At 42.7% G+C, this 65,872-nt stretch overlaps 2 protein-coding genes across 2 annotated transcripts in view; one reads left to right on the forward strand and one right to left on the reverse strand.

Moving 5' to 3' along the window:
* Positions 1 to 659: 659 nt before the first annotated feature.
* On the reverse strand, positions 660 to 32,156 carry ERO1B (endoplasmic reticulum oxidoreductase 1 beta). Its single transcript, XM_066617111.1, has 16 exons — positions 31,743 to 32,156; positions 25,207 to 25,326; positions 22,452 to 22,535; positions 21,969 to 22,010; positions 20,288 to 20,370; positions 19,419 to 19,492; positions 17,756 to 17,876; positions 17,617 to 17,663; positions 13,164 to 13,175; positions 11,706 to 11,732; positions 9,771 to 9,863; positions 9,392 to 9,638; positions 8,182 to 8,251; positions 6,775 to 6,861; positions 4,922 to 5,055; positions 660 to 2,005 (listed from the first exon to the last, which is right to left on the reverse strand). Exons 1-16 carry the CDS (start codon positions 31,848 to 31,850, stop codon positions 1,945 to 1,947), a joined length of 1,410 nt encoding a protein of 469 aa, XP_066473208.1. The 5' UTR covers positions 31,851 to 32,156; the 3' UTR covers positions 660 to 1,944.
* A 21,166-nt stretch (positions 32,157 to 53,322) lies between these two features.
* Positions 53,323 to 65,872, forward strand: part of EDARADD (EDAR associated via death domain) — a 14,522-nt gene continuing 1,972 nt past the window's right edge. The window contains exons 1-4 of the mRNA XM_066611461.1: positions 53,323 to 53,353; positions 60,946 to 61,004; positions 62,525 to 62,564; positions 63,524 to 63,612. Of these exons, the coding sequence (XP_066467558.1) occupies positions 53,323 to 53,353; positions 60,946 to 61,004; positions 62,525 to 62,564; positions 63,524 to 63,612 (219 nt within the window). The remainder of the gene's footprint in view (positions 53,354 to 60,945; positions 61,005 to 62,524; positions 62,565 to 63,523; positions 63,613 to 65,872) is intronic.

Genomic DNA, 65,872 nt, shown 5'->3' on the forward strand with positions numbered 1-65,872 from the left:
ACACAATTCAATTTATGCACCCGAAGCTTTCCATTTTACCTCTATATGTCTGCAAATGTTTTTAACATGTTCCTGTGTTCATGTACCTGGAGTGAGAATACAACTGTCAGACATCACAATCTGAAGCAGATGGACTGCTTAGCCTTCTTTTTGACAGGCTCCTATTCTTGATATTTGCATTGCAAATTTTTGCCTTTGGTGAATCTTCTGTAACCTTACATTCTGTTAACCCATTTCTGCCCAGCCCACAGGTGTGCTGTTTTAAGATCAAGTTCACAGTGGCTGTTTTCAGCGATATTTTTTCCCTTCAGTTTCACAATTAAGATTAACGGTGGTATGAAAATAAAGAGTAAGTCCCAATGAAATAACAGAACTCAAGTTAGTCACGAGTTGATTAACTTGTCACATTGATTTGACTAGTGCTTAGTCACAAACTAACTTGCTTGGGACACTGCCCATTATATGCAAAGAAGTCTTGGAGCATATTTAAATAAAGTGGCCTGTTTTTCAAAGTAAGGCAACGTTTTTCACTGTTTCTTTGCACCTTTTAGAACCATAAAGTTATGCAAACACATGTGGCTTTAAATCGAGCATAGTAAATGCATCTGTATATATAGACAACAGCAGAACCATTTTTTCAGTTTGAAGGTTTAAGAGCACTTTTTATTCTTTTTGTAAAGACTGTTTTACTTATCAAAGCAAAACATAATATTTACAAAACTGTATACTGTACCAACATAGACATTCATGCTGTATTCAAACATCCTTCACTAGATACAAATATTACATGACACACAGCTTTTAAGAAAGCTGCTCTGTCAAAATATATAGGAGTCCTCCTACTGCAGCTTCAAAATTTAGAAACTATTTGTTGTCTGCTATTGTTCTGGAGTGACTAAATTAGGTTCTCTTTAATAGACAATGATTGAAAATCAATTTCCATAGATTGTACCCGTTTTATTAAAGGTGTGTGTGTGTGTGTGTGTTTTAATGTACGATTAGGATTGCATAGGTAGGATATGCAGAACTAAATTCCAAGAACAGAGTATTTTTTAAAATTAGTCTATGAAAGGTGTTTTCTCCATATAGTATCTGAATGTACCAAAAGATCACAGAAAATAAACATTATTCTTGAAAGACTGCCAAGTGGGATATTTTAAATTTTCATATCTTCATAGAAGTTTAGAGAGAAACTGGCCACAAAGTAAACAGCAGAAACCTCAGGAGACTCAAGCAGGGCATTTTGAGCTAGCAGCACTTAATTCTGAAGGCTGCTTCAGGAGTCATGCTTAACATGAGGAAAGCCTCTGGAAGAGAATTAATCCTTCCAGATTTTTTTCCTCATAAGAAAGACAGCTTGTGAAACAAAAGAGAAAAGTTGGACAGGGCAGAGAAGCAAGCACAACAGAAAAATGGTGGACATGAGAAATCTGGTCTTTCCTGAAGCCAAGGGGCTTATTTTAGCAAAATCCATTTCACTGTCTTACCAAACACAGCAAGATCATTTGTTGAACACCTGGTACTTTAGACTGACATAAAAGTTTAAAATATCACCACTAGCAGATATCTTGGGCAACACTGGGAGGTTTTTTCCCATGTGGTCAATGCAGTCAAGATGAAGTTACTACAATCTTTTGTAAAGCAATCTCTGAACTGAAGAGAAAAACAATGAAATTTCATTTGAAATGGTACAAGAGATGTACAAAGAGAGAGTAAACAGAAACATAGTGGAAGATTAGCATAATTTACATATTTAAAATTAGGTACTCCTTCATAAATATCTTGTCCAAAGACCAAACTTTTCCACTTTAAATATTCAAGTTGATATTAGATTTTATTTTTCCTTTTAAAAACAGTTCACATAAAGTCCTCCAAAGATTGGTTCCATTCTGCCCGATGAAGTCTGGTAATGATTGCATCTTCCGGTAGATACCAAAGCCTTCGTTAACTTGTCTGCTGTAATAAAACTTTGAAATTCTGAAGTTCTCGTATACTTGTAGAAAGTCTGCAAAGGAAAGCAGAGACTGAGATTAACCCATTTCTGTCCAGCCCACAGGTGTACACATTTGATCCCTGTTGCATATATGCAATGATGGGAAGAAATGGCTTAAGAAAGTTGTATTTTGTAACCCACCTCAAGGTGGAAACACTTGCAAGATAGTGCATCAAATTATTTAGCTTGCAACTTTCTGCTTTATATAGAATACTGGGAATTACCTTATTCAACTACTACTACTACTACTACTACTACTACTACTACTAACTTTATTTTTACCCCGCCTTTCTCTCTGAAGGGACTCAAGGCAGCTTACAACAGGTTAAAAACAGATTAAACATAATTAAAAAACAGATTAACAACATAATTTAAAAACAGATAAAAGCATATTAACACATATCATAAAAACAGTAGTCAGATAACAAGTAGTAAAAAGGTAAAAAGAGCATAGAGCAGCAAGTCATAAAAGAATCAGGCCTGTAAAAAATTAAAAGATGTCGAAAATATGTTAAAAAGGCCAAGAACTCAGAAGGCTTGTTTAAACAGAAGGGTCTTCAGGCCTCGCCAAAAAGTCTCAAGAGAGGGAGCCATTCTCAAATCAAGGGGAAGGGAGTTCCACAGCGTTGGTGCCACTACTGAGAAGGCCCTATTTCTAGCCTCCGCCCCACATACCTCCCTAGGCGGCAGCACTTGTAAAAAGGCCTTCTCTGATGACCTAAGAGGACAAGCCGGATTGTACGGGAGTAGGCAATCTCTAAGATACCCTGGCCCAGAGCAGTATAGGGCTTTAAAGGTCAAAACCAGCACCTTGAATTGGGCCCGGAAACGAATGAGCAGCCAATGTAGCCGCTGGAGAAGCGAACTGACAGAGTCAAACTGTCTACCTCCAGTGACCACACGGGCCGCCGCATTCTGCACTAATTGCAGTTTCCGAACCATCTTCAAGGGCAACCCCACAGAGTGCGTTACAATAATCTAACCTCGATGTCACCGTGGCATGGATCACCGTAGCCAGGTCTGCACAATCCAAGTACGGCCGCAGCTGGCGCACCAGCCAAAGCTGAGCAAAGGCCCCCCAGCCACAGCTGCCACCTGGGAATCCAGGAGCAGCTGCAAGTCCAGGTGGACCCCCAAGCTGCGGACCTGCTCCTTCAGGGGGAGTGTAACCCCATTCAGCATGAGCCGATAGTCCAGCACCTGCATTGAGGGTTTCCGAACCAGGAGAGCCTCTGTCTTATCCGATTTAATTTCAGCTTGTTAGCCCCCATCCAGATCCTCACTGCCTCCAGACAGCGCTCCAGGCCCTCAACCGTCTAGAGGAAAGGAGAGATAGAGCTGGGTGTCATCGGCATATTGATGGCACCCCACTCCAAACCCCCGGATGACCTGCCCCAGCGGTTCCATGTAGATGTTAAATAGCATCGGGGACAGAATTGAGCCCTGTGGCACCCTGCACTTCAAGGGCCAGGGTGTCGAACAGGCATCCCCCAGCACCACCATCTAGGACCGATCCTCCAAGTAGGAGCGGAACCACTGCAAAACAGTGCCTCCAACTCCCAACTCGGCCAATCGACCCAGAAGGATACCATGGTCGATGGTATCAAAAGCCACTGAGAGGTCCAGCAGGACCAACAGGGACGCACTCCCCCTGTCCAGTCCCCAGCATAGGTCATCCACCAAGGCGACCAAGGCAGTTTCCGTCCCAAAGCCCGGCCTTTAAACCAGATTGAAAAGGATCCAGATAATCCGCTTCATCCAAGACCTTCTGGAGTTGAGACGCCACCACCTGCTCAATTACCTTGCCCAGAAACAGGATGTTGGAGACTGGCCGGTAGTTGTCTAACACAGTGGAATCCAGGGAGGGCTTCTTCAGGAGGGGGCGAACCACCGACCGTTTCAAAGCACATGGCAACGTCCCCTCCATCAAGGAAGAGTTGACCAACCTCCCTGTCCACTCAGCCAGTCCATCCTAGGCAGCTCTTATCAGCCAAGCTGGGCAAGGGTCAAGCAGGCAGGCAGAAGGCCTCACACTCCAAAGGAGTCTGTCCACATCCTCAGGCTGTACAAGCTGAAAAGAATCCCACAATACTGGACAAGCAGTTGCCAAGGGGACATTGTCAGACATTGTCAATGTGGCATCCAAGTTGTGACAAATACGATCAATTTTATCTGCTAAATGTTGCACAAACACGTCACAGAAGCTGACCGTGTGTTCCTCCTGGTCTACTGGAGGGGCCTGATGGAGGAGGCCCTGCACCATACAGAACAGCTCTGCTGGATGGTTGTCAGCAGACGCAATGGTAGCAGAGAACTACTACAGACTATGATGTTTTTCAGCATGAAAACTTCAAAGAAAACTTTCAACAATGCAATTTTGCCACATAAATATTGAACAAAAAAGTACTCTCATGGGTATCTTTCACCTCAAATGGTTGTGTCAAATCAATATTTTGACCTAAAACTGAGAAATGCTGCACCAGTATCTACATACCATTATATGCAGCTGAAATGTTCAAGGTTGCATTCAAAATAGAGCTTGGGCAACACTGCAAGAAAAGCCATCACGCCCCCCCCCGCCCCGGGCAACTGCTCAAGTCTTTACCAATGGCCTAAGCGTTAGGGGGAGGGCCCTGGAAACAATGTGAGATGTAGCATGGTGGACTGCTGCAGAAGGGGGAAATTCCCAAAAATCATGCAGAAGCATTAGCCATCAAATGGAGCTACTTATGATTTACAATCCTGAAAAAATACAAAGATTCCACTATTCTTGTCTTAAATTGGCCAAACAGGTAGGCACCCCGTAGAGACCTAGAATATTTTTCATCTCTCAATTAAAATATACACATTTGCAACTTTTTAGATCCTGCAAGGAGGGACAGTCAAAAACTCTTACTCAAGAACCACAACAAAATAAAAGTAACTTGCCTGCCAAATGCATTTAGAAGTGCAACAATTTCTTGCCGTGTAAGCTGAAATCCTTTTGATGGACTGTTCTCAGGGAGATTCTTTATTTCTTTTTCAGAGAATAAAATCTTCAAAGCAGTTCCTAAACCCTGAGTCTAAAAGAAAGCCAACATATTTAATATTAACTAATTAATATTAGTTAATTAATAATTAACTAGTAAAAATTAATAATTAATTAATAAACATAGACTAATATTAATATTAATCTTGTCCAACACCCCAACTGCTAACAAAAGAGTTCAGCAGCTTGAATGGGAGGTTTTTATAAACCAGTGCTAGTTTTTTCCATCATCCATCTTCTGCAAAATCATGTGTACAATCTCCTAGTCCCATTGTATTCTCAGATCACAACTTCGTTCTCTAACTGGTATGTCAACTATGATCTTAACCAATGTCAGACTACACTTGTCCACGAGTTGGGAGTATTGGTCTATTGGAATACTCACTATGTGAGGATGCCCTTGAAGAACACCTGGAAACTTTGGTTTGTGCAAAATGCACTTGCACATACAGTGACTGAAGACAGGAGACCATAACTGTACCGGTTTCACTAGCTGTTAGTTTCTGTGTGCAATTCAAAGTTCTAGTTACTGTCTTTAAGGCTTTTTATAGTTTATGACAAGGGTACTTGATGAGCTGCATCTCCCATTTGAAACAATTCACCCTCCAAGGTCAGCTGGCTTCTATAGGTGCCACTGTTATTAGAAATTCAGTATGCAGCAACTGTGGAGCAATGCTTTCTCCATGTTGCTCCCTCCTTGCAATACTAGGTTGGCCCATTCTCTGCATGTGTTTGGGTGGCTTTTGAAAACTTCCCTTTATGGTTCTGCCTTCTGTGATTTGGATTGGCTCCTCTCCATTAGCTTATTGACTCGCCCAAGTTTCATTCTTTGTTTTTTTATAAACTAATTGTTTTTATTGATTGTTTTAATGTATTTAACATGTTTTTAAAAGTTTGTTAATCACTTTGAACACTTCCAACTGGATGAGGAAAGGTGGGGTATACAGGTTCAAAATAAAATAAGTATAGCCTTACTTTCAGGCTATCACTTGTATTTTTGGGGAGTCGCGTGTCACATTTTTAAGGTGCTCATAAATACATTGCACCCATGATATTTTTAAATATAATATACATTTGTAAATATGTCAATATTTATATATATATTTACATACGTAAATATAATATACATTTGTAAATGTATATTAAATGTATTGCTATCACTGTGAAAAACATATACTGCACTTAACAATGAATGCTTCCTACAGCCTATGTAGCTAAAAGTAATCCAATGGAAAAAATTCATATGATGCAAACAGAAGCTGAGAAGCTGCAGGCTTTGTGATGTCAAGTGTACTGCTATGAGATAGGAATCAGCTATAAAAGCCAGAGCCCCATTCCACACATTCAGGTTCTGGGCCCATTTTAAGAAAGGAGTTTGAGAACCTAGGATCTAAACTATGTGCTGTGAGTTAGGAGGTTGAACAGGTGGTGGGGCAATTTTGAGGAGCTCATGAGGCCTAGAAACTCCTTTAAAAGCCAGCCAATGAGGAGTCAGGGCAGTTTGCCATCAAAGAGAAAGGCAGCTTTGGAAGAGAAGCTCTCCTCCTGGGAGGTCAGCCATTCTGCCAAAGGTGGAGTAGGGGAAAGATGGAGAAAGATGATATTAATCCCCTCCCCACTGGGATTAATAGGCTTCGCCTATTAATTTAAGGTTTTGCCAAGGGGGCAAGACGGGGTTGGCCAGACCAAGACACTAATGTCATACAGTATATAAACCCATAAACAGAAAAATCAAACACTTAATATAACATACCTGCAGTTTACCCCATAGTCTGCATTTATCACATCCAACACAGTCCATTATGCGGGATATGTTCTTGAAATGCAACCTGAATTCTTCCTAACAACAAAGACAAATGCTTAGCCAAAAGATACAAGCTGTGTGAAATGTATTTGGTGGTCCTATGAATTTTACAATCCTAAGGAGGTTCTCAGGCCCAAAGCTCATTTCCACTAAAAGGGGTCAGGAAACTAATTATGGGCTTCCTCTCATTATGCTTTTATAGTAAAAAAAAAAAGCAGCACTATTTTCTTACTAAAAAGAATAAATATAAAAGGTAATTAAACCCTCCCAACCCCCTAAAAATAGGGACAATTGAGAAATTCTATTAAAGGGACAACAACTCATTTCCTAGCAGTATCCACAGCAATTAAGTGGGCTGAACTTGCAAACACATTCTTATCTTTTTTTCTTTTTATACAACCATTAACATAACACAACCACAAACAAAACATTAAAAACATACACATACATTTAGGAGTGCAGGATATCATATATCACTTTTACTAATAAATCATTCCATATTTCCTAATCCAATTTCTCTTCTACTTTTACCTCTTGTTATCATTTATCATTCATACCATCTCATATATAATGTATCATCTATATAATTTTCATCTAAATGCCCTATATTATACTTTCTACATATTCATTTTCAACCAAGCATAAAATAGCTTCCAAACACATATCTTAATTCTTATCTTCTTATCTCTCTCACATTCTTATCTTAAGATTCAGGAACCTTTATTGGCATAAAATAAAACATAACATAGGACAGTACATTTAAACCACACCTAAAACAGCCCATGTGCCCAACCAATACACTGCCCTTACTTACTTATACCACACCTCCTCAAAATTGAGTAAAGAAATTTTGCAACCTGGCATGTACATGCCTCATCATTTCCTAATAGCAACTGATGTAGAACTAAGTCCCCTGACCCACGTTTGGAAGACACAAATGGCCTGAGCAACTGCAAGCGCAGATCGTCAAACCATCTGTAAGTTAAAACCATATGTGGAAGAGATTCAATGTCCAGAGGCTGTGATCAGCAATATAGTGATTTCTTGTCAGTATTACTTCTAGTAGTTTCTGTGACAACTCCTTAAGAGTTGCTCCTTTAACCTGTGAGAGTTTGAAAGCAGACAAGGGCTTCCACAAAAATGGGAACTGGAACAGACAGGGGCATGCATGCTGTAGCCATAGTGCAGACTTTCAAACAAACTTCTTGATTCACTAACTAAATCAAACTACTTCCACTGGGTTGCAAAATACCTATATGCTCGTTTTTTTCCTGGTTTAAATTCTACGTTTTAAATCTATACCATTTCCCTTGCTTGCACTGGTCAAAACAATTACAGTGATATTAGTGTGTTTACCTTTAAAGATTTTGCCTCCTTTTTGTCTCCAGCAAACATGGATTTTTCATTGAAGTGCATAGGGAATGACCTAAATGAATTTTATATCAGTTGTTAGAGTCTGGTTACACCACAATTTACCTAAGTCGACCACAGGCATTCTATATTTCACATCTTACAAACTTGAGAGAAGAAACATTGACTAAGACAACAGTGAGTATAAAATCATAAATCACAGGCACACCCAATTATATGAAGCCTCCAGTAACGGCAGCAGTATAGGAAAGTTAGCAAACAAGTTAAGCATTTTAAAACTCCCCCGCCACAATTTTGAGTTTGAATGCAGCTTTAACAGATCCAAGTCAAATTTCTCCTTACATCCTCTACAGATTAAGCAGCTGACTTTCTTAACCTACTTGTGCACAACTGGGAGTCCTTACAAGGTCCCAAAGAATGTATTTAAGACATGCCTCAGTATTTTCCAGTAAAAAGACTTTAGAAGTTGCCACTATTGACCACGACATGCATTGAGAGCAAAGAATTACTAGCAAAAACTGAGTAAAGAGATGGTAGTTGATAAACCACCCAAGGACCCCCCCCCCCAAAAAAAGAGGATAGCCATTAGGGATGAAAGACAGGGGATCCTAGCCATAAGGAGGTCTACCTACTATAAGGCCATTCCAGGCAGTGTCCCTGAACTTTCAGTTGTCATTTTGAACACGTTTGCAATATTTGTGGAGATATAGAGAAAAGATGGTAGACCGTATTCTACGCAACTCTTCACTAAGAAAAGAAATAGCCTCTGTCTCCAAAGTTCTGCACAAAGATTGCAAAAGCACTGGAAAAAAACCAACAAGTGCGAGGCTCTTAATTCTATAAATATTTAGTACAATTAAACAACTTTCACTGTAATAGGCTACTTGTATTTATGTTCTAGCTGTTCTGCACTCTCAAGCTTCTTGAGCATAAGATTTTTGGTCATGTGCCTATGACATGCCTGATAACTAGCAGGCTATATGCTACCTTTTTCATTATGTACACACAAGGAGAACAAAAACATTCTACTCTGTAGAAAGATGCGCAAAAGAAGGTATCTGTTGTGGAAAAAGGTCCATTCCAGATTCCAGGCACCTCTTGAGACTCACTCTCACCTGCATTAATAGCATTTTAAATACAATTTTAACACTCCAAGTAGCTGTATATTAAATGTGGGCCAAGAAAACACACTTACTTTGTATCTCTGAAGATTTCTAACAAAAGGGATTTGGTTTCTGTATCCTCCTGTGCATTTCCAGTGTAAAGATCTACTATTGAACGTTCAAAGTAGGATCCAACTTTCGACAAAGCACGCAGTTCAATCAAATATAAGAAATATAAACTTTTTAGCCGCCTTGGACCTTCGCCTTTTGTTTCAGCAGGATTAAAGCGATGGGCGAATTCCTTCACATTGGGTCCCCAACGAGGTTTCCCCCAAGTTTCTGAATAAAGAACAATATTTCCCCCAGAGAGAATGTTAGGTAGTTCAAATAATGTTTTTCAGGCTTACAAGCAATTTAACTTTCCTCAACTATAAAAGTGTGATAAACATAAAATCAAAACTAATCAAGTACCTTCAAGTAGATAATTTGCACATAGATGCAAGTTGATGCTTGCATGAAGTCCAGAAATGAGTTTATAGAATACACGTTTCTCAAGACAAAGACCTGGGGGGAAAAAAGCATTACATTAAAACAGAGTTGATGAAACCATAACTCAATATTCCATAAGTTTAGAGATTTATACACAGTACTTTGACGTGTCATTTGTAATACAGTTCTCACCATTAAATGGTTGGAATTTCAAGTTTCTCTCTTTAATGTATTATTCTGTACATAATGAAGTTTCTATTAGTATAGATATGAAGCAAATATGAAGTCTACAATAGATGAGAATATCAGCCATTTCATTTTGCATTGCAAAATTAACATAGAAGCAAAGGGGATTGCCTTTTAATATAGAAACACTTACTAAAGTGTAGGGGGAGGGAAGGAATTCATGAGGGTACTTTCAATCATACCCTTGGTAAGTCTTCAGAAACAGCAATGGGTGGCGTATGTGGCCCATCTCTCAAAGACAAGTCACCAGAATGCCAATAAAGTAGTGCCTTCCTTGAGCTTTTTGGCCATGGCTCAATGTACTATTTTTCAGATTGCTAGAACTCTCAAACAGTTACATACTGTGGAGATTGCTTGCTCCCTAGTCTGCAACAAACTTTCAGATCAGCGAAGAATGCTGCTGCCTGACAGATTTATACACGTGTTCACACTGTTGCGTGTATGCCAGGCAAGCATGACCAAGACTAGTAACTTTGGGCTGATGTGATGGTAAGGCTGCATCAGATTCCACAAATCTTTAGGGAAAAGGTCAAACCTTGGATCATTAGAGCAACCCCACTGGGTGGCACAGAAGAACCCTTGCCTTTGGAAAATTCCATGATCAGCTGCACCTTTTTTGTCAGCAAATTCAAACCTGTAAACTAGGCCAGATCCTGGGAGCTTCCTGTTCCTGACGTAAACAAGACCATTCAGTCACAAAAGAAGTGCCTTCAACCTTGGCTACCCCTGTCAACTTCATTGAAAATCCAATCATGAGTTGTTTTGAACTGAAGAACAGCCCTCCTGACTAAACAACCTCCACTACAACCTCCTCAGGGAGCACACCATTAGAAGACACCCATCTCCAACAGGGGGATGGACTATCAAGTCACCAAAGAACAGTACTTGATGAGCAAACCCAACAACAGCTGCCATGTTGCCTTATGGGGATTTTGCCCATAAAAGGCTGGGTTGCAATCCCTTGTGTCTCCCGTACTCGCTTAAGTTTTTCATGCAGCGTTTCTTCCATGCTGTCCCACAGATTCTACCTTCCAACACACCTTCCTATTTAAAAAAGTATATCTTGGCTCCTTTGCACTACCCCCCCCCCAAAAAAAAAACTAAATAAAACTACTGTCTAGACCCCCTGGGCTTGCCTATCAAACTCTTTTCTGTCTTTTCCCCCACCTTTAAAACCAGGTAATGAGTGTGATAGCAACCCAGGCTATGGTCCCTAAAAGAAACATATATAGTTGAAGTTGTGTAAGTAAAGTGAGCATAAAATGTGGGATGACTGTAGTAGAGTTAATTCTTATTATGAGAAATAAGCCTCTATGTTCTGAACATGCTGTACAACTTGAATAACTCTTATTCAGATACTTGATTTGAACCAGAGCTTTGGATAGAAGCATAGTAGCACAGTTCTTGCTCCAGTTAAAACTAGAACAAAAAGCTAGGAGTACACTATAAATTTCATTATGAGCAGTTCATGTAGTACCCAAGATTGATAAGTGTGGCACAAGCTTTAATCCTATTGATAAAGCAGCCTATGGATGCTCAAGTCACTAAATATTCATTAGTCTTTTAAAGAGATTAACAAATTTAAAAAATTCATTAGTTTTAAAAACAGATTTAACAGTTATTTTTCTGGTTTGAAGGCATTTATCTGTATATTTGCAATCTTTTATTTACCTTCTAGCCATGTATAGAAAGATTCTCCTGTGAACACACAAAAAATAAATATGTAAGTAATTTCACAGTAATGCTAGATTTTTAAAGCTAGGCATGAACCAAAGACAAAAGACAATCTCTCAGAGTATATAATTTAAGGAAGACCAACGAGACTAATAGGCTTAATTCCTCACATGCCACTAAGTGGTATAAGTTTTAAAAGTTAGACACATGACCATCTCTTATAATTTTATGCTGCTTGTCTGTCAAGCATTCATTTATCTGTTTGAGGGAAGGCGTTCAATCTGATGCATGCTTCTTTGGCAGCAAGTTCTATTGAAAGCAGTAGAATTTATTACTGAGTAAATATGCAGTGAATATGGCCGCACACCATGAAACCCCAGCACTTCAGCTTACTGGGATAGACTTCACTAATGCTCTAAAGACACCAGGGATTCAGTTATCTACATATGTATTAATGCAACAAATCTCAATGCAAGACCAAATTCCCCAACATTCAGGCATGCCCCTTAAGCACTGCGGGGGGGGGGGGGGTCAATCTCTTGATTGCAATTTTCATTGGACCACAATTCAAAAATTCTTTCCCAATCAGTCACCAACTGCTCAGTTCCCATCAGTGTATATGTATAATTGGGATTTTTTTGACCCAATATGCATCGATTTATAATTATTAACATTGAATAATCTTTGTCATTTTAGTTCCTCTCTCACCGTTTGGAGAGATCCTTGTGAGCTCTTCACGATCCATTGTTTTCACCACCCTAAACATCTATTTAATAAATTTACACTCTGCCTTTTCAGTTAAAAACTGAACAGTTTTGAGTGTCATCTGGAATCTTGGCCCCCTTGTTGCTTACCCCACTGTACACCCTATCCTAGGAGACCACACTTCCCTCTAGTGTGAAAACTGCCCATTTATTCGCACCCTCTACTTTTATGGATTAACCAGTTACTAAAGAACAAGAACCTATCCTCTTGTGCCATGACTGCCAAGTTTACTCAACAATCTTCAATAAAGGCCAAGTGCATAGCATTTACATTCTCAAATCCTCATCAGTAAAATCCTGTTCAGCCCCCTCTAGCTTCTTTGATTTCACTAGACATAGGGCTACACAGATAAGTTTGATAATTTGTGCCTAAGGAGTCTGAAGTGCCTTCCTTCCACCAAGGATGAAAATGTGGTGTATAAAATTACATGGAATCTGACAAGTGCACAACGCATAACCTGCTTATTCCTCATAGACACCCAGCAAGAATGTGGCAGGGTCATAACCATGCACCATATTCCCTACACCTTGCCTGCCTAACCTCATGTCCTCTCTTCCCTTTGGATTGAAATTCAATGGCAGGAGACTTATTTTAAAGCTTTATATCTAACATCCACTTCACAATATGTATTTTTACATGCCCTGAGCTAGTCACACAATGAATTAATAAAAGATTGCTGTGAGGACTCACCATCATCTTCCCCTGAAAAAGGAAAATATAGAAAATCAGTAACAATTTATTCTACTTGTGTCTGTATTAAAAAAATCAAACATAGATTTGTTAGCACTGATTTAATCAGCAGCATGAACCTTTAGATTTGCGATGCAATTCTTTTATTCAGGATGTAGTGTTCCTTCATTCACCAACAAATACAAGATGTGTCCAGAAAGTAATGAGAATGAAGTTCCTATGCTCAAGAAGTGTTCTGTGAAGGAAGATGCTGGCCAAGGTCACTTGGGGTGGGGTGCCAGGTATACGTTAGAATGCTGATCAGTTGCATTCCAGCCCTGTCAGAGTCGAGACATTCTTTTTCGTGAAATTCTGTTCAAGTACCTCATATTAGGAAAAATGCAAGCGAGTTTAGAACAGCAGTACAAGATAAAATTTTGCGTGAAATTGGGTAAAAGTGCATCAGAAACTTTGGAAATGGAGAGGAAAGCTTATGGAATTGCTGCACTATCATCTGCACAAGTTCTTGGTCACTTGAGACAAAGAGTTTTTGTGTGCGTCCTGAGATCAGCTCAACTTGGATCCTTTATCACCACAATGCATCGAGTCACAGTGCTTTGGTGATCAGAGTTTTTGGCTGAAAATTACATCAGGGTGCTTCCCAAATACACCCTACAGCCCCAACTTGGCTCCTTGCAGCTTTTTCATATTCCCAAAGATGAAGAATGGTTTGAAAGGACACCATTTTGGTAGTGTGGATAACGTCCAAAGAGCCACTACACTGGCTCTGACTGCCATCCCACTTGAAGATTTCCAGGGATGCTATGAAGAATGGAAAAAATTGCTGGGAGTGTTGTGTACACTCACAAGGTGCATACTTTGAAGGAGATAATGTTCAATTGTAAATTTTTTCAATAAAATAATTTTTAAAATATTATTCTCATTATTTTCCAGACCTGATATACAAGGATGAAATATTGGAATCGTTTCATACTATACAAAACATGAAAAACCTTTATTCAAATAATGAGTGTAGCACTGTTGGCCAACTTAACTAATGTTCTCAAAGGCAATTCTGCATTCCTGAACAGCATGAACAAATTGTCCAAAGGTCTTGATTTTACATGACAATTTCCTTTTGCAAATCACACTTTACCGAAGTTACCTGTTTTACAACATCTAGCTAGAACACCCAACTAAAACATTTTCACAATTAAATAGCACTGAATAACAAGAACAGGTAAGAGCTAATGGAGATTTTCTACTACATCAGTAAAGTCAAGCTAACATGACGCAATCCTGAAAAGATGGAAGTTAATGGTTTATTAAACCAGGAAAGTGTTCTGGATGAGGTTGTGCCCCTACTTAATAATACCTGGTATCTGTTTAGCACTTTTGAGGACTCAGTGCCTCACTTGTATTATCTTGTAATCCTACAAACACTCCTGTAAAGCAGTGGCACTCAAACCTTTTAGCACCAGGACCCACTTTTTAAAACTGACACTTATTCGGACCCACCTAGCTTTACAAGACTTTAAAAAATGATCTAGAAAGAAATATTTATTTACAAGTAATATTTTATTTATTGAGAAGTTTAGTTGAGACTGAGGACCCAATCCTATCCAGCACTGCAGCAGCTGCAATTCAGCCCTGAGAAAAAGGAACAAATGTTCCCATACCTAGAGGAAGCCTCTGTGACTGCATCTCCGCCGCAGAATGCTGTGCACACCCCATTGGCATGCTTGCACCAGCACTGGAAAACTGGATAGGATTGGACCCTCAGCCATCACCTGCCCCTACTACCTGCCATTGAAGGAATTTGGAAAAAAAACAACACCAGAAAGAAGACGCTCAAGCATTTCTATATTTACACAAGCTTGCAAACTGCAGGAGTTCAGCTCTTTGCAGGACAATTAGCTATCTGATTTTGAATTGCCTTGGGGCTTAAAACAATTAGTTATCTAAGCTTTCCATCACCCATGTATTCAATGAAGGTTCTGAGGACCCACCAGAAATCAGGTCCTGGTGCCAGAGTTTGAGAAACACTGCTGTAAGGTATTGTTGCTATATTGCATCTGGAGAGTTGAGGGGAAGTGGCTTGCCTAAAGTCATCTAGTGATGGCAAATATGAGATTCAAACTAAGGAGTGCAGCTTAGTCGAACAGTTCTCAAACTGTGGGTCCAGGACCCACTAGTAGGTCAAGACCCAATTTTTGGTGGTTTGCAAAAGTGACAGGGCAAATTAGGCTATGTGCATCAAGCTACTACTTGGGGGGGGGGGGGAGCACTGCTGCCCAATCATCATTATAGCCACACAACTTAGAATTTATAAATCAGGCAGCAGCCTCTAAAAAGTTTGAGAACTACTCGCGGACAGCCCAATCCTAAAGGCAACACCACCACCAGATGCAGCGGTGCCAAAGCAGCTACTGCTGCATCCTGCAACCCTGTGGCAGCAGCTGGAGGTCTTCTCGGAGGAAGGGGACTTTCATCCCCTTCCCCCAGGAAAAGCCTCAAGCACCACAATGGGGCTTCTCAATTCTGAGCTGGTTATTTTGCCGGTGCAGACTTGAGAGACTGTGTTGGACCTTCTGGCCCAGCACAGAGCTCAAGATCCGGAGGAGGAGAGCTCCACTAGTCCCACACTCTTCCAGTTCCTCCCCTCGCCCCAGAGGCCCTCACTGCTGTCTGGTGTAGCGCTGTCTACTTAGCTATGGGCACTGTCTGGCTGGTGCTGGGGTCAGCACCAACTGGCACTGGGCTGGTGCTGACTTGGCACAGGATGTTGTGGGCATGACTTATGGCACATCTGCGACACCCACTGGCCAGCGGTACACTCATACCACCAGTGCTGAAGAGCTAAGGATTGGGCTCTTGGGTCCAAATCCTAACCAACTTCCCCACACTGATACAGCTATGCCAATGGGGCAAGTGCTGCATCCTGCAGTTGGATGGCAGTCACAGAGGCCTCCTCAAGGTATGGGAATGTTTGTTCCCTTACCTCAGAGCTTCATTGCCCTTACCTCAGTACTGGAACATTGATTAAGATTGCGCCCTTAGTCTCTAACCACTATAGTAGCTTCACTGCTATCTTTAGGTGCCAGATTAAGCCTGCCCTGCTCTCATGGGCTTCAAGTAGCATTTGGGACCTTCCTACTTGTTTTAGCTATAGTTTTCATTTTGCCGCTTTTATCTTTTTTACAGGTGGAGCCTGTTAATCCATGAAATTTCCATTCAAGGATCTGGCTCAACCCAGGTCTCCTGGACCAATGTGGAGTCACACTTGGCCCCACCTAAGCCTTCCAGAGGCAACCGAAGCTGTGCTCCGGTTGCCTCAGGAGGCTCTTCTGAGGCCCATGGAGGTTGTGCACAGTCTCCACGAGCCTCACAATAGCCTCCAGAGGTTCTAGAAAGGCACTTTCAGTTTCCACACAAAAACTGCAAGTGCCCTTCTAGGACCTCCGGAGGCCTTTTTGAGACTCGTGGAGGCTGCGTACGACCCTCCACAGACCTCAGAACAGCTCAGGGGGCCCCAAAATCCATGTGATTTGATTTCACATGCAGTTTGTTATCCACAAGGGTTCCAGGAACAGAACACTCATAGATAACAAGGGTCCACCTGTAATTTTCATTAGTGCTGTTATTAGTTATGTATTATATTTTTATATAGATCTGTTTTAGATGCTGCCTTGAATTCATCACTTGCCAAAATGTAGGTGCCCAAGGCCAGACTAAAATTTGGCATCTGGCAGCCAGACCCAACATCAAGGTGCTCTCCGCAGGCAATGCTGAGGTCAAGGAAGCGCAGGAGGCCTTGGCTTGCCTGGCCAGGAAGAGCCAAGCCACACTCACCCCTAATGGGAGACGCACATCATGTACATACAGACAGAACACACAGGTGCAACCCCAAGTAATGATTCTGAAGATGCACCCCAGTTGGAGAAACAGACAGCAGGGCAGAAGAACAAGGGGAGGGAAATGGTTGGGATTGGATGATGGAGTGTGGAGGGAATTCGGAGCAGGCGAAGGAGGCTGCCCAGAAGAGCACAACTCCAGGTGGAGGAGTTAGTGTGTGCAGTAAACCTCCTTCACACCCCTTTGGAGGCTACCAGAGAAACAAGCGGACGAGGCAGTGGATGCTGTATATGTCCTCCCCACTTTACAGAGCCCCTGCCAGGGACAAGGAAGAAAAGACTGAGAAAGGCAGCAGATTGGATGGACATACCCTGGAGAAAGGCTTCCTAGGGACAGACTTTATCAACCCCACTCTCGTGCACCACAAACGAGGACACATAGTTCTCCACTAAAGGTGGGACTACACCAGGTGTGGCAGTAGGATATAAATCCTGTATATTAATTAAATACATACGTATGTAAGAAAAGGACTTCACTAGTGAGTCTTCAATCATTAAGACCTTGTAATTAATTACAATTACAGAAAATACAGAAAACTGTGAAGTATTTAGCAACCCACCCTTGCTGGGTGCCAGTGGATTTAGTGGACGATACACTGATCGAGGCCTATAGGAAAAATAAAATAGGAATATATCTGTGGAATTCAAAAAACTTAAATATTTCAAAATGAATTAATGTCGCCCTCTTTCCCCGGTTACTTGAAGCAATTTTCTTCATAGATACTGTTCCATACTCTCCACGCAGAAGGCCCCTTGTATCCAGTGTAACGCTCTGGATTCAGCAGCAAATCCACATACTGAGCATCAGGAGATCTTTCATCTAAACAAAAAAATGACAGCTTCAGCTACATATTTTAATGTACTCCTTCACACAAAAAGACCACACAAATGTAAACAGAACTAGACTTGGCTGTTATAATACTTTTGACTACTAGCATTTCCATTATACAGAAACATGCACAAATGTGACATTAATATGTACAAGTTGTATTTACATATTACTTGTGCACTATGTTAAAAATACTTGAAAACATTGGAATAAACAGCAGTGTCAGATAGTTGTCTCTCTTCATTGTTTGTAAATTGCTGGAAAAATTGCTAGAACAGAAATACCCAGAAAATATTCACCTATATCACAAAAATGTAAATTACAATACAAGCTAAGAATATTGAATTTGGATCCCCTTAAGGCAGCGGTTTTCAAACTCTCAGGGAGAGTTTGAACCACAGTAAGGTGGGGGTGGGGAGGACGTAGCTACATGATCCCCAGGACTGCGTCGCTAACGGGGCTGCAGAGACTGGGATGCCGTCACCAGTCCCTGCAGCAGCTGTCTGGGAGCGCAGGGAGCCCTGTGCGATTGTCTGCAGTGCTCCCCAGGCTTCTAAAAGTGAAAGTGGAGCAATCATGCTCCACCTCCGCAAAACCGGAAGTAGAGCACAATCGCTCCACTTTCACTTTTGATGAGCTGGGGAGCCCTGCAGACGCTTGTGCAGGGCTCCCTATACTCCAGGACAGCTGCTGCAGGGACTGGTGAGTGCATCCCAGTTCCTGCAGCCCCATTGCTGCAGCTGCCTCCTCCCTGCCTCTGCCCCTTAAGGGGACAGGGGCCAGGGCCTACACCCCAGTTTGAAAACCACTGCCCTAGGGCAGAAAGGCAGGATAAAAAAATGGTTAACAACCCAATTTTCTAATGAAGGATTTCAAATACCCAATTTGACTTTCATTATGTATCCTACTATAATGTCTTTCCAATAGTTGCAACTACAAAAATAAAGAATAACCATGAGCAGAATAATCTGGCTGGATAGGTAGGTTTATAATTGGTTCCAGAACAAATTTTTGTTTTAAAAAGCCACAGCCTGCTGTTTAATATTGATTGCCTTCCATATTCTCTTTTTATAAGTTTATGAAATACCATTTTCTAGCAGTATCTATAGATGCTTAGCAGCCACAATACTACTAGGGCACAATTCAGATGATCCTTCAAATTTGATAACAAAGCCTTGCAAGCTCCCCTCTGTTTCTAGTTTAATGCCAACGATAGTGTGATATGATGTCTGAAATAGAAAATTATGGTTAGTGTTTGCCCTCCAAATCAAGATATGCTGATTCAGAAGTCAGGACAGAACTACGCTAAATGGTCAACTGAGAGAAAAGCTGTGGAAAGAGAGCACATGAATCCATGGCTTAGTTCCATTTGGCAGATTGTCTTAACTAAAATAATATTTCTAAGAACCAACTATAAAAAGTGCAATTTGGCACACATTCTGTTCATAAGAAATGCATCTTTTCAGAGTTGATTTATTTAAATACATGTTGCTTTGGAAAATCTTTATGGGTCAGAAGAACAAACAATTTTACCATCTAGTTCACAAAAATGGTCCTGTGAATCATCATATCTGGCCCAGTCAATGAAAGCCTCTTTACTTTGGTTGCTGTGGAGAAGGAAAGAGAACACTGGCAAATGGACTTGTATTTAAAAATGATAACAAATGCAGTAAGTTTCCCTATTTATCATTTTGAGGTGAGATTGCTACCAAGATGATCCCAATATCCATTAGGGTCCCAACAAAACTTCAAAGCAGTTCAAAAATATTTTAACTGTGACGTTAAAATAAGCCACCTCATAAATCTAGCATAACAGCACAAAATGAGATTTGCAATATTTTCCATGTAGCAACAGAGCAGCTAATCAGGAGGTGAGCAACTGCCTTTATATAATATAACCTGCAATGAACACTACAAATGAAGCCAGCACAAGTGCATAAACCTTAGCATAAGTCTAAATATTTAGACTTATCATACCAAATATTATGTCTCCGGTCCTCATTATGCTGCTCTATGACTTTTTTTAATCAATCAAAAGGTTAACAAACAGGACTTGGTAGAAAGGAAATGAGGAAGACAGTTAGGTCTGAAAGCAAGTTTCAAATTCATTACTACTCATTTCTAGCAGAAGAAATTTTTAAGAACTAGGGGACAAGATCTGCCTGTTCTCATCATGTTATTCCTCTACTGCTAATCATCATGTTCATTATGTTAGATGTTTCTGCTAAACAGATAAAAGCATGTTTGAATGGCTGCATGAAATTTGCTGTGTGTTAAGACAGAACACCATGAATATATTATCCTTTCTGTAGTATAGTATATGCAAGAACAGCAAATATTAAGAGTTAATAGCTACCAAGTACCAGGCTTTTCCTCCTCCATTAAACTGAAATATACCTTACCTTAATGTACTATTAACTGCTCCCAGTATGTTAGCTTGTTCACAGTCTTCAAGTTCTTTGGTATGATTGGAGGACTTTGAATACTGCAAGACCAAATATACAGTATTTTATGCCTTCAATACGTTTAAATTCAAATACTTTTGACTTTGTGTCACCTATTAAGGTATCAGTGATTTAGAGCAAGATAGTACTTAGAAAAGAACATGACTTGTGAATAGTGCAGTTTTATGACCCGCATTAAAACATCTTGCAAAGTATTATTATTATTTATTATTTATTAATTTATATCCCGCCTTTTTGCCCCATGGGCACACAAGGCGGCCTACAACAATTAAAAATACAAAAATAGCAATTAAAAACAATAATTAAAACAGTTGCACATAATTAAAAAATCTAAAACAAGCCCCGCGGATTCTAATATAAAAGAGAAAGAAAGCCAGCCAGCCTGTCAGCAATTAAAAGCTTTTTGAAATAAAAAGGTCTTCAGTCCATGCTGAAATATTAACAGAGGGAGCAGTTCTCAATTCTAAGGGAAGGGTATTCCAGAGTTCGGGGGCCACCACCGAGAAGGCCCTCTTCCTGGCCGCCACCCCTCTCACCTCCCTTGGTGGCGGCACAGTCAAAAGGGCCCCCACCAGATGATCTAAGAGTATGGGCAGGATTATAAGAAAGGAGGTGGTCCCTCAAATACCCTGGGCCCAAGCCGTAAAGGGCTTTAAAAGTCAAAACTAGCACCTTGAATTGGGCCCGGAACAGAACCGGCAGCCAGTGTAGTCACCGAAGCAACGGCTTGGCAGAGTCAAACCAACGTGCCCCAGCAACCACACGAGCAGCCGCGTTCTGTACTAGTTGTAATTTCCAGACCGTCTTCAAAAGCAGCCCCACGTAGAGCGCATTGCAATAATCTAATCTAGATGTCACTAGGGCATGGGTTACTGTGGCCAGGTCCACGCAGCTCAGGTACGGTCGCAGCTGGCGAATCAGCCAAAGCTGAGCAAAGGCTCCCCTGGCCACCGCTGCCACCTGGGACTCCAGGTGCAGCTGTGGATTCAGGAGAACCCCCAAGCTGCGGACCTGCTCCTTCAGAGGGAGTGCAACCCCAAGTACTCACTCCAAGTCTACCTACCTTTGGTAGGAGACAGGAAGTTGCCTCAAACGGTTGTAAATACATACCTGAATATTCAAACATTTGTGATATCAGGCATGCATGAAGATTCAGGTACTCATTAACAAGAGCTCTTATACTATTCTTCCTACCTTGGATTTTTCTTCCCAAGAGCTAGTTACTCAGATGACCTTTAAAGGAGGAAGAAATGCTAAGTGGATGTAACCTGATCAGGTTAATAGTGCTACAGTATCAGGACCATCTCATTTCTGTTCACATTGGAAGCAAAAAGCACAGCTAGAGTGATCAGCTGTGTTTCCATGGCACAGGAACACAGTGGGATTATGGGACTGCCAGCCTTAACTTTCTCTAGCGGGAGAAAGAAAAGACACAAACAGTACCTAGAATGCCCCCACTGAGCTTTGCTGTTGGGATAACACAGTGTAATGCCACAACAGAGGCATGAGTGGGCAGACAACCTTTTGCAGTTGAGGTAATTGCAATTTGCCGCTCACTTCCTTTGTGGAGAAAGTAATAACATTGTCCTAATTTATGATTTCAGAAGAGTTTACTTACTTTGTTAGCACTTCCAGCTTTAATTCCAACTGGAACTTTGCTCTAGAAGAAATGCAAAGGTTACATGGCTATTCATCTATATCCTTTGAAAATTATTCTCAACTTCAAAACAGATTGAGGCAAAGAAAAGTTAACATGTCAAAACCATTAGGAACCTATTTGAGCACTGACATCCAAGGATGTTAAACTACTAAAGCTGAGAAGTCTCCCACTTAATTATTTGAAATCTTTATTACCGGGCAATGATACAATTCTATGTATTTTTATTAGGAAATAATACAACTCACAATTCAATAAAGCCTCACAAACTTTCCAGGAAAAGGAAAGCAAACCTCACTAATCTAAAAGTAGAGTTTACACTTCCCCCTTTTACTTATACATAGTCCTATCAGTGCTATATAAACCCCTCAAAGGATAATAAGTTCACCTTATTAGCAGAAAATACACTATCATTTTTGCCATCTCCTTTATTTTGAAACTTACCTCAGGGCAAGGCTCCACATGGCAATCTCGGATAGAGCAATGGCCATCATCAGCCCAAAAAGGACATGGTCTCTTCAGATTAACCTTAAAGTCAAGAAACATATACTTGCTGTCAATCAATTATATTACCAAACTAAAAGACAGAATCCTCTTTACCACACTAGGTGTGGTAAAAGTGTTTGAAAACTGTTATTTACTTAGAAGTAAGTCCATTGTGTTAAGTAAGACTTAAGCTGTAATCTGATCTTGCTCACTGGAAACGAACACCTCTAACTATAAGCCTTCTTGAAGTACAAGATGACGGAAACTGAGAAAACATTTGAGATTTTGATTTATTCAGCAACACTAGATAAGCAAATAGAGTGCCGCTCCACCAAACATTGGGATGCAAGTCAAAGTTCTTCCAACATAAAAGTCACCAGGAATCACTTGGTCAAAGTGTGCACACAAACCGCATTAAGATAATTCTCCAATATGAGAAGAGCATCCTGGGTTTAAAAACTCCACTCTACTTTTCATCTTCTTGCTTACCAGGCACATGTCAATCATGTGGGATGGAAGACATGCTCTGCCATCAACAAGCACCTTCACTGCCCATTTAATGAACAGTGGATTCAGCATTGCACCCAGAAGCCCTTAAAATTCAGCATTTTACGGTATGTGTCCCCCTTACGTACTTTTGGTTCCTCATTAGCTGACCCAGATCTCAGTTAAGTGGATTCTGGTCCCATAGGATCCTGATCCCATGGTGCACAGAAAAAGCATTTAGAAGCAAAGGCAGAGACCAGTAGATCAAGTTATAATATCTATTTTCTATTACCCAGCAAACATAACTGAAAGTGTGAATGGAATAGAAACTCACACAAGGCAACATCTCCACCATAAAAACAGCATGTAATGGGTTCCAAAACATGGCATGTAGCCCATACTCCTGGTTCCCAAGGACCAAATTACTACTATTCAAATCCATCAGTAGCTAGGGAACAATTCAGTGAGGAATTTGGAACACAATTACGGATGGCATCTCAAGCAGAACTTGTTAAAATAATCATCTGATTTTTTTAATTTTTAAATACTCAAATACTGCCTGTCTCCCATAGGATGCAGTGGCGTTCATAACCAGCGAAACAATATGTACAAAGAACAACAAGAATAACAGGAATATGTACAGTTGCTGTTAGTTGTTCAATGGTTTTTAAAAACCAAGAAAACTAAGGGCGCAATCCTAATTAACTTTCCATTACCAAGGTAAGGGCAAAGTAACTCCAAGGTAAGGGAATAAACATTGCCTTATCTTGAGGAGGCCTCCATGTCTGCCCCCCAAATGTAGGATGCAGCACATGCTCCACTGGCATAGCTATGCCAGTGCTGGAACATTGATTAGGACTGTGCCCTAAAAGACTGCAACAAAGCAAAACCAACTTGAAGCTTTCAAATATTAAAAAAGTTTAAAAGTTTTATACTTTAAAAAACAGCAAAAGAAACAAAAAATGTAATTTCAAAAGTAATACATGCAATTGAGAACAACCTCTGTTCACAGTAAACTGCTGTACAGCTGTAAAATACAAAACTCCATTTCAAATTACAACAGCACTAGCATTATCAACTCAAAAGAAAGACAGATTTCCAAGACAAGATATTTCTGATCCTCTTTCAACTATGGCACAATCTTATCTAGCATACAACTGCTGCCTGAGCTGATACATGCCACTTAAAGATTCTTAAAAGATTATAGTAGTGCTTAGATTACATCTAGTCTACTTGCATATTATGCCTAAGAGTGGTTAAGTTTCATGCCAGACTTAATAAAAGCTTTCCATTTTCTTTCAGAAATGCAGATCACGTCTTGCATTAGCAATGCTACTATGCATTTGTACCATACGCAGGTTCACAGAAATTTTACAATATGGATTTGAATATCCAAAGAGGCATCCAGCTGGTTGCTGACAATGCAGGTTTATATTTTTCAAACACTGTTTTTAATAGATGTAGTTTTATTTTTTTTCCTATTCTTAACCATTCTGTGTCCATAAAAAGGATAGATGATACAATGTTCAATGAACCTTTGTCTGTAACCCAAGAGAGTTTGTGAATCCTAAATTGAAGTTTCTAGTAGCACTGCTCCTGAAGCAGATGATAAGGTTACAGAGTGCTTTATAATTGGATAATAGTCCTAAATCAGCAGATCCACAGCAATGTCAAATAGAAATTCCCAATTTTATGTTATGGCCTTTAATTTGGAAGTTTTGTCAGGACGAAAATTCCAAAAGCAACAGGTGCAGTTTGCATTTGCTGTGTAGCTGTACAAGTGATATAGACTGACCTCTGATAAAAGCTATTTTCACTAAAGTACACCTTGGATTGGAAGCAGAAAAGTCCCTGAAGGTCATCCACTATGCCTGGTCATCATTAGTCACCAACACATTAAAGGTTACTCCTGTAACTGTTAGGTTTACATTTAATCCCACAATCACATACCTGTTCACAATGCAAGTGCCATTTTCAATCAATTCTAAATGTGAGTTTTCAAATGCACTTTAGGAAGCACAAGAATTACATTATTTCAAAATAGTGCTCCTTTGTAATCAAAATATTATCCCCATCACACTCACATGCAACATTAAGAACTACTTTAATACTGTATTAGAAATACAATTTTCTTACAATCCATTTCTTCCCTCTACTTCTCAGGAGAATAGAGGAAAAATAACTCATAGCTTTCACTCAGCTGTGCAATAAAACATTTTTATTTTACCTTGTAGTATCTGAAATAATCCCGTTCTTGCAGTTTTTGCATTTTGGGGAAGATCTTAACATTGTTGAACTCATCAATGCTTTCTATGTCACATAAGCAATCATCAAGTACTCCTGTAAGCTGAAAATGAAAAAAAAAAACTAGTATACCACAAAAGTACACGGCAATATCACTACAAACTCTAGAGCATTTTTGATGGCCTAAGAAGAAGGGCAAAGGGAATTCAGTATAAAAATATTCCATACTGCATCAACAAATCAGGCAGAAATTCAGTTATACACACCCTATGTCAAAAGATTTATTCACAAAGACACTTCCTCATGGGAATTTACCCCAACCAACACATACAGTCATAATTCATCAAGCAAGTGGGGTTTTCACGTGTGGAAGACAAGCATTTGCAATTGTGGCATACAGCAATCTACATGGACGTACCTTCTGTGGAGAATTTTAATGTTTGAGACAAGGTTGAGACATCTCAAAAAATTATTCTCAAATTAAAGGCTATAATAATGAGTAACTGGACAAAGGCAGCAGATTCATTTGATATAATACAAACATATAATATATACACTTGGTTCTCAAACTGCTTGGGAGTTTAAGACCAGAAGTAAGCATGTGCAGCGGAGGGGCTAGGGCAGTGACTTGATCCCTAGGATTGTGCTGCCTCCAGGGACAGGAGGGTTTTTTTTTAAACTTAACAGCAGCCAACACTGGCATCCTAGAAAGCCCTCCACAGGGTTCTTCACCCCTTCAAATATCTAGATGTGCGGCCCTAAAAAGGGCTCCCCAGACTCTCCAGGACAGCAGCACTTACTGCAGGTAAGTAAAAAGGAAAAAACCTCCTGTTGCTGGACAGCAGTGTGATCTTGGGCACTGCACCACTGCCTTAAAGGGTCAGAGGTAGGGCTTTACAGGTTGAGGTACTGCGATGCCCCAGTTTGAGAACCTCTGATATATACCAATGGTAAATTATAGGTGGGCGACTGTATACTAGACTGCAAACAAAACTGGGTCACCTGAAAATAAGGGAACTGACTAGATAAGCAGAAATACATACATGTGGAGCCTCTTTATTCGCAAAATTTTTATTCACGAATCTGACTCAACATGGGCCCCAGGATCTGCATGGAGCCAGACTTGACCCCACCTGAGCCCTCAGGAGGTTATGCTCCAGACGCTTCCAGAGACTCTTCTGGGGCCTGTGGAGGTCGCGTACAGCCTCCATGGGCCTCAAAAAGGCCTCCAGAGGTCCTAGAAAGGCACTTCCTGTTTTTGCCCAAAAACCAGCCCTTCTATGACCTCTGGAGGCCATTTTGATGCCCACAGAGGCTGCGCACAGCTTCCACGGGCCTCAGAACAGCTCCAGGCACAACCAGAGTAAGGTTCTGGTCGTGTTCAGAGGCTGGTGGAGCCCAAATTTCGCGTGACTTGGTTTCACGCAAAATTTGGTATTCGCATGGGTTCCACTATCGGAACCCTCACAAATAGCAAGGGTACATTTGTAAGGTTTAAAAAAAATTTAAAAAAAAGTTTAAACAGCCTGATGCAGAACAAACATGCTCAGTGGACTCCAGAAACTAGCACTGGCTTCAACTTTCAGGGAAACCTGAAGAAAAAGTCCTGTAACAGCTGTCCGATGGTGCACTCCTCCATGCTCTAAAACATGCAAGCATTTGACACCTACTTCTCCAACATAGTGTGTCTAGGAACCAGGCAGTGGACAAGTGAAAATCATCTTTCACTGCTACAGCCATTGTCATGGATATTAGTGCTAAGGAAGACTCATGCCCACTGCTACCACTTGTCCCCCCCACACCTCCTGATAAGCCTCAACACTGAACCCTGGACTTCGGGTTAATTGGGCAATACTGGAAAGCAGTGGCAGCAAGATTTGTAAAATGATTGTGGGGATAGCCGCCTTGGGTGCCCTTCAGGGAGAAAGGTGGAATACAAATCCAATAAATAAATAAAATATAAGAGGATAGGCTACTAATGCTTCCACTTCTCCTGCAAAGTCAGCCAGAAGCCCACTGTCCAATCAGGAGGCCCAACAGGAGCTAGCAGGGAGCACCAGCACTCTTTCTTTCCCTGGTGTTATAAAACAATTCCTGGAGACCAGGTCCCTGACATGGTGGCGGGGATCAGGACATCTGGGAAATATAAAATGGCACTGGGGGATGAAGAAGATTGCTGCTGCCACTAATCTCCTACAATCACTTGTTAAGTATCTTCATGGACCCTGGCTTGGGAGGTAGCATCAGGGAGCAGTGTGCCCTCACTATCTCAGGGTCTATTAAGGTACAGGTGTGGTCATCAGTACCTGCAACATACGCCATTGGACACCACCTGTATAGAGGCCTCTGCCAGAGGCCATAGAATGGTGAGATGCCAGTCAGAAAAAAAACCAGCAGCAGAAACATGGACCAGGGCATAGAACTGACCAGCTTGAGCCTATAATAGCTGGATGTGGGAGATGCAACATTTTGTTAAGTCCCTTTTTAGCACCTTAAAATAGACCATCTATCTGAATTTGATACAACTAGCTTCTACTAACAAAGGGTTTCATGAAACAATTTTGTACATGAAATTGCATAGTATTCTTTTGTAGCTAAATGTTCAGTTAGAACATTTAGGGTTGTCATCACAGATGACAAACTGCACCTGCTTATATTCCTTTCTTCTATACAATTGTTAAAGGTCCAGGATCCCTAAAGCTGAAAGTCTGCCCAACACTAAATTGGACAATTAGCAAATCCCTACACTAATGCTGACTTTATTTGCACTGCGAATTGGAATTCAGTTGAATGAAATTTCTAATAATGATAATTTTAATAGGCAATGCATCAAATGCATGCAACAAACATACTGAGAGGGATACCTACAAATAGTGCTAAATGTGCCTGTCTTGTAAAAGTCATTTGTGATGCTTGTGAAATTAACAGTATTTCTCTACCCACAGACATGACTTGCTCTTCTAACACTGATCATTTGGAGATTAACCCATTACGCGGTAGGCTTAAATTATATTCATTATCAGATAACCTTTTAATTAAATCTAATAGACATATTCATACTTGGAATGTAAATCTCAACTTTAGAGCTATTAATACGAAAAACTATAAATGCAGAACTAAATCAGTAAGCAGCTCAAGTGTTCAGTTAACAATTGTTAGATCAGAATTATACTGAATGAAAAAATACTTGAAGGTAGAAAGTTTGCTGTTCAAAGTAAAACTGAAAAATTAGAGCACACTGTAAAACAGTCTTTGAAAAAGAGTACTAGGAGGTAGACTGAGCACAAAATTTCATGTCAGTACCAAGACTTTGAGATCTGCGTAACTTTGAGATCTGTGTAACTTTCTGCCTAAATATCCAATGGTGTCTGGAAGAGGGTCCTGGATCCATAGGAGAGCATGTGTTTTGCATAGTAAAAGATACAAGGTTTGATCCCTAGCACCTCCAGGTAGAACTGAGAAAGCTCCTATCTGAAACCCTAGAGAGCCACCAGTCAGTAGACATTTCCAAGCTAGAGGAATAAATGATCCGACTTTGCAGAAACAATCTTCATGGGAATATGAAATTTTTTTTTGGTCTGCTCATGAACACTATTGGGTAATTTGAGGTACACCTAGAAAGGCAGCCAATTGGAAAGAGCCACGTATACCTACAAAACAAGTACAAGGAAAAAGCCAGAAGGCACTCAGCTTCTACTACTAAAAAGGGAATATGACATTTAAGCAAAAGGATGTGGTCTGAAATAAATGGTAACACCCCTATACAGTATGGTTAAACAGTGTCACAAGCCACAATAGTACTTAACAATATCAAAGATTAGCAAGTATCAAAATGTCTAAAACCGAAGAGGGAAGAGTAAGCCAAGTCCACCACTACTTAACATTTACTAAGCAACAGCAGTCTGTAAGTGCTACATAAAATTAACCATAGATGTTATATGGTTCCTGACGAAAGGACTCACACTTAAGTTGACCAGTACCTAGCCTAAACAGTAAGAGCAAAAAAACACAAAGATTTTGAAATAACTAAAATACTTATATCTCAGCCAGAGGAAGATATTTACTAATTCAGTGAAACTACAGACTGCTACCCTACCCAAGAATAGTAGATAAAATACTCCAAAGAGTTATATAATGAAAAACAGATGTATTTTTCCATTTTTCATGTTACTGGAAGTATAAAACTCACTATCAAGAGAACACAACACTTACTTTGTTCATTGTTTGCCTATTTTCACAATCTTATTGATGAATTAATATTTTTTATTCTACTACCTGTTTTCCAAAATAACTTTTATGAGCAAGTATACAGTATTTTATATTTTCAGTTTACAGGCACTCTAAGATCAGTAACCTATACAACCATATTCAGGAGTATGTATTTACACAAATCAAAACAATAGCATACAAACCAAACAAGAAATAAAAAAGTACCAAGGTAGCAACACAAACAGACCACAGTGTTATACAGCAGCAAAACTTAGTACCTCCTGCAGACCAGCCAGAATAAAAATGTCTTCACCAACTGGTGGAAGATCTGCAAGGAAGGGGCCAACTGTATCTCTCTAGGGAACATGTTCCACTGCCTGGGCACAGAGGAGGTTCTCTCTAACCAGCTCAGTGTTTGATGTTGGTGGGAAACAAGGAAGAACCCCTCTTGCAAACCTTAACATGGGCAAGAGTCATACAGAAGAAGAAGTTTCTTCAAGTATCCTGGTCTTAAGCAACTTAAGGCACAATCCTAACCAGGTCTACTCAGAAGTAAGTCCTATTTTGTTCAATGGGGCTTACTTTCAGGAAAGGATTAGGATTGCAGCCTTAGTGCTTTGAAAGGAGCTTACAAGCATACCAATAACCAATGTAGACATTTCAGCAGTGGTGCTGCATTATTCCAAAAGCTCAGCAATCTGAAGCTTCCAAGCAGCTTTCACACGAAGCCCAACACAGAGTGCACTGCAATAATCTAGATGTGATGTTGCTAAGGTGTGTCTCACTGTAGCAAGACCTAATCTATTCAGGTCCACTACCTGTGGACAGCTGGCAAATCAATCAAATTTGGGCAAAGCACTCCTGGACACGATTACTTATTTCATACTATGCCGTAATTATTTCCAACACCCTTAGCTAAGTTTCATTATTTTTACTCTACCTGTCTTACAAAAATAAGTCCCAAAGCAGTTTACAAATTAAACAAGACTCTAATTTAGGACCCACCATTAATCTCAAACCTACAACATAAGATCCACTTCACTTTTTAAAACCATATTTCTCCCCTGTTCGCCTATTTCTTTCTCTTCTTACTTCCCATCTGCCACCTCTTAAAAATTCACTTAAGATTCTTAAAGGCTGCACTCCTATGCACACTTACCTGGGAGTAAGCCCCACTGACTACAATGGGACATCTGAGTAAACATGCATAGGACTAGGCTGTAAGTGTCCACCTGTGGGCACAATCCTAATCCCTTATGTCAGTGCTTTCCAGCACTGGCACAGAAGTGCCAATGGGTCTTGTACTGCATCCTGCAGTTGGGTGTCACTCACAGAGGCCTCCTCAAAGTAAGGAAATGTTTGTTCCCTTACCTTGGAGCTGCACTGCCCTTATGTCAGTGCTGGAACGCACTGACATAAGGGGTTAGGATTGCTGCCCTGTGACACGTATGCTTACAAATATGTATATGAGAGCCCAATCCTGTGTATCCCAAACATGTATATGACAGCCCAATCCTATAAGAGCCTAATCCTAGCACACTGGAAAGCAATGACATAAAGGGTTAGGATTGCCTCCCTGTGACACGATTTCTTACAAACATGTATATGGGAGCCCAATCCTATGCATGCCTACACAGAATGAATTCAATGGGCTTATTCCTAGGTAAGTGTGCATAGGGTTACAGCTTTTGTCATTGGTCATGTCTGTGCAATGTAATATGTTGAATCCCTTCCTATCCAATACAAACTTTAAGTGAATCCCTCTTGAATCGGAGCCCAATCCTATGCCTGTCTACTAAGAAGTAAGTCCCACTGTAGTCAGTGGGGCTTACTCCCAGGAAAGTGTAAAGAGGATTGCAAGATCAGACACTCATCAGGTAAGTTATTGCTAGGCAATGTATACTCTGTCTTACAGGGCAGCCAGCAGCAGGATAGATCCTAGACTTTTTGCACTAAACAAGCCTGAAAGATGCCAGCAGGAATGCTCCGCACGCCTCGGTTTAAGCGAAGTTTGCGCATCGTTTGCATTGCACATGAAGAGCACACACAGGAGCGCCTTCCTCTCTCTCTCCATGTTCCTCTCTCCTTCCCCTGTTGACATCCTGCCCCAGCTGAACCCACTGCTGGTTCCGCTACCAGCCCCCTCTCCCCAAGGAAGCCCTTCGCGGCGCCTTGCTGAGGAAGCGCAAGAAGGAGCGGGGATGCTGCTGCTCCACTGAGCCCACTGCGCCTCCCCGACCACAGAGGGCGAGCGGGGAGGTGAGCGGCGCCCAGGGCTGAAGGAGCCCTGCGCCGACCTGCTGCTCTCACCTGGGCCTCCGCCGCACAACAGAGGCTGCCCACGGCCGCCGCCACCAAGAGCCGCGCCGCCAGCCCCGTCCCCCTCGCAGTCCTCCGGGCGGCCGTGCCGCTGCTCATGCTGCAGAGCCCCAGCCCCGCTCGCCCTCTTCGCCGCCTCTGCGCAACCAGGAGCGGTGGTCCTCGCGTGGTGCCTGTCCCGTCAGGCGGGCGAGAGCCTCGCGCTCATCCCCGCCCAGCTCCTTCCTCGCAGCAGCCCACACGCCGCTCTTGTTGTGAGCCGACCAGGTGAGCGCGCGCCTCAGCAGGCAGTTTCCCTCACACCGCCGCAGCTGACTCAACAGCCCCGCCGTCTGAGTGGCGCGCGAAGCGCCCTGGGAAATGTAGTCCCGGCTCGACGTCCTCCTTGGTCTAAGTACCGTACAGTAGCTCTTCATTCTTTCATGTCTTCGAAGCTGATGACGAAAAGAGGCGGGCCAAAGGCAGTAGCCAATGGGAAAGAACCACGCGCCCCTTCAAAACAAGAGGAATTGGTAGCTGTCACGTGGGGGACAGGACTAAGGGGCGTGGCTCAAGGGGACTGCGGTGGGCAGGCACATCTGGACAGAGTTGTGTGTGTGTGATGACAGTATCTCATATAGTGCTAGATGTTCTAGCCTTGTAGCATGCTCCTCCCACAATTGCACTTAGCACTGAAGTGCTAGCTGCCCCCTTCACAGCCCAATCCTATCTACACTTTCCTGGGAGTAAGCCCCATTGACTTTAATGAGACTTACTTCTGAGTAGACATGCATAGGATTGGGCTGCAAGTCTCCAGTCATTTAAAAATAATAATAATTTTGCCAGTGCATCAGTCATTCCCTGGTGCCACTAAGGGGGCATTGAGCTAGCAGTGGCTGCTCATTGATGGTGGCAGCTGCTCCCAGCTCTTTCTGTGGAGGGGTTGTGTGTATGTGAGTCAGCTTAGTAGTAGCCACTCATTGGCTCTACCCACTCCTTGGTTGACCCTGGTAGCACTTCCCTGCCTGTTGGTGTGGGGGTGGGTTATGGTGATTGGCTCCCTGTGCAGGTGTGTGTCACAGGGATACTTTTTCCAATAACATAAGAACAGCCCCACTGGATCAGGCCAAAGGCCCATCTAGTCCAGCTTCCTATATTTTACAGTAGCCCACCAAATGCCCCAGGGGGCACACAAGATAGCAAGAGACCCACATCCCAATGCCATCCCTTGCACCTGGCATTCTGAGGTAACCCACAATTTCTGTTATGTGATTAGGTCATGTAATGTCCATGGCAGGAGGAGGTCCCACCCCTGGGGTAGCTACCGAGCACAGGGGGCTTACCCGGTTGATGTGTAGTGGTCGGTAGTGGAATGAAGGACAGGAGGCAGATACAGTTGTTCTACATAGACAGTTTACTAGTATCAGCTGTTTTACATTCATGGGGTCTGTTACTTCACAGGCCACCGTACATTAAACAGACTCATGCCATCGTCATCCAATAGACTCTGGTCCCAACCCTTTCCACCCCTTTGTGGTTCCAGCCTGAACTCTCCAACCAGTGTCCCTTGGCCAGGGGTCCGGGCTCTTGATGGCCGCAGCACCACGGGTCAGGGTCAGGCTGGATGACCTTGGGAGGACCCCGTACCTCTGTACTTGCCCTCTGATCAACTGGCCACCCCGGAGTATAGGTGGCTGTGAGACCTTGTCTCCGTAGCCCCATCTCTCCTGGATTCGTCCCCAGGGTCCAGGCGGGTCTTGGGTCAGGTAGATCTCCACCCCAGCCTCCTCTCTCCAGGGAGAAAGTCTACACAACCCCTCTGGGGGCCTCAACCTTTCCCCTTAGGCAGGGGTGACTATCCCCCTTTAGCTTTCCTCTGGCCTTACTACCCTCTAGAGAGGAGTGACCTCTCCCTTCGCTCTCCAGGCTCCTTATGAAGCCACCTTCAGGTTTGTCCAGCCCCACCCCTTCTGACCACGTGCCTGCTTGCTGTTCCCAGCTGGTCCTTGGTCCTACTCCCAGGTAGGTGTTCTGCCGGGGACCCCAATCCTGATAGCACTTGGGTCTTACCCCCCCAGGAGGCCTCTACTCTTGAGGAGACCCCTTCTCCTGGGGAACTCCTGGCCACCAGGGTTGGGCCCAGGTGACAGGTCATTAAGCAAACGTTCAGCCCAATCTAGTGCCTTTGTGGTGTAAGCAGACACTGCCTGTCAAACACTCACTGACTGCACAGGCTACTGGAGATAAATTGCCTCTTCTTTGTATTAAGAGCCTCTTCGTTGTGTAAACAGACAAACTGCTGCAGGCTGTGGGAGACCTGACTGCCTCATTAAGAGCCTCTCTGTTGTGCTTTGACCACCATCATACATGCAGTCCATTGTTAAGCGGAAGGTTGTTAAGCGACGCACACCTATATTTCTGTCCAACATATGGCCATCATCAGGCCACCATCCCATGATTGGTGAGTGTTGTGGGAGCTTCAATGGATGCTTTGTGGAATTACTGGAAGGGCTGCACCACAGTGTTGTTCAGGTTCTTGTTTCTCCCTCCTGCTCTGGGCTGGATGGGCATGGGATATGATGGACACTGCTCAGATGTTACACCAATGTAGCAGGGATGTCAGTGTGACTTGGGCATAGGATTGCACTGCTCATGTCCAATACATCCAGAGTTCCAAAGATCTGCACATTTTTCATAAGGTTTGCACTATTTTTCAACCTTGAAAGAGAGTCTGGGGTTTTAACCTGCAAAATACTAATTCTGGTTATCTGCCTGCTTGTCTCAGGATCAAGTCCTTTAAATTGTTGCAGATGTAGGGGGCTATGCTGGGCTTACTGAAGTTGGGAATATCTTGATGGGAAGTGACAGGTGCCACACACATTACTGGGAGAAGAAACACCAATCTGTTTTAGGCATTTGTGGGGGGGGGGGGGTATGTGGCTACAAAATCTATTTTCAGTCAGCTTCCATGCTGAGTGTGTTGATGAGTCACCTTCTGCCATGGGGAAAAATGGGATCAAATTTTAATTGTTGTATTTTGCCAGAAGCTGACAAAAAAAAATGTGTTGCAAGCTGTGAGATGGAACTATTCTGCAAACATTCCTTGACTTTGCCCGAAGGAAACAGAAATAGTTTTTGTGCTGCCTGACCTGATGGGTTAGGCTGAAACCCTATACACACTTTCCTGGGATTAAACACAATGGAGCTTACTTCTGAGTAGATATGCATAGGATTGTGCTGTGATTGCATTACTTAGGGCGCAATCCTAACCCCTTATGTCAGTGCTCTCCAGCATTGACATAAGGGCAATGCAGCACTGAGGTAAGGGAACACACATTCCCTTACTTTGAGGAGGCCTCCATGAATGACACCCAACTGCAGGATGCAGCACATGTCCGATTGGCACCACTATGCCAGTGCTGGAAAGCACTGAAATAAGGGGTTAGGATTGAGCCCTTAATGGCATCCCCTTCTTCTAATTCAGGGGTGCCCAAACCCTGGCCCGGGGGCCACTTGCGGCTCTCAGGGGCTCCCAATCAGGCCCTCAGGGAGCCCCCAGTCTCAAATGAGCCTCTGACCCTCCAGAGACTTGCTGGAGCCCATGCTGGCCCAATGTGTCTACTCTCAGCATGAGGACAACTTTTCAACCTCTCACCTGAGCTGTGCAATGATGGCTCCCTCCACTACTTGCTGTTTCACGTCTGTGATGCAGTAGCAGCAGCGAAGGAAAGGCTGGGCTTGCTTTGTGCAAGGCCTTTTATAGGCCTTGAGCTACTGCAAGACCTTCATTCATTCATTCAAGTTCCACCTCTACTAAATTGATTTATGTAAATTTACTCAAATTTTAAATGTAAATTAATTTTTTTTCCTGGCCCCCAACACAGTGTCAGAGAGATGATGTGGCCCTCCTGCCCAAAAGTTTGGACACCCCTGTTCTAAAGTTTAATTTTACAGCAGAATGCCTGTTTCACATGTCTTGGTTGGTTGGCAACCTTCAGTCTTGAAAGACTGTGGTATAAGCCTACAGCACCCAGTATTCCCAGGCAGTCTCCCATCCAGGTACTAACCAGGCCTGACCCTGCTTAGCTTCCAAGATCAGACGAGATCGGGCATGTGCAGGATAATAGCTGCTCCTTGTTTTGGATAATATGCTGTTCTTTTCTTTTTTAACATACTGTAATAGGAACAATAAAGAACATCATGATCTTTTTGTATATTGCAGGTGGCCAACTTTTCAACTTTAGGCTCCTATATCTTTAACAATTGTGTATGGGTGGGAATTTCAGCAGATGCTGCTTGTTATCTGTGACATAAGCTGCATCTCCTGAAATTCCCTCTTCTACACAATTGTTAAAGGTCCAGGAGCCCTACAGTTGAAAGGCTGGCTACCCTGTGTTGTCCAATCTAACCTGTGAGGTCCTTTGATCCTGTAGTTTGTGCTAATTCTTGATTTGGTGCCTCCATGGCAGCAAGGAAGGAATATATAGTGTTGCAAATAAGGATACATGTATCCATTGTGGAGGCACAGAATTAGGGAGCATATTGCTATCAGCCAGATGTTTAAAAGTTCTTCATTGTTGTGCATGCTTAAAATTTGCAAACAAAGCAAACTATGAGACTACAATTTCCTTAAGGTCATAGGTTAATAGTTACTGAATTTCTTAACTTGACATCTCTAGTTATAGCACTAGCAATGCCCCAAAGTGTGTATGCAGGTCTGTTCCAAGATGTCTGGCACCTGAGGCAGCATGTAAAATGCTGTCCTCCTCACCTGGTGATTTGCCAGCCTCTGATCCACCAGTACTCCCACCACTCTCCTTTCATCTACACTTCACTTTTGTCCCCCTCTTCTTTTTTTCCATCCAAGGAGTGGGAGGAAGAGGAACACTGGAGGCAAGTGGGTGGATGGAAGTGGGCGCCTTCTGTCAGTCTGCTGCCTGATATGACAGTTTCAGTTGGCTTCATGGATTGGCTGATCCTGTGTATATGTGTGATGATGGTGGAGGACTAAATATACATAGTGCCAAGAAAACTTTTCAACATGCACAATCTCTTTTTTCTTTCCAAAGACCAGGCAGTTTTTCCTTCTTGATTGAATGAAGGCAGGGAGTATAGGCTGTTATCATTTGAGTCTTTTCCTTCTGCCTCTATGGTCCTGACCCACCATTTGGTGCTAGCCATTTTTATTTGCTTTTCAAAGACAGATCATCAGTTGCATACACTGTAGTTATTATGGGGATGGCCATGACAAGTTATTTTTCCAGTAGTATCTGATCCTGAGCTCTTCATAAATTAACTAGTATATTTTGGAACACCACCTGAATCTCTTTGTCATCCAAAACAGTTGCAATCCCCAATGCCTAACTAATTACACTGAAAATTCCCTCAAGGTGCAGGCTTGCTCAGTGTTCTTTCCTTATGATACTTGGATAACTAGAGCACAACCTCACTTACATACATCACAGGAGAGATTCAAATAATGATTGTTTGTTAAAGCCCTTTGAGAGCTTCAGATCTAAAACACTATAGCAGTGATTTTCAACCATTTCCAGCTTACGGCACACTGACAAGGTGCTAAAATTGCCAAGGCACACCATCAGTTTTTTGACAATTGACAAGGCACATCCATTGACAGCAGGGGCTCACATCCCCCAGTGGCCCTACTAACAAATGACTCTTTCCCAAACTCTTGTGGCACACTTGCAGACCATCCGCAGCACACCAGTGTGCCACAGCACAGTGGTTGAAAATGGCTGTACTACAGGAGTGTGAAATAGTTCAAGGCAAAAGTGATATAGAGCCACCCTCATCCTCATTATCCATGGGAGTCCCATTCCCAAAACGTTCATGGATACTGAAATCCACGGATATTGGAATCCACGGATTTCAAGAAGCTCCAAGCCTATAACCCTGACTGGAGCACACAGGTCTGGGGGCCCTTCTGAGGGCCTGGGAGGCTGCATGTGGCCTTCCCGACCCTCAGAAGGCCTTCAAAGGGCTGAAAAGCACAATTTCTGGTTTTCAGCCAAAACCAGAAGTTGTTCTTCTCAGCCCTCTGAAGGCCTTCTGAAGGTTGGGGAGGCCACATGCTCTTAATAAACAAGGGTCGTTTATGTAGGGTTACCATATGTCCCAGTTTGTCTGGGATTGCCATGGTTTAGCTGGTTGGAAGTTCTGCCAGCCTGGTTTGAAGTTCTGACCAACTTCTGCTGAGTGTGTTCCTCTGCTTGTGTGCAGGAACCCAAAGAAAGCCAAAGTGAGGCTCAAGTCAACACACAAGAACACACAAGACAAGGCGAGCACAAGAAATTTAGCAACTGCTGGTTCTGGCTGATCAGAAAGAAAGAGGGAGGTTCATGTGTGCCTGAGAAGCAATCCAAATTATCTGATTCCTTCTGGATCAAGTGCCCAAAGCAGAGAGGTTCAACCCGCCAGCCTGGCATGGCATGGCATGGCATGTACTTTTCAAACCAGCTGCTGGTTCTTAAATGTAAGCAGTCACTCAGTCCTTATGCACTAAAGGGGCTGCTATCTATTTAACCTTTAATGAGGCTGCAGCAATGGGGATCTTTGGTGTTGCCTGTGTCAACACTTGTTGCAGCTATAACCAAGCTCTTTGGTGCTTGCTTTTTCTTGCCCAGTTCCTGAAGCTTCCCCTAACTGCGAGCCAACACAGGGTGGGCGGGCAGGTCCCAACAGGGGTTTGGGGGCAAAAACACACACAACAAACTAGCTCCAAATTGCCTGACGGATGCAGATTTCCCCAATGGATGTGTTACATTCCCCCCCTTCCTAGTGTCCTGCCTGGTGATACTCCAATTGGTTCTGGTTTCAACTCTAAAAATTATGGTAAGTCTATGTTTATGAGGGTCAGGGAGGTCCAAGAGTGCTCTTAATAAACAGATCAGTGTATTGCTTCAAGGCTGTGGTTTAATTTCTTCTACAGTAGAAAATGAATTTTATTTGGTTAAAATAACAACTCAGAGTAATAGGTGAAGCAGATAACCATGAAACCTGTTTCACTGGTTATCTACTTCAGAGATAGCACAAGGTTCAGGATATTATTTGTTCAGTTTACTTAAGTTGGCCTTGGAGTAGATATGAAACTGGAGACTAGTTTCCATGGGCTTCATTTCAACTGTGACATGAGTAAGCACTTCATTATTAACACGAGTTGCAAGAAGGTATCTAAAATTCCAATAGTCCTAAGTATGCTACCACTGCTCACAAAAAATTCTGAAGTGTAGCCATATCAACACTTTGATAAGGCACAGCAAAATGGCATTTCCCCACTTTTTCCTTTTCTTTAGTCAGGTTCCCACCTTGATTCTTCAGTTTGAGCTAATTTAGCTTCCCACTTATTCTGTATTACTAAACTGCATAAACATTTTACTTCAGCATTTGGTTGTTTTTAATTGTCTACTTTTCTCAGTTCCAATCAGTGTTGGTGGAAACAGTTGCTTTCTTTAATTCTATTTTTCTGTCTGAACAGCAGCATCAGTATTCTGTTCTCCATCATTATTTATCTTTGTTTCACCTTTAGCATTTGCTTATATAGCTTGCATTCTCCTTTTTCTTTTTTATATTATCTTTATGGTTCTGTTTTGTTATTATGTTCTTCTTATTCTTATGTTCCCAGCTGCACCATTCATTCAACAGGCTTCTTCTGTTGTCTTTTCTTTCTCAGCAAACTGGGATATCCCAAGATTACGTAATTTGCTTTTTTTTTTTTTTTTTTTTTTTGCCTTCATCCTTTATGTTGAAAATCAGACTTCTGGCATTCTCCTATCTGTGCTGATGATAGTCAGGTCTTTTCTATCTCTGATCTTTGGTAATCTCTTATCTCCTCTTGCCATTTCCTTGTTTCTTCTTATGTCTGTCTGCTCACTGCCTTAAATCTTCCAAAGACAAAATGATTTATGTTTCCTTCAGATTAGAATCACGTCTCCAGTTTAAATTTTGCTTCTACCATGAACTCGCTAGATCAGCATTTCCCAGTCTCTGGGTCATGACTCACCAGTGGGGTCACTACTCGATTTTTCGTGGGTCATGGCCTACTAAATCCAGGAAGCTGGCAGACATTATGGTGTGCCATTTCTGGGTTGTGCTGGTGTGCAGCCTACATCATTGGCCAGGTTGCAGCCATTGGCCAGGTTGCAGCTTGGACTGCTATGCAGCTTCCTTCCGAAAACCAACTGAAAATCAGGTTGCAACCCACCCGTGGGTCACAGTACACAGATTGGGAATACATTGCATTATGTGGCATGACCAATGACAACCTAGAAGTGGCTTCTGCATCATGCACCACAGTACCCTGCAGCTTCCTGGGCCTGGAATTCACCACTGATGACAAGGTCGGTCGCAAAGATAAGGAGTTTGGGAACCTCTGCACTAGTTTACCTTAGGCAAGCCACTCCCTCTCAGCCTCAGCTTTCCAGCTGCAAAATGGAGATAGTAATACCAAACTTATCTTACAGGGTTGTTGCAAGGATTACATCAAGACAATACGTATTGAAGAACATTGTATCCTCTAGATCGGGGGTGTCCAAAGTTTCTGGCAGGAGGGCCACATTGTCTCTCTGACACTGTGTTGGGGGCCAGGGTAAAAAAGAATTAATTTACATTTAAAATTTGAATAAATTTACATAAGTTTACATAAGTGAATATATTAAAGATGAACTCATATGAATGAATGACGGTCTTGCAATAAGGCCTATAAAAGGCCTTGCACAAAGCAAGGCTGGCCTTTCCTTTGCTGCCGGTACTGCATCACAGACGTGAACCAGCAAGCAGTGGAGGAAGCCCGCATCCCACAGCTCATGAGAGGTCAAACAGTTGCCCTCACACTGAGAGCAGTTGCATTGGGCCAGTTTGGGCTCCAACAAATCCCTGGAGGGCCAGAGGCTCATTGGAGACTGGGGGCTCCCTGAGGGCCGCATTGAGAGGCCTCGAGGGCTGCATGTGGCCCCAGGGCCGGGGTTTGGGCACCCCTGCTCTAGATTGAAAGGAATAGAGAACATTAATCTGAAATAATAATCTGAAATGAAATACTTTTGGAGATATAATTTGGCTTTTGGAGATATAATGTATATATGGATGGAAATTTAGATTATTACGATATAAAGCTGTAAGTAATTAGAACATTCGACTTCACCTGTGCTACATTATTAGAAGTAGTCTGTATTTTTTTATTATGTTTGTATCTTTAATGTTTGCTTTTTTCTCTTCTTTTGACTATTTTTTCTTCCTTTTTCCTTTATTATTATAAATAAATGAAACTGAGGATAAAAAACAAAAAAAATTAAAGACATGTATCCATTTTCTCTGTTGTGTTTGTCTAGTCTTTTGTCTTCCATTTCTCTATATTCAGCTTCATTTTGCATTATGCTGGTTTTCAGATTGTTAAAACTTGTATGTTTTTTGTCTTGTTTTGTTTGTGACATTTTTCTTATTACTCATTATTTATAGAATTTATTAGCATCCAATATTTGGCCAATTGATTCTCTTCTTTCTTTCTTTCTTTTTTTTTAAGTCTCAAAGTTTATCTACTTCAGCTACTCTATGACTAAGTTGTTTTGGCTTTAATTCTGGCACTTTCCTCCTCCAGGTTTTTTGTTATAGGCTTGTTTGGGCAGAGTTTATCTTCCCACATCAGTACCTAATTTTTTTAGACACTGGCAAAAATAGCTATTTATTAAGAGCCACCTCCCCTTCCCTCTTCTCCCACTGGTAATGGGGTCAGAGTGCTTTAGGCAGGGCCAGGACAGTGGAAAGAGCAAGAGGGATAAAGGGAAAGCAGCCATGAATCTTCCACAATCTCCCCTCAATCAGTTCCTTACTGCCAGCAGTTCATTCAAGCTCCAGCATGATGGAAGTGCCAGAGCATGACGGATGGAAGAATATGCATATACTGTATATACAGCTATGGCAATACATTCCAGTCTTCATTGTGTGTCAGTTAAAGCCTTGATCCTTCAAAAATGTACACACTTCCTAACCTGAAGCCCACATCTATCACTGAAATTAAGTACTGTGCCATTCCAGTATAAGGAGATACAGGACTTTGTATGGAAAAGTAGAATTCAAATATGTTAAAATAAACTGTTCAGCTTTGCAGGGACCTGGTAATTGCTTTGAAAAATTCATTGATTTGAAAGCTTTTGCACCTTAAAGTTGAAAAAGAGAGTTTGAAATCAATATATTTGATCTCTCAGTTTTAAAGTTCGCAGGCTAAACAGCAGTAATCAATATGTTACTGGTTTCTCCTGCAGGCTGACAGATCATCACTGAACTGTGATGACTGTTAAGCATGAAGCAACGCTATGTACTCTGTGATTACATCCTATTCTACCCAATGATAATTTTTTAAGTTCTTGCTTTGCTAAGTTTGTAAGCAGAAAGCATTGCTAAGTTTGGGCCCAATCCTATTCAACTTTCCAGTGCTGGTGCAGCCACAATGCAGCCTTGAGGAAAGGGAACAAATGCTCCCTTACCTGGAGGAGTCCTCCACGATTGCATCCTCACTGCAGGATGCAGCACATGCCCCACTAGCATGGCTGCACTGGTACTGGAAAATTGGATAGGATTTGTTAGCAGAAAGCAAGCCAAAGAAAACCAAAAAGAAAAGAAATACCTGTAGAACAGGAAATCAGGAAGCCGTGCAGACAATGGTGGAGAGAATAATCTAAGACAGGGGTCACCAACCTTTTTCTTAAACAGGACCAGGCATTATGTGGTGACATCACACCATTAACAAACATTTGGGTTGCCGAGCACCCAGAAGAGGCCCACACAGAGCTTGGCTTGGGAGGCTCCTAAGTAGTATGCCACATTTTGGAAGGGAAATGGCAGAGCTGCCTTCCCAGGCTTGCAGATTTTCTGTGCCACTGACTTTGTGAGCCCTGGTGGGCAGCTCTGCCATTCTTCTTCCTGTACACATCAATTTGGGTGGGAGGTGAAGAACCCCTAGCCAAGCTATGCATGGGCCAAACTTTGGTTGGTGGGCCAGATGATTTTGGCTAGCAGGTCAGTTCTGGCCTGTGGGCCATAGGTTACCGACCCCTGATCTTAGAGATAGGATTGGGTTTGGGCTGAGGTGTTAAGGTGGGGGGAGAGAGAGAAGGTGTAAAAAAAATGTAAAAACTGCAATCAATATGCCAAATTAAAAGACCTACAATTTAAAAAAAAAGTGAGCCCATATGCCAAAAGACATGAGTCCCATGAGAAAAACATGTGAGTTACACTGAATACTGTCTGTACTGTACTGCTAAACTGGAACATACAGTAAAAGATCCAGCAGGAGCATTCTCATCATGTTATCTTTGAGCAGATCAGTTATTAAAAGTGCAGGTGATGTTCCACTGTTCTACTCACTAGCGTTTCCCTCAATGTGTTCAAAAGCACAGGGTCCTAGTACGAATCTGTGATGTTCAGTACTCCTTGGGCAGACGTGGACCATAGTTACACAGCAGTTACACTGTTACTGTGTTCCTGTTACACTCTGGCCTCAAAGCAGACCATACGTAGGACTTCATCAAAACATGAATTTCTACACTCTTCTGCATGGCATCTGTCTCTACCCTCCCCAACTGGTATAAGCAAGAGAGTTCCAACATTGCATAGACATGTATGGATTTTTAAAAAAATGTATACCCCAGCTTTTTAGAGTAAACATAGTTTAAGACAGTTTACATGAGTTCAGATAACAACTAACAAATCACACCATTCAGAAACTAACTCCAACAATCCAGTTCCATAGCTCAGTGACAGTGCACATGCTTTGCATGCAGAAATTCCCAGATTTAGTCCTTGGCCTCTCTAGTTAAGATTAATTGTACATAGTTGGACTTACTTCCAAGTAAACATGTATAGGCTGGGTTCTAGAAAAACTGCTGTCAGTCAATGTACACAGTGCTCAGCTACGTAGACCTGTTTCAGTATAAGGTAGCTATAGTAGAACAATATGTATAGTGTAGTACTGCAGTTTTCAAACTCGCAGGGAGTTTGACTCCTGCAGTAAGTCTTTGCGGGGGCGAGGGAGGCATGGGCGGGGGCGCGATCGCCCCACTTCCCCTTTTGACCAGGCTGCAGGGACTGGGGTGCTCCCTCCAGTCCCTGCAGCAGCCGTCCCTGACTGCGGGGAGCTGGGCGCAAGCGCCTGCAGTGCTCCTCTGGTCAGGGAAAGTGAGAGTGAGGCAATCGCGCACTGCTTCCCATTTTGCGGAGCATGGTGCGATCGCTCTTCTATCACCTTCCCTGACCCAGGGAGCCCTGCCTAAGGTTGCGCAGGGCTACCCGCACCCCCGGGGGGCTGCAGGGGGCTTGGGCAAGTGCACCAAGCCCCTGCAGCCCCCCTGAGCATTGCGATCCTGGGGATCGGGCTGCTGCCTCCTCCCTGCCTCCTGGCTGCCCCCGCCCCTTAAGGGGAAAGGGACCAGGACCTTCAGGCTGGGGCGTCACGACGCCCTAGTTTGAATACCACTGGTATAGTAGAACAATCATGAAAACTGTGAATAGCAGCATCTGATCAAATCATCAAAAGCCTGGTAAAATAAAATGGTGCCTAACATTCATCAGATTATCTGGAGCAGTGTTTCTCAAACTGTGGGTTGGGACCCACTAGGTGGGTCGTGAGACAATTTCAGGTGGGTCCCCATTCATTTCATTTTTAATATATTGAACTTGATGCTACCATGATATGTGACTGAAATTGGGAAATGTTATAGACCTGTACTTTTAACCTGTACTATAACCCGTACAGGTTGTACCTGTACCATGTGTATTCTTTTAACAATGATAGTAAAGGAAACTTACTCCTGGGTAAGTGTGGGTAGGATTGCAGCCTAGGATGGTGAAAAATTTTCCTGCTTGGATAATGTCACTTCCAGTCATATCTCTTCCAGTGGGTCCCGACAGATTATCATTCTGTCCTGGTTGGTCCCGGTGCTAAATGTGTGAGAACCACTGATCTGGAGCATAGCACTGCCATGAGATCAGCTGCTATGGAAGTACTGTACTCCTCACAAAGCTAACAACTCTTTCACCTTTCTTCCTGTTTGGAGAATAGCTCCATTTGTGTGCTGCCTCTAAAACGGGAAAAATAGTTCTGGTTATTTTCCTGCTCAGGTGACAGCCTTTTTGCGAACTACTCTTTTCCCCGTTTGAAGAAGGGGAAAAATAGCTCCATTTCTGTGTTGTCTCTGCCATATTAGTAAAGCTGTTTCTGATAGCTGTCTCTTGGGGGGGGGGGTTAGGGATTTTTTTCCCCTGCAGTGCCCCAGAAGTTGCTTTAATCTGGGCATTGTGAGAGGGAAGTCCCCACAAAAACATGATGTCACTAATTGGGATCCGCCATCCCTCTGCCCCAAATGCCCTGGATCAATGAAACATGTATTGTGGGAGGGGGACATGGAAGTTGCTGGGAGATAGCCACCCAGAGAAATTCTGATGTTCCTTTTCAATTTTAAAAACTGTTAAAAGAAAGGAAAAAAGACCCACCACTCTGCTGTTTCAAGGTAAGACACAAACACACACACACACACCCCCCCACCAATTACACAAACAACTAAAGGTAATAAACTGGGTGGGAGTAGAGTAGAAGGGGGGGATGAGGGATTGATGGAGGCCTTCTCCATTAAATTCTATCATCTGTGTCAAGCTTAGAAGCCTGACACAGGGCTTCTCAAGTTTGTGCCAGCAATTTAGCTGGTGCAGACTCAAGAAGCCCCATTGAGCAGGCTGGGCCTTTATTGATGTAAGGCAGGGGTGCCCAAATCCTGGCCCTGGGGCCACTTGCGGCCCTCAAGGCCTCTCAATGCAGCCCTCAGGGAGCCCCCAGACTCCAGTGAGCCTCTGGCCCTCCGGAGATTTGTTGGAGCTCACACTGGCCTGACACAACTGCTCTCAGCTTGAGGGAGACTGTTTGACCTCTCACGTGAGCTGTGGAACGAGGGCTCCCTCCACTGCTTGCTGTTTCACGTCTGTGATGCAGTAGCGGCAGCAAAGGAAAGGCCAGCCTTGCTTTGTGCAAGGCCTTTTGTAGGCCTTGAGCTATTGCAAGAAAATCATTCATTCATATAAGTTCATCTTTAATATATTCATTTATGTAAACTCATGTAAATTTATTCAAATTTTAAATAGAAATTAATTCTTTTTTCCCTGGCCCCCGACACAGTGTCTGAGATACGATGTGGCCCTCCTGCCAAAAACTTTGACACCCCTGATGTAAGGGGATGAATGTCCCCTCCAGTCTGCTTGTATTCAGTATGTTTAGCGCTGCTGCTCCTGTGCTGGATAGGATTGGTCCCTTATACTGCAAGCCTATACATAATTTTGTGAGAGTATGTCTCACTGAACATAGTAGGACTGACTTCAGAGTTAACATGCATAGAACTGCAGTGCACCATGATTTAACTAAAAATTCTTAAACTAACTGGAAGCTTAATCTTATGCATGCTTACATAATAGCAAGTCTACAATTACACGTGTGCAGAGGATTACAGCAGTGTAATGTGATCCTAAACATGCTTACTCAAAAGAACTAAGTCCCATTGAGTTTTCTATTAACTGTGTTAGTGTGGCAGCCCTAATCATGCAGGATTGGAGACACTCTAGATTTAGGTATAATGACCTCATTGTACATAAGAACATAAGAACAGCCCCACTGGATCAGGCCATAGGCCCATCTAGTCCAGCTTCCTGTATCTCACAGCGGCCCACCAAATGCCCCAGGGAGCACACCAGATAACAAGAGACCTCATCCTGGTGCCCTCCCTTGCATCTGGCATTCTGACATAACCCATTTCTAAAATCAGGAGGTTGCGCATACAGATCATGGCTTGTACCCCGTAATGGATTTTTCCTCCAGAAACTTGTCCAATCCCCTTTTAAAGGCATCTAGGCTAGACGCCAGCACCACATCCTGTGGCAAGGAGTTCCACAGACTAACCACACGTTTTCTTTTGTCTGTCCTAACCCGCCCAACACTCAATTTTAGTGGATGTCCCCTGGTTCTGGTATTATGTGAGAGTGTAAAGAGCATCTCCCTATCCACTCTGTCCATCCCCTGCATAATTTTGTATGTCTCAATCATGTCCCCCCTCAGGTGTCTCTTTTCTAGGCTGAAGAGGCCCAAACGCCGTAGCCTTTCCTCATAAGGAAGGTGCCCCAGCCCCGTAATCATCTTAGTCGCTCTCTTTTGCACCTTTTCCATTTCCACTATGTCTTTTTTGAGATGCGGCGACCACAACTGGACACAATACTCCAGGTGTGGCCTTACCATAGATTTGTACAACGGCATTATAATACTAGCCGTTTTGTTCTCAATACCCTTCCTAATGATCCCAAGGAATACCTAATTCCTAATTCTTAATGATCCCACAATACAAATCACTGTATTGTTTAAGGATGTGTGTGAAGCATGATGAAACAGCCTTCCAGTGTTTACTTTGTAAGATTGCAATCAGATTTATAGATCTGCAGTATAATTGCTAGTTTTGTTGACCTGTTGGCTAACGAAGTAAAATGGCAACATATACTTTGAATGTTTACCTATAAGCAATTCAGGCAGGATTTAAAGACAACATGGATCTATATGAGTGGAAAATTGCAGCATCCATTTTCCAAATTTCAAGTTTGGTGCTTGAAATGCAGACAGGTTTTATGATGCTGGACTTTCTGAACCCAGTTCGTTAACCATACAATTTCCTTTTAACAATGAGCAGACTCTAGTAAAAAGGTAACCATTTCTTACTCGCACCAGTAAGATATCTTTATTGAAAGCACCAAAAATTTCAGTAAGTAGGAAGCAAACTTTCAAATGGTAATTCAGCTGATATATGTGTAACCCTAAGAATGGCCCGGTATTCTCCCCAAGATTGGATGTCCACCCAGGCTCCTCAGCATCATCAGATCTTTCCACAAGGACATGAAGGGCACTGTTGTCTTCGATGGCTCCACATCAGACCCTTTTGACATCCGAAGCGGAGTGAAGCAGGGCTGTGTTCTTGCACCAACCTTGTTTGGGATTTTCTTCGCTGTCCTGCTGAAGCAGGCCTTTGGAACTGCAACAGAAGGCATCTATCTCCGGACCAGATCAGACGGAAAGCTCTTCAACCTCTCCAGACTGAGAGCAAAATCCAAAGTCCAGCTGAAATGTCTGCGTGACTTCCTCTTTGCCGACGATGCAGCTGTCACTACCCACTCTGCCAAAGATCTCCAGCAGCTCATGGATCGTTTTAGCAAGGCCTGCCAAGATTTTGGACTGACAATCAGCCTGAAGAAAACACAGGTCATGGTTCAGGATGTGGACTCACCTCCCTGCATTACAATCTCTGAGCATGAACTGGAGGTTGTCCATGACTTTGTGTACCTTGGCTCAACGATCTCCGACACTCATTCTCTCGATACCGAGCTAAACAAGCGCATCGGTAAAGCAGCTACCACGTTTTCCAGACTCACAAAGAGAGTCTGGTCCAACAAGAAGCTGACGGAACAACAAGAAGATCCAGGTCTACAGAGCTTGCGTCCTGAGTACACTTCTGTACTGCAGCGAGTCATGGACTCTTCGCTCACAACAGGAGAGGAAACTGAGCGCTTTCCACATGCGCTGAGTCCTGAGTACACTTCTGTACATGCGCTGAGTACACCTGAGTACACTTCTGTACTGCAGCGAGTCATGGACTCTTCGCTCACAACAGGAGAGGAAACTGAGCGCTTTCCACATGCGCTGCCTCCGACGCATCCTCGGCATCACCTGGCAGGACAAAGTTCCAAACAACACAGTCCTGGAACGTGCTGGAATCCCTAGCATGTATTCACTGCTGAAACAGAGACGCCTGCGTTGGCTTGGTCATGTCGTGAGAATGGATGATGGCCGGATCCCAAAGGATCTCCTCTATGGAGAACTCGTGCAAGGAAAGCGCCCTACAGGTAGACCACAGCTGCGATACAAGGACATCTGCAAGAGGGATCTGAAGGCCTTAGGGATGGACCTCAACAAGTGGGAAACCCTGGCCTCTGAGCGGCCCGCTTGGAGGCAGGCTGTGCAGCATGGCCTTTCCCAGTTTGAAGAGACACTTTGCCAACAGTCTGAGGCTAAGAGGCAAAGAAGGAAGGCCCATAGCCAGGGAGACAGACCAGGGACAGACTGCACTTGCTCCCGGTGTGGAAGGGATTGTCACTCCCGGATTGGCCTTTTCAGCCACACTAGACGCTGTGCCAGAACCACCTTTCAGAGCGCGATACCATAGTCTTTTGAGACTGAAGGTTGCCAATACAAAAAAAAAAGAATGGCTATCTGATTTCAGTAAGACGGTGAAGCATGTGTTTAACTTTGTATGCCATAAGGACTTAACACTGACCAGATTGTACTCACATTAAATTAAAAACCAGTCTTAATTTCAAGTGCTCAGAAAATTTAGAAATTCTTTTAAAAACTTTTTTTGAAATTCCTCCTCCCCATTATTCTTATGACTCATTAGCTACAAAAAATAAACATTTCAGGCGAAAAATGAAATCACAATTGCCAATGAAAAACAGATAATTACTATTTTATTTTTAGTGGCCAAACTTTATACAGATTTTGAGATGAAAATTTTATTTTTCAGTTTGTAACATCATTAGGACGGAATCACCAGAGGGCACTGTTTCTTTATCTCACAGTGCATGAAGTTTATCTGCTAATACAGTTAGTTGAGATCAGTTTTATATAAATCAGTGTTCTTCAACCTGTGGGTTGTGACCCCATAGGATCACAGCAACTTTTCAAAACCCTTGCAAGAGAGGGCTTGGATTCAATCCAATAACACTACTGCCTTATCAAAACTGTGTTCTTGATATAATCCTGCACTGCCTTTTCTTGCTGCCTTGCCCTGCAGCTCCTAAGGCCCGACCTGCTCAGGCTGTTAACACAGGTTGTTATGAAGATATAAGAGATGGGGGAATTGGGTCTTAGGTGGAGGTAGATCGGTGGTGAGTCTCCAGTCTCCAGTCCCTATTTTAATGGGGTTATGGCACAAAAAAGGTTGATGATCATTGATATAGAATCTTATAGATCAGTGGTTCTCACACATTTAGCACCAGGGCCCACTTTTTAGAATGAGAATCTGTCATGACCGGAAGTGACATCAAGCAGGAAAATTTTTAACCATCCTAGGCTGCAAGCCTACCCACACTTACCCAGGATTAAGTCCCATTTACTATCATTGTTACAAGCATATACATAGCAACCTGTTAAAAGTACAGATGTGTAACATTTCCTCAAATGCCGTCACATATCATGGTAGCATCAAGTCTAATATATTAAAAATAAAATATTGAAATGAGTGGGGACCCACCTGAAAATGGCTCGCAACCCACCTGGTGGGTCCAGACCCATAGTTTGAGAAATGCTGTATAGATCATTATCGTAGAATACAAAGTTCAAAAATATAATATGGTAAATATCTAGAAATGATGACATCTGATGAAAGATACTTTTTTTGGCAACCGACAGACTGAGTTCCACTACATTAGACAATTAGGAAGAAAGCTAACATCAGTAAGAGGTCTAGGCAGAAATTCTATACACACTTTCCTAGAAATAAACCTCACTGAAAAAAATGAGACTGAGTGCGCAATCCACACAAAACCTGACAAGGTGGCAAAAATCCAAGCAGTCTGGAATCATGCCATGCTGCCCAGGAAAAGGATCTGGCATAACTGCCGGATTCTGGCCCTGCCTCCCGCTCCCCACCAACTCCCCACCAGGAACACCTCCTTCCTGCCTCCTCCTCGCTCTCCTCCCTACCCCCGCCAGACCTCTGCATCGGCCAAACATGGCCAATGCAACTTACCCTTCCTCTGGGGCCTGCATCAGAGCAGATGTGCACCAGCCTATCTCCCTGGAAAGTGGTGCAAAAGTGCCTTACAGCACTTTCACAACAGTTTTTGGCCAGCGCAAGGGACTTTTGGGTCGGCCCAAGTGAGAGGCAAGATTGCACCTGAGGAGCACAAGCCTATTCTTGTCTATTCAGACATGTCCCATTATCTTCAGTGGAGCTTACTTTCAGGAAAGTGTGCATAGGATTGCAGCCTTACTTCACAAAAACATGCACAGTATTACATGTTATTGAAGGCCTCTTCCAATGCTGAACATGGAAAGAGTTTCTCCCCATGATTATCACCCTGGAATGCTCCAAGGTGGCACTTTTTGGGAAAAACTCTCATTGCAGTCAGCATTTGAAGAAGCTTTCAGTAACCCACAACCCTGTCATGTTTATTCAGAAGTTATAAACAAACATTGAATGCACAGAGGGTAGGGGATTGAGGTAGCTCGCAAATGTCATTGGTGAGCCAAACAACACAATCCCAGGATCCTTTGTAAGGTCACTCTCCACTGAGAAAACATCTGAAGTGTGTTTGAGCTACTGACAGTTTTAGAGAAGCATCTCATTATTGTAATTACACAGCAAGATTTCAAAGCTCAGCAACTAAAAGTAGTCAGAGTTCTAAAGAAGCTGAATGTGGATTTCTGGATAAGCCTCAAAGTACTTTGTCATGGAAAGTCCAGACATTTCTGGATCTGAATGCCAGCCACTAAGTGGAAATTATAAGGCCCAATGAACAGCTTGATGGTTCTGAGGGAACATAAAGTACAGCAATGCTTAAAATTACATTTTGCTGACTGCTGATCATCAGGAAATTGTAGTAAGTGGCTTTGTGATAGGAATCAGTAGTTTATCTCTTTGACTTGCAGCCCATCAAGCCCCAAGGTCTAGGCAAAGTTATGGTACATTATACACCTTTTGGTTCACTGACCTTTTAGTTAAGAAAAGTGCTAACCTAATTTTCAAATTAATTGAACTAAGTATTTCTCAACATTTGTCCTCCACCATACACATGGTCCACCTATTTGAAGTACTACTGGAAGTAACTCCCAACTGTGTTGGGAGACCAGATGCGACATGGCAAACACCTATAAGAGGCTTGGGGTGGACGGGCTTTTTAAAAAAAGCATGCTTTGGAGTTCTGCCTGCTGAGCCAAACCTCCTACTGCTGTTTGCTGCATCAGTTCCTGATCTCGCTGCTGGGCAGACACCACCTCAACTACACTGGTGGTACCTGTACCACTAGTTGAGAAACACTCCTATACAGTATTCAGTTGTACTCTGGAGCCAACAGCGAACCAGTGAAGGGTTCTATGTCTAATGTAGGCTTAATGTCATTGGACCAGCAAGGAGCTGGGCTGGTGCCTTCTGTGACAACTAAGGGCTCAATCCTATCCAATTTTTTAGTGCTGTTGTAGCTGCAACAATGGGGCATGCGCTGCACCTTGCAGTGGAGGGGCAGTCATGGAAGCCTCCTCAAGGTATGGGAACATGTGTTTCCTTACCTCAGGGCTGCATTAAGGATGCGCCAGTGCTGGAAAGTTGGATAGGTTTGGGCTCTCAAACTTTGAAACAGTCACAGTGCAGCCCAATATAAAAAGTGTTACTGTAGTTTTGACTGAGATCCTGGACAGATAGAAAAGTTTGCAGTTCTTTTCACAAGACAAAGCCACCAGTGCAATCTGGGCTTCCAGATGTAGCAGTGGATCTATAAACAGCTCAGATCTTGAAATCTGGAGGCAGAAACTGATAATTTACACACACACAATTTACCATGCAGCTTCATCTGCACCAGAGCCTATCCAGGGGAAGCTTGGTCATCTATCTGGGCTCTATACATTGCATTCAACTGGTATGATAAAACCACTTTTGAGCTTGTAAATTCCACTGAAAATGAGATGTGCATAAATGAAAACAGACTTTATTTACATAGACTTCCAGAAATGGTCTGGATGCAGACTTACAGCCTATACATATTTATGTATTTGATTTGTAACCCGCCTTTCTCCCTGGAGGGCACCCAAGGTGGCTCCTGTTTAAATGTTTGTGTGCTTCCAATTTCTAGAGTTCTTCAGTTCACCAAAAACAAGGTGTTTTAGACATCTTTTTAAAGAAAGTGCTACTACTGTCTGTCTTTATACTGCGGTCCAATGTGGATTACACATTACAGGAGTTCTGGGAAGCAGGTTTTACCATCCAGGCAACCACATGCTTTTTCAGATGGTGTTTCTATAAGCTCACTGATGGAGTCTACTATTGGGTAGGAAAGATGGTGTGTCAATGTATGTGTGTTTTAGGTGTCCCATGTTCTGAATTGCATGGATGTGTCTGTACTATTGGAGCTGGAAGAATCCTTTGGAAAGAAAAAGAAAAAAAGGCGAATGGGAATAATGAGCCAGGACTGTTTGGCAAGGAGTGCAGCTTGGGGGTGGGGAGAACAAAGTTCCCCCCGCCCCGCACACGCTTCTTCTTCCCCTGATAGTTTGGGCTTTACCTGCAGCTTCCGCTCCTCACCTGTAGAGACTCCTCACCTGTAGGAGGGGGAGAGAGAGAGAGAGAGAGAAAAGGGGCTTCGATCAATACCAAACCAGGAAGTGGAGGAGTCAGCCGAGGAGGGCGAGGGCGCCAAGAAGACCCAGAGTGGGGGGCAGTGGCGGGGGGTTTGCCCGATTCCAGGGCAGAAGCTGCACCCACTCCGTCCAGCCCACCGTGGTCCTCCTTCCCCGATGGCTTCCCCCGGGGACCCTCTGCCTGCAGGTAAAGTCTGCCCGTGGGGCGCTGGGTGTGCAGCCGAGCCTGGTGGGAGAGCTGCTGCTGGTGCTGCCTTTTGTGGCCGGGAGCGGGGGCGGGGGGCCGGGCACACGAGGCGAGGCGGGATCCCGGAGTGGCCAGAGGTGCTGACGGGCGGAGGGCGGACTCAAGGGGTGGACAGCGATCCTCCCACCGCCGGGCTGGGGGGCCACTCTGGCTGCAGCCTTGGAGGGAAGAGGCGGAGGCAGCCATGGCTCCGATCTTGTGCCCCTGCGGCAGCTGCAAAGCTGGGTGGGGGGTCCAGCTCTCCCATCCTCTGCAGGAAATTCTGTCCCCCAAGACTTGGGTGTGTGGAGGGAGGCCAAGGCTGCCTTCCTGGCTCGTCTTTTGTGCATCGAGAGATTGTTGGGGGGGGGGGAAGAGCCTGCCTGGAGTACCTCACCCTTGAGATCTCAAAGGACTTGATGAATCATTCACTCAAGCACTAAATAAATTAAGCCCTGCAGCATCCCTCTGAAGTACTGTGCAAAAGTTGCCTTCTCCTGTAACACTCGCAAATTCTTCTCCCTGTCCTTCAGCAAGAACAAATTTCTACCTGTCCCAACCATAATTTGGCTATAAAAGCTCATAATGAGTAAATGAATGTCGTTGAACACACAATCAGAGCATGGTGGTGACCAGAAAGGTGAAGGATAACAACCATCCCTTTGCTTTTCTAGTCAATTAAAATAGTTTTAAATGCATCACCAAAGGACACAGAGCAGAGTCTGTACTTCCAACAATTCTTTATTGTTGGAGCTGAACAGAGGCACTGCTAAATTCTATCCATGCTTACTCTGAGGTAAGTCCCCTTGATTGCTATAGGATTATTTCCACTGAATTGCATCTTGTTGGTACGTTTACCTGAGAGCAAGACCCAGTGAAGTCATGAGACTTCTGGAGAGTCTGGTTGCAGCAAAAACACCAAATGAAGGTCTTGTAGCACCTTAAAGTTTTACCAATTTATTTTCAGCATAAGCTTTTGTGGATTGCAATCTACTTCATCAGATTGATTGGGCTTATATGTGAGTAAATTTAGATTTGACTGCTCAGCTGCAATCCTGGGCCTACTTCCTTGTACATACTTGTTTGAAACCTGTAGTACTTTTGGAGTGATTTATTGTTTGGGGTATTCGTTGAAAGAAATAGATTGGGAAGCATCTTTTTCAACATCTCAGTGCTAATATAAATTATGTTAATCTATGTGTTCATAAAAAAGTATTTAACTTAGTCAGTGTGGTTTGGTGGTTAGTGCTGGGCTTGGTCCAGGAAGTCCTTGGTTCAAAACCTCTCAGTGATGAAGCTCAGGGAGTAACCTTCAACCAGTCATTCTCAGCCCACCCTAACTAATGAGGGTAAAAGGAGCAGCCAAGTACACCACCTGGAGCTCCTTGAAGGAAGGGCAATGTGTGTATGTGAAAAATAGTGAATAACACAAACCATGAAGTTTAGATGGGTGCAGTGTAAGCTGGAAACCATATACTGCCATGTGTAACAGAATTAGATACAGTACTTTCAGCATTTTTCTGTGATCCTTATCTAGCCATGCTATTAATATGATATGCCATTACTTGACTTTCAGTAGTTTAGATTATTTTAATATGACGAACATGAAATTTTTTTTTTGTCAAGTGAGAGTTGAGTTCCTGGTTCAACTTAAAAATTATAATTCTTGACAACAGTTAGAAGCATCATCGATAATTAGCAGACACCCTAAATCATAATATAAGCAGAAAGCCATGTGTCAAGCTTCCAGTACAATAAATACAACAACAACAACTACAATTAATTGTTAAATTAATTGTTAAATTAATAAATTAATTACAATTAATTTAACAATTACAAATACTTTAAATGAAAAATACTTTCCTGGGCATAAGTCCCACTGAACACAATGGAACTTAATTCTGAGTAGACATGCACACTGTTAGATGCATCAGACTTGGTGTGGTATCTTTTAAAGCCACTGTGCATAGGACTGGACTGTTGGTTTGTCAGTGCTTTTATTTCCCTTGGTAATTAGGTCTGGCCTTGGAACCAGTTCAAGCCATGGACTGAGCGCATGGTCCAATCCTTAGAGTATGGAACTTTCTCAGTTAAGCAGGTGAGGCAATCATCTGTTTGAATGTGCCCCTATGTTAATATCTTCCTGCACCTACAAAGTTAGGACATCAAAGTGTAGGCTCCTAGCTCTCTTCCTGATCTGTTAACTTTGCATGTACCAGGAGATGTTGTCATGGGGAAGCTTTTAAAGAAGTGATAACCCATGTGCATACCCAGTGTAGACATAAGTGTGATAATTCTCAGATGAGAATCAGGGGCTGTACAATGTATGAGACCTTTTGTATGCTTGTACTATACATAAATATATAAGTATTAAATGGTTGCTCAGTGCAGCACTAACTTCAGCCAAGAAATTCCTAGTGCAGTGAGAGCATAGGTGCAGTGGTGTTGCTAGGGGGGTGCAGAGGGTGCAGGCCGCACCGGGTGACACGCACAGAGGGGGTGATGTGCACTGGGGGGGTAACATGCTAAAATTGTGGTGGTTCTGAGTAACCCCAACATATTATATACCGTTGGGTGTGGAATTTTGAGCGGAATGCAATGCAAAACACCAGAGTGAAATATCTCCTTTCTATCAAAAGTTATGGCCAAAAAACTGGAAAACAAAAAAAAGCATGGATCTCTATGGAAAGTGAAAGTGAGCCATATCGCATGTTTACTCATGAGTAGGTGAACTTGCCTTAGTCCGTCGGAAAGGGCAGGCTGAGAGGAATCCAACAACACCAGAAAGGTCCTGATCCAATGAATGCAGCCCCCAAAAACACCTGAGAAGGAAGTTCCTCCCTCCAAGCAGACGAATGTATTGAGCCCTATGGAAAGCTAAACTAAGCCTCATGGTTGCGTTTACTCGCACATAAGCAAACATGCCTTGGCTAGTGGTCAGGCCAGGCAAAGGGGAATATGAAGCCACCGGAATGGTCACAATCTGATGGAACTGGAGTTCAACAAATGCTCCAGACGGCAGCCTCCCCCCCCTAAAAAGGATCAAAACAGAGGCTTCAGCTGATAAGGTGAACTTTTTTGAGACTTGTAAAGCCAGGTGGATCCTGACAGTGATCTGATTTAAACAGAAGTTCTTAAATTGAACTGGGCGCTGGGTAGTGCTGAAAACCTTACTCCACTCCAAAATTTTGGAGGGGGGGTGTTACTGCAGGCAGGCTACAGAGGAAATTCACTTGTTGGAACAGGACTGGCTTCTCCTTATTTAATTATTTGTTTTACTTTAATTATTTATACTGATTTATTTTAATTTGCCTGATGCTGTCATTTCCACCATGACATCACTTCTGGTGGGTCTTGGACAGATTGTCATTCTAAAAAGTGGGTCCCAGTGATAAAAGTTTGAGAACTGCTGCAATAAGGTGTTAGTGAGTTGACACCCTGGGAGGTGTGTGACACCACTAGTTACCAAAATCACTAAAATCACAGTTTGGAGGAATAATACCATCATGTTATATATCAATCAATGTGTAATTTCATGCAGAATGTGTTCTATCTTTGTTCTATCAAAAGGTACAGCCAAAAAACCAGTGGGGGCAGAGTGATGGTACATCACCACGCCTACCACCTCAGGTATTGCCCCACCCACTGCCTGGGGGGTGATGCGCTGGCATCCCGCACCAGGTGACGCGAACCCTAGTGACGCCACTGCACAGGTGGGAGCTTGAGTGGACAGCTGGGTGCCAGTGAGGAGTGAATTGTTGTGCAAAGGAGATTTCTAATTGCATGTCCACCTCTAGAGCAACATCTGTAGCAATAGTGTTCAGGGAAGAGGTTTTAACTGGAGCCACAACTGCCTCCTTTTGGCAGTGAACTGGAATGGAAAGAGCTATTTGCTGTAATGGAAAAGGCCTGACACAGGCACATCTTTTAAACTAGGTTAGATGTGCCTGGGGTTGCTTCTGCCTTAGGTGAAAGGGTAAAATGCTGATCTGTGCTCTTCTAAGGCACTTTGAAGTTGCTTAAAATGCTCCTTTGAGAGAAGGGGGAGGAGGGGAAGGCTAAGGTTTGAGGCCCCCTCCAGGAAAGTTATCTGAGTTTTTTTTTAAATGAGGATTTTTGAGGACTCCAGATGGGTGAACTGGTACATTGACATGCTCTACCTCAGTTCAGTGTTTGAATTCATTCTTACTACATGGTATCCTAAGCTGCAGATAGGACTTCTCAGGAACAACCAGAGAAAGGGACAGAGGGTGGGCCTTAATTGTGAGGGGGCAAGAGAGCTTGAAGCAGGACATCAATAGCAGTGGGCCAAGGAAGACTCCATTAGGCTTGAGAACAGTGAACATGTGATGGAGGGCTCCCGTAAGTACTTATCCTTGCATTCTCCATTCTGAATCCAGTGTGAAAGGTTTTAAAAATCCAATGGGTTGATGGTGCTTGCAAGTGTTTATCTGAGATTTTAGTGCATTTTGGTGCTGTTTCTTAAGTGGTGATATCTAAAACCATAATTTTAGACTTTTTTAATATAATCAACAACTTTATTATTCAAAGCATATGGTTTCAGATAGCATATGATATCAGGGTCAATGAGAAATGTAATTTTTGTTTGTTTTTATACCACCTTTCCTCCAAGAAGCTCAGGGTGGTGTGCATGGTTGCTCCCCAACTTTTGTCCTCATGACAACCCTGTAAGGTAGGTGAGGTTGAGAGAGAGAGAGAGTGACTGGCCCAAAGTCATCCAGGAAGCTTCATGACTGAGTGGGTATTTGAACCTGGATCAGTAAACAAGGACAATACAGGAGGTGAACCATATCCACGGATCCCATATCCGTAGATTCAGTTATTTGTGAATCGGGTGCAGGGCCCACCACCCAGGGCGCGCATCCCATATCCATGGATCCCGTATCAGCAGATTCAATTATTTGTGGATTGGGTCCAGGATCCACCCCCGTCACACACACACACCCCTGTGCACCCCCTCTGGGAATGAGGGGAGCTTTGCTCCCCTCGCCTCTGGAGAGGAGTCTGAGTTTAGCTCAAATAACGCAACTTCTGGCTTCATGGAGAAACCAGAAGTCATGTTTTTAATGCCTTATTAGGCATTTTAAAAAATCACTTCTGGTTTCTCCGTGAAACCAGAGATCACATGTTTTGAGTTATACAAAACAGATGGCCCCTGCTGAGCTTAGATTTCCCTCCAGAAGGAGGGGGCCAGACCACAGGATTGGGCTTTTGCCCGTATCAGTGGTTTCAGGTTTCCATGAGGGGAACCCCCACAGATAAGTGGGCACGCCTGTATTGCACAAATTTATAAGAAACACCAGTTTAGAAATAAAGAAGTGGTTGATGTAAGGAACATTGTAGAGCCCTATCCTATCCAGATTAATATTAATTATTAACAAATTTATTATTTGATTTTGTCTGTTACTGCTTTGTGAACTTTTTTGTTGAAAAGCAGTATATAAATACTGTTAATAATAATTATTATCATTATAATATCCAACTTTTCAGCACTAATGCAGCCGCAGTTGAGGGAAGGGAACAAATGTTCCCTTACTTGAAAAGACCTCTGTGACTGCCCCACCACCACCACAGGTTGCAGCGCATGCCTTGTTGGCTCAGCTACTTCAGTGCTGGAAAGTTGAGTAGGATTGGGCCTATAATCTCTTTCAAAGGCTGCAATCCTTTCCACACTAACCTGAGAATAAATCCAATTGATTATAATGGGAGTTACTTCTAAGTAGATATGCATAGGATTGAGCTCACAGAAATAAAAACAAAAATGACGTTCTCTTGGCCTAAAAATCTCCAGATTTTTTTAATTGAAAGAAAATAGAATACCAATAAGAACAGAATTAGAAAAGATTATTTAATCAAATGACAGAAAATACCAGTTTCAGAACTATAGGGGGCCCACTGTATCCGTGGATTCAGAACCTGTGGATTTCATTATTCATGGGTCCCCAAACTTGTGGGTTGGACTCACATGGACCCACCAGAGGCAAGAGGAGTTGTGTTCCCCTTGCCTCTGAAGGGTGTTCTGCGGGCTGGGGAGGCTGCACACAGCTTCCCTGGCACTCTGAATGCCTTCTAAGACTTCTGGGAAGCCTTAGAGCAGGGGTCTCTAAACTTTTTGGCTGAAAGATTGCATCAAATACCTGGCACAGTGTTGAGGGCCAGAAAAAAAATTAAATATAAAATTTAAATAAATACATTAGTGATGGAAATTGAATGAATGAATTAATTAGTTAATGTATGGGCTCAAATGTCCAGGATTTCCTCAAGCACCAACACAACCAAGAAATAAAGCACACACAAATTGACCCCCATTCCCCCCTCCACAAGCACAACTCTGGTTGTGTTTGGTCAACTGGGCCAGTCTCTCAGGGGATCAGAGGCTGGCCATGGAGACCCCTGTCTTAGAGGGTCACTTCTCGTTTTTCAGAAAAATTTCCTTTGTAGGGCATTGCTAATCAACTTTTGCCTGGATACTTTATCTTTTATTTATTTAAAAATATTTTTTCCCATCTTTCTTGTCAGCAGATAGCCAAGACAATGTACAAAAATAAAAATAGAACAATGAAAAGTAATTTTTAAAATAATTTATATATTTATCATGGTCAGGCAATTTAAAGGAGATTGTGATGACTAAGCTGCCCTTGCTCCTTTTACTTCCCCATTTATTTCCTTTCAAAGAAGTCCCAATGAAAGGCCAATGAAGGAAAAATTTCTCTCACACACTTTGCAGATTGGAACCATTGCCAAAAACGTGTATGGCCAAGCAGACAGATAGTTTTGTAAGTTCATATGGTCCTCTGTAGGTTCACACGGTCCAGCCCATCTGACTGGGCATCCAAGCAGGTCACATGGCAGGTAGGAATGACCAAGTTGTCATAAACTTTCCAATTGGAGAGATCAGTGACACAATCTAAGGTTTCTTAAGACCACCCCCAGGGATGCTTGTGTGTGTTCCAACTTGGCTGTCACAGAGAACTCTTATGTGTGTGGCCAAGTTTTCACCTGCCTCAGTGGGGGTGAGACAGATTTAATATAACCTAAAAGGCTGTGACTCTTACAGCTAGGGACCAGTGAGATGGATGCATTTTATGTTGTTTTATGGTTTGCCTGTAAATGTCTGCTGGTATTTTTTCCTAAGGTCTGCAGTTGGGCATCACAAACACCCCGGCCTTTTCTAAAGCCTGCTTGTTTTGTTTTCTTTTGTCCTTTAGTTATAGAACAATCTTCTAAACCCAGTTTAATAAACTTTTTTTTCTTTTTTCCTACTTATTGCGCTTTGAACTCAGCTAGAGAGCTTTGCCCCCAGTCCTCTTGAATCTTGGTTACATGCCATAGCATGTAACTGGGAAAAAGGCTTCCAAGGATAGTCTGTGTCTGGCTTTGCTCTTGTGGAGTCTACACAAGTTTTGGGCTCTGCAATAAAAGAGTATCGGGGAAAAGGGGGGCCGTTGGCAGCAGGGCTCCCCTCTTGCATCACCCCAACATGACATGTTGAGGAACATAAATTACAGCATTTCTTTCTTTGTTTCCAACAGATCATGCAACTAAAGAGCCAGTAGAAGATACTGACCCTAGCACTTTATCCTCAGAAGAAGTATGCAATTTCCTGAATTTGTTGTAATGTCAGTGTTATAGTTTATTCGATTATTTTAAATGCAGGGTGCCATTTTATAGTTTTGAATATTCACATAGGTAAATAAGTCACTGAATGTTAGACTGAACTTAGACACATCTGGTAATTCACTATGTGACCGTTATTTATTTATTTAGACGGAGTTACGACAATTACTGTATTTCACATATGGGCAACTCACAGTGCAGACAGCGAATAGTCTCAGACCTAACAACATGGTTTGTTGTTTCAAGCATGAGCCATCGAGGCCTTGGGCTTATGCACTCCCCCTTTTAGCGTGGATGTGAGAGGAGGAGATTGAAAGCTTCCTTTCATGGTTTGATACTAAGTGCAGTTGCCCATTTTGTGTGAATTTATGGAACTGTTATTTGTTCAAACTGTCAATTACTTAGAAAACTAGGCTCTCCAATCAGGATCAGATCCTTTTATATACTCATACCAGAGTTTTTTGGGTGATGAAGCCTTTGGACCTGTGTTGCAAGCCATTTGGTGAAATGGTTCTATACCAACTGGATAAACTCAGGGTGGAATCAGAATTTTTGGAACCATGGGGATGTCACTGAAAACAGCAGCAACATGTCAAGTTATTTCCTCTCCCTGTCATAACATGTAATAATATATTATTCAACTCAACTCATCTCCTGACTTTATTATGTTGTACATTTCCTGTCCGCAAATGATATGGAGCAGGAAGTGAGGAGGTGGGGAAAGAGCATAATGAAGTCAGGAAATGGGATAAGCTTCATTAGACGAGATATTCTAGGCAGTGTTTCCCAAACTGTGGGTCGGGACCCACTAGGTGGGTCACGAGCCAATTTCAGGTGGGTCCTCATTCATTTCAATATTTTATTTTTAATATATTAGACTTGATACTACCATAGCATGTGATTGCATTTGGGGAAATGTTACAGACCTGTACTTTTAACAGACTACTATATATACGCTTTTAACAATGAGAGTAAATAGGACTTACTCCTGGGTAAGTATAGGTAGAATTGCAACCTAGGATTGTTAAAAATTTCCCTGCTCGATGATGTCACTTCTGGTCACAACATCACTTCCAGTGGGTCCCGAGAAGATTCTTCTTCTAAAAAGTGGGTCCCGATGCTAAATGTGTGAGAACCACTATTCTAGAGGAATGTTATATTGTGGGGAAATTAAAATGATGGCTTCAGCCATGCTGGCCCTGAGAGAAGTGCTGCTGTTGCCACTGCCTGCTAGGCATGCCAGGGCATACCACGTTGGGAAACCTGAATATTGGAGGGGCCTCACTGGAGGTCGTGTTTGTTCCCTTAGACCTGGAACTGGCCAACCATGGTATGTGGCTCATAACCTGTGTTCATCTTGGTGGCACACAAGTTGTATAGTCCTGATATCTCGGAATGAACTAAGAAATTTGTACAAGGCAAAAAAATAAATAGTTCATCGAAATGTATTTGGTACAATTGTACGAACTGTTGTCTCCCGTTTATTTTGGATAGGCAGAAAAATACCCTGTTCAGGATACAGCACTACCCAAAGGTAAGTGCATAAAATTGTAATGACTTTGTGAGCACAATCCTAACCAACTTTCCAGCACCAAGATAAGGGCAATGCAGCTCTGAGGTAGGAGAACAAACATTCCTTTACCTTGAGGAGGCCTCTATGACTGCCACCCAACTGCAAGATGCAGCACATACCCCAGTGGCACATTTATGCCATTGCTGGAACGTTGGTTAGGATTTGGGCCTCTATGTGTAATTTTCACACTTAAACCATGTAATAACAATAAGAATTTCACTTGATATTGATAGCATACATTTAAGGACATAAGAAGAGCCCCGCTGAATCAGGCCATAGGCCCATCTAGTCCAGCTTCCTGTATCTCATAGTGGCCCACCAAATGCCCCAGGGAGCACACAAGACAGCAAGAGACCTGCATCCTGGTGCCCTCCCTTGCATCTGGCATTCTGACAGTCCATTTCTAAAATCAGGATTGCACATACACATCATGGCTTGTAACCCGTAATGGATTTTTCCTCCAGAAACTTGTCCAATCCCTTCTAGGCCAGATGCCATCACCACATGCTGTGGCAAGGAGTTCCACAGACCAATTATTTATTATTATTATTTCTATATGGTACTATTTCTGTATTTCTATTTATTATTCTGTATGGTATTATTTCTGTATTTCAATTTATTAATAGTGAGTGGTGACTCATTCATTACATTCCTTCTTCACAGAGTTTGACTTTCTGTTCTGATTTTTATTGAGCAAGGCTGATGTTGTGACTCCAAGCAGTCACTTCTCAAGCATGTGGATCTTTAGGCAAGTCATCAATTGTTATGCTGAAGATTTTGCACAGCTGTGTATGGCTTCTTTTCCTGCCTGCCCTGGTGCACAGCTTGAATTGTCATAATCTAGTGAAACTTTGTAAAAGTCATGTGTTTATTTCAAGATGACTGAACATGACTAAGATTTCAGAATTTTTGTCTTTTAGATGAAGAGTACCAAACAGAGAAAGTGACCTTGGCAATAGCATCCATTAACATTAGGAGCCTGACATTGGATACGGGTCTCATTCAACAGGTAAAGAAAACACTGCAAAGCTGTCATGTTCAAAGACACACTGAGATATAAATTTTAGATATTTGCATACCTGACCATGTTTAGTGCAGTAGTTCTCAAACTCCCAGGGAGGTTGAGAACTGCTGTAAGTCCTTGCAGGGAACGGGGAAGGTAGTGGGGGTAGGAGGAAGGCAGCACGCAATTCCTGGGGGTGTGGGGAGCCCTGCGCATCCTTCTCCAGGGCTCCCTGAGCTTTAGAAATTGAAACTGGAGTGATCGCGCCCCACTTCCCATTTTCGATTGCAAAATTTTCTGAAGGTTGGGGATCCCTGCAGAGGGTTGTGCAAGGCTCCCCGCACCCCCAGGTGGCTGCTGCAGGGACTGGTAAGTACATGCAAGCCGCTGTGCCCCCATTAGCAATGTGATGCTGGGGATCACGTTGCTGCCTTCCCCCCATCCCTTAAGGGGTAGAGTCCAGAGCCCTCAGGCTGGGTCATCAAGATACCCCAGTTTGAGAACCATTGGTTTAGTGTTAGTTAATTCTATAGCCTCACTGAAAGAAAAAGGCAGAGTTCCATGTGTACAGTTCCCAAGAGCTATGAAGTATTCGCAGCCCATATTTACATTAGAAGATACTATAAGGCAATGGCTCCCAATCTTTTTTCACTTGCGTGCCTCTTGGCAGCCCATTTCCATAATTTGTACCCTTCATATTAGCAAAGTGTTTGTAATTAAAATGATGATAAAAACTACTGTATCTAGACAAGACCTGAAAGAATTCAATCATTGAACGTTGGTCACTGAACTGACTGAGGTGCCCACTTGTATATACACCAGTACTGATGGAACAGAATTTGAAAGTTTGCAAAGTGGAGGAGAGTGAGTGCTGAGCCTGAGTGAGTGCTGAGTCAGTTGGGAACCACTGCTATAAGGCATAGAGGACAAATTCTGTCAAGAGCTATTAACTGCTTCCCATTCGGAGTGAACCTACTCTTGCAGCTTTCAGAAGCAACCTCTATCTCCCACTGTGAAGAAATGAGTTCTTAAATACTCTTTTGTCATACGTGGTTTAGTCATGTGTTAGCAGACCTACTTTAGTTAAAGTGAGTCACCCGGGTGAACAGCTGATCTCCAGAAGCATCATGTGAATGGGTGTGGACATCATGTGGGTAAGGCTAGATAAGGGACAGAAAAATGGGCAAGTTTTGCAGTGAACTGTTTTGGCCTAGAAAATGATTTCAACTTTTTTGACTTTGGCTTTAATCCTTCAGTCAAGTGAGGAGAGAGATTCCTTGTAAAATGGCTCACATGTGTGGTCCTTTACTACACAGCTAGAAAATCAGGAGGGAGACCTTTAGGAAGGGAAACTTCTTGATCAAGCTTTGTTTTAAATCCAGTATTAACTGGATTCTGTTTCTTTTTTTAAAAAAAGTCTTTTAAAAGTAGTGAAACATATTCACCATACAAATGTTTTATTATATTTAGGTTTGCAGAAGCCATGTTTTGCCCTTAGGGTATACTGGTTTTCCTCCTCTTCCATCACATGCAAGACAAATTTGTAGTTTTGTCTGGTCTTGCCATTTATTAATAGGCAATAAAAGAGTCTTGTTAAATGACAATATTTTATGGCTAGTCACATTACTTTTACAGGGTAAATGTACATTGGATAGTGGTGCCCCAGAATGGACATAACTATGTCTGTAAAGCTGATGTTATAGAAGTAACGTGAAAGAAAAAAATCTATATAATATATAATTTAATGGATGCCTGACCAGCATGGAGCACAGGTATTGAAAACCCATAGGGAGTAGGAGTTTCTGGCATGCCTCAAAAGGTGCAGGAATGTGGCAGGCTCACTCTCCTGCCTGTCACTCCAGCATTTCTAAAGTGCCCTCTCATACTTTAGATTTGTGACACTCTAGCCGCAAAAGGCTGGCCACCACTAGTTTATTTAGTTAGTGTGCAAATTTAATATAATAATGTGAAACTAAGGGCCCTAGTTCTGATTTTAAAAATTGTATAATGCTGGAAAAAAAGAAGCTCCATGAGGGTATTGCCTCTTGTCTTTGACAGAGGCATAACCAGTTCTCTGTTTAGCATGTAATATTGAGGTTTTAGATATATACCAGATTCAAGAATAACACTGCCAAATGAAAAAGTATCGTGGAAGAACTGAGTGGTGAGTGCTGAATATAATTGTATCATGTCAGCGAAAGTGTGGAGGATTCTGGCCCCCCTCACCTCCCCAATTCTGAGGACAGATTAGACATTGTGTGTATAG

The sequence above is a fragment of the Tiliqua scincoides genome, chromosome 1 (assembly GCF_035046505.1).
Source record: "Tiliqua scincoides isolate rTilSci1 chromosome 1, rTilSci1.hap2, whole genome shotgun sequence".
Classification (NCBI taxonomy): domain Eukaryota; kingdom Metazoa; phylum Chordata; class Lepidosauria; order Squamata; family Scincidae; genus Tiliqua; species Tiliqua scincoides.

What these genes read in the sequence shown, in the direction of transcription:
- ERO1B (XM_066617111.1), bottom strand. Translation starts at nt 31,850, where the DNA reads ATGAGCAGCGGCACGGCCGCCCGGAGGACTGCGAGGGGGACGGGGCTG. An exon ending in TATGAAGAAAATTGCTTCAA is followed by an intron (nt 17,664 to 17,755) that starts GTAACCGGGGAA and finishes TTTTTCCTATAG; the next exon opens with GCCTCGATCAGTGTATCGTC. An exon ending in CTTCTAAATGCATTTGGCAG is followed by an intron (nt 2,006 to 4,921) that starts GCAAGTTACTTT and finishes TTTCCTTTGCAG; the next exon opens with ACTTTCTACAAGTATACGAG.